This window comes from Pseudophryne corroboree, unplaced genomic scaffold, assembly GCF_028390025.1.
Source record: "Pseudophryne corroboree isolate aPseCor3 unplaced genomic scaffold, aPseCor3.hap2 scaffold_1181, whole genome shotgun sequence".
NCBI classification, from domain to species: domain Eukaryota; kingdom Metazoa; phylum Chordata; class Amphibia; order Anura; family Myobatrachidae; genus Pseudophryne; species Pseudophryne corroboree.
Window position 1 is genome coordinate 105,247 of NW_026967806.1, and position 71,722 is coordinate 176,968.

General features: G+C 50.3%; 1 protein-coding gene across 2 annotated transcripts; it reads right to left on the minus strand.

The window, feature by feature from the left end:
* Window positions 1–33,712: 33,712 nt before the first annotated feature.
* Window positions 33,713–54,530, minus strand: LOC134990570 (oocyte zinc finger protein XlCOF7.1-like). Of its 2 annotated transcripts, none has more exons than XM_063950700.1 (6): window positions 54,363–54,530; window positions 53,042–53,230; window positions 51,675–51,753; window positions 51,459–51,556; window positions 51,111–51,318; window positions 33,713–35,946 (listed from the first exon to the last, which is right to left on the minus strand). In XM_063950700.1, the coding sequence occupies exons 1-6, from the start codon at window positions 54,438–54,440 to the stop codon at window positions 35,066–35,068; spliced, it is 1,533 nt and encodes a 510-aa protein (XP_063806770.1). In that variant the 5' UTR covers window positions 54,441–54,530; the 3' UTR covers window positions 33,713–35,065. The 2 variants fall into 2 exon arrangements, with proteins under 2 accessions (XP_063806770.1, XP_063806769.1); XM_063950699.1 differs by having other exon boundaries at window positions 33,713–35,949.
* Window positions 54,531–71,722: the final 17,192 nt, after the last annotated feature.

Genomic DNA, 71,722 nt, shown 5'->3' on the forward strand with positions numbered 1-71,722 from the left:
GCCAGGCGCTGCGTGTCTGTGTGTGTCAGGCGCTGCGTGTCTGTGTGTGCCAGGCGCTGCGTGTCTGTGTGTGTGCCAGGCGCTGCGTGTCTGTGTGTGTCAGGCGCTGCGTGTCTGTGTGTGTCAGGCGCTGCGTGTCTGTGTGTGTGTGTCAGGCGCTGCGTGTCTGTGTGTGTCAGGCGCTGCGTGTCTGTGTGTGTCAGGCGCTGCGTGTCTGTGTGTGTCAGGCGCTGCGTGTCTGTGTGTGTCAGGCGCTGCGTGTCTGTGTGTGCCAGGCGCTGCGTGTCTGTGTGTGCCAGGCGCTGCGTGTCTGTGTGTGCCAGGCGCTGCGTGTCTGTGTGTGCCAGGCGCTGCGTGTCTGTGTGTGCCAGGCGCTGCGTGTCTGTGTGTGCCAGGCGCTGCGTGTCTGTGTGTGTCAGGCGCTGCGTGTCTGTGTGTGCCAGGCGCTGCGTGTCTGTGTGTGCCAGGCGCTGCGTGTCTGTGTGTGTCAGGCGCTGCGTGTGTGTGGGTGTCAGGCGCTGCGTGTCTGTGTGTGTCAGGCGCTGCGTGTCTGTGTGTGTCAGGCGCTGCGTGTCTGTGTGTGTCAGGCGCTGCGTGTCTGTGTGTGTCAGGCGCTGCGTGTCTGTGTGTGTGTGTCAGGCGCTGCGTGTCTGTGTGTGTCAGGCGCTGCGTGTCTGTGTGTGTCAGGCGCTGCGTGTCTGTGTGTGTCAGGCGCTGCGTGTCTGTGTGTGTCAGGCGCTGCGTGTCTGTGTGTGCCAGGCGCTGCGTGTCTGTGTGTGCCAGGCGCTGCGTGTCTGTGTGTGCCAGGCGCTGCGTGTCTGTGTGTGCCAGGCGCTGCGTGTCTGTGTGTGTCAGGCGCTGCGTGTCTGTGTGTGCCAGGCGCTGCGTGTCTGTGTGTGCCAGGCGCTGCGTGTCTGTGTGTGTGCAGGCGCTGCGTGTGTGTGTGTGCCAGGCGCTGCGTGTCTGTGTGTGTCAGGCGCTGCGTGTCTGTGTGTGTCAGGCGCTGCGTGTCTGTGTGTGTCAGGCGCTGCGTGTCTGTGTGTGCCAGGCGCTGCGTGTCTGTGTGTGCCAGGCGCTGCGTGTCTGTGTGTGCCAGGCGCTGCGTGTCTGTGTGTGCCAGGCGCTGCGTGTCTGTGTGTGTCAGGCGCTGCGTGTCTGTGTGTGTCAGGCGCTGCGTGTCTGTGTGTGCCAGGCGCTGCGTGTGTGTGTGTGCCAGGCGCTGCGTGTCTGTGTGGGTGTCAGGCGCTGCGTGTCTGTGTGTGTCAGGCGCTGCGTGTCTGTGTGTGTCAGGCGCTGCGTGTCTGTGTGTGCCAGGCGCTGCGTGTCTGTGTGTGCCAGGCGCTGCGTGTCTGTGTGTGCCAGGCGCTGCGTGTCTGTGTGTGCCAGGCGCTGCGTGTCTGTGTGTGCCAGGCGCTGCGTGTCTGTGTGTGCCAGGCGCTGCGTGTCTGTGTGTGCCAGGCGCTGCGTGTCTGTGTGTGCCAGGCGCTGCGTGTCTGTGTGTGCCAGGCGCTGCGTGTCTGTGTGTGTCAGGCGCTGCGTGTCTGTGTGTGCCAGGCGCTGCGTGTCTGTGTGTGCCAGGCGCTGCGTGTCTGTGTGTGGGTGTCAGGCGCTGCGTGTCTGTGTGTGCCAGGCGCTGCGTGTCTGTGTGTGCCAGGCGCTGCGTGTCTGTGTGTGGGTGTCAGGCGCTGCGTGTCTGTGTGTGCCAGGCGCTGCGTGTCTGTGTGTGCCAGGCGCTGCGTGTGTGTGTGTGCCAGGCGCTGCGTGTCTGTGTGTGCCAGGCGCTGCGTGTGTGTGTGTGTCAGGCGCTGCGTGTCTGTGTGTGCCAGGCGCTGCGTGTCTGTGTGTGTCAGGCGCTGCGTGTCTGTGTGTGCCAGGCGCTGCGTGTTTGTGTGTGCCAGGCGCTGCGTGTCTGTGTGTGCCAGGCGCTGCGTGTCTGTGTGTGCCAGGCGCTGCGTGTCTGTGTGTGTGCCAGGCGCTGCGTGTCTGTGTGTGTCAGGCGCTGCGTGTCTGTGTGTGTCAGGCGCTGCGTGTCTGTGTGTGTCAGGCGCTGCGTGTCTGTGTGTGCCAGGCGCTGCGTGTCTGTGTGTGCCAGGCGCTGCGTGTCTGTGTGTGCCAGGCGCTGCGTGTCTGTGTGTGTCAGGCGCTGCGTGTCTGTGTGTGCCAGGCGCTGCGTGTCTGTGTGTGCCAGGCGCTGCGTGTCTGTGTGTGTCAGGCGCTGCGTGTCTGTGTGTGTCAGGTGCGTGTCTGTGTGTGCCAGGCGCTGCGTGTCTGTGTGTGCCAGGCGCTGCGTGTCTGTGTGTGCCAGGCGCTGCGTGTGTGTGTGTGTCAGGCGCTGCGTGTCTGTGTGTGCCAGGCGCTGCGTGTCTGTGTGTGCCAGGCGCTGCGTGTCTGTGTGTGCCAGGCGCTGCGTGTCTGTGTGTGCCAGGCGCTGCGTGTCTGTGTGTGCCAGGCGCTGCGTGTCTGTGTGTGCCAGGCGCTGCGTGTCTGTGTGTGCCAGGCGCTGCGTGTCTGTGTGTGTCAGGCGCTGCGTGTTTGTGTGTGTCAGGCGCTGCGTGTCTGTGTGTGCCAGGCGCTGCGTGTCTGTGTGTGCCAGGCGCTGCGTGTCTGTGTGTGCCAGGCGCTGCGTGTCTGTGTGTGCCAGGCGCTGCGTGTCTGTGTGTGCCAGGCGCTGCGTGTCTGTGTGTGTCAGGCGCTGCGTGTCTGTGTGTGCCAGGCGCTGCGTGTCTGTGTGTGCCAGGCGCTGCGTGTCTGTGTGTGTCAGGCGCTGCGTGTCTGTGTGTGCAGGCGCTGCGTGTTTGTGTGTGTCAGGCGCTGCGTGTCTGTGTGTGTCAGGCGCTGCGTGTCTGTGTGTGCCAGGCGCTGCGTGTCTGTGTGTGCCAGGCGCTGCGTGTCTGTGTGTGCCAGGCGCTGCGTGTCTGTGTGTGCCAGGCGCTGCGTGTCTGTGTGTGCCAGGCGCTGCGTGTTTGTGTGTGTCAGGCGCTGCGTGTCTGTGTGTGCCAGGCGCTGCGTGTCTGTGTGTGCCAGGCGCTGCGTGTTTGTGTGTGTCAGGCGCTGCGTGTTGTGTGTGTCAGGCGCTGCGTGTCTGTGTGTGCCAGGCGCTGCGTGTCTGTGGGTGTCAGGCGCTGCGTGTCTGTGTGTGGGTGTCAGGCGCTGCGTGTCTGTGTGTGTCAGGCGCTGCGTGTCTGTGTGTGGGTGTCAGGCGCTGCGTGTCTGTGTGTGTGTCAGGCGCTGCGTGTCTGTGTGAGTGTGTCAGGTGCTGCGTGTGTGTGTCAGGTGCTGCGTGTGTGTGTCAGGTGCTGCGTGTGTGTGTCAGGCGCTGCGTGTGTGTGTCAGGTGCTGCGTGTGTGTGTCAGGTGCTGCGTGTGTGTGTCAGGTGCTGCGTGGGAGGGGTGGCTGGACACACAGCAGGGTCGGGAGGGTGGCCGAACACACAGCAGGGAGGGGAGGGGGGTGGCTGGACACACAGCAGGGAGGGGGGGGGGTGGCCGGACACACAGCAGGGAGGGGGGGGGTGGCCGAAGACACAGCAGGGAGGGAGGGAGAAGGGGGGGCGGCCGGACACACAGCAGAGAGGGAGGGAGGGGCGGCCGGACACACAGCAGGGGGAGGGGGGGGGCGGACACACAGCAGGGAGGGCGGAGGGGGGAGCACAGCAGGGAGGGCGGGACACACAGCAGGGCGGGGGGGGGACACACAGCAGGGCGGGGGGGGGACACACAGCAGGGCGGGGGGGGACACACAGCAGGGCGGGGGGGGGACACACAGCAGGGCGGGGGGGGACACACAGCAGGGTGGGGGGGGGGGACACACAGCAGGGTGGGGGGGGGACACACAGCAGGGCGGGGGGGACACACAGCAGGGTGGGGGGGGACACACAGCAGGGCGGGGGGGGACACACAGCAGGGTGGGGGGGGGACACACAGCAGGGATGGGAGGGGGGGGAGGGACACACACAGCAGGGCGGGGTGGGGACACACAGCAGGGTGGGGGGGGACACACAGCAGGGCGGGGGGGGGGCACAGCAGGGATGGGAGTGGAGGGGAGGGGGGGGGGGACACACAGCAGGGCGGGGGTGGGACACAGCAGGGATGGGAGGGGGACACACACACACACACAGCATTGAGGGCAGGGGGGGACACACAGCAGGGAGGGCAGGGAGGACGGCACAGCAGGGAGGGCGGGTGGGGGGGACGGCACAGCAGGTAGGGGGGGCACAGCAGGGAGGGGGGGGACACACAGCAGGGAGGCAGGGTGGGCGGGGACACACAGCGGAGGCAGGGAGGGGGGGGAGGGGGCACACAGCGGAGGAGGGGGGGCGGCACACAGCGGAGAAGGGGGGGGCGGCGCACAGCGGAGAAGGGGGGGGCGGCACACAGCGGAGGAAGGGGGGGGCGGCACACAGCGGAGGAGGGGGGGGGCGGCACACAGCGGAGGAGGGGGGGGGGCGGCACACAGCGGAGGAGGGGGGGGTGGCACACAGCGGAGGACTCTGAGCACTCAGCATCTCTATGTGAAAAGCACAGCACGTGAGGACGTGGACAATCTGGAGGAATCATGTTTCAGCTTGCCCCTAATTGAGGGGGGAAAAAAGTTACTGCAACTGAGGCACTTCAGTTCTACAAGAAGCTACGGTTCTGCTAAATATACTTTCTAGCCTGACTAACGGTATATATATTATTTTGTAATAAAACACAAATGTAATAGCCTGTGGCAAGTCCATGAATTTAGTGCACAAAGGTTACTACACAGAGAAAAATGAATGAGCACAGTTTCTAGAGAGGCAGCTAGTACAGTAGGTCTATATACTGGTACTGTACCTGAGTGACAGCTATACTGAGAGCTTGTGCCCTGCCTGGGGAATAGCCATTGCAGCGCTTCTTATTTGTGCTGCACTGTGCGGTATGTTAGTTACATTTTACCAGTATTCTGCAGAGGGGGATATGTTACAGGCCTGTCACCCATCCCCATACTCTCAGAAAGTGACATTAACCTGTCGCCCTGACACTGGAGTAGAGGAGTGATGAGGAGGACAGAGGCGATAACACAGATACAGGCACACAGAGGTTAGTAAATCACATTAGCTCCGCCCCATACCTGGAGTCGAACTTCGTGCCGTCCGGGAAGGATCCGTGGTAGTGGTAGCGCACGAAGTCTCCGTCCTGCACACGGCGCCGGCACAGCTCCGGCTCCCAGCTCCGCTCAATGTGCAGCTGCGGCTCTCCGGGCACCGGCGGGGCGTCGTTACAGGTCACAAAGCTGACCAAGAAGGCGGCCTGCAGCGCCAGCACCGGCCAGCGGCTCACCGGTAATCCGCTACGCCTGATAGCCGCGGGGGGACAGTAGGAGCGACAGCAGCGGGCAGCCCACGGCACCACAGGCAGAGGAGACGCAGGCAGCCACCAGGAGCAGTCAGGCTGGCGGCCGCGCACACAGCGGGAGGGGAGTGTGGCCGGACACGCAGGGGGGAACGGGAAAATAAGCAGGGTACACAGTGGGGGGCTGCCTGATAATACTCACCCAGCGGTGTGCAGCTCCGGCGATCTTCTCCCGCTGGCTGTCCTCCTGCAGCTCCACGTGACTCCTTCCCTCTCTGTCTCCTCGTGCCCAACGGCCCAACTACAGCTACTCACTGTACACCCCCTGCTGGCGGCCACTGCGCAGGCGCAACAAATTGAAATGCCCTATCTCTATAATGGGGCATATTTCTCTTCATTAAAAAAAACCTATAACTTTCTGAAAAACCACAACCCCAAAAGGCACTACACAGGGACATACTCTATCTAGTAAAACAAACCCCAAGTCTTAATTTGTCCTCTATCCTGAGTTATGCCTTCCCAAAAAAATCCTCATTCACTCTATGGGAATACGGTGTCAAAAAGCCACAGAGGGAGTGGCAGAAAAAAACTGACAGTTGGAACTTTAGGTTACTCCCAATTCCTCAATTTTTATTATTTTGCCCTGAAATTTGGCATGCAGCATCGGGTGACGATTCTACGCGCCCATGGCAAATTTCAGCTCAGTACGTCCAATCACTTTTGAGGTGTAGCCCCTCAAACACCATGCCCCCATCTCAGAAGTTCCCTATGGGAGAATTCCGTTTGTTCGATTCAGCCTTAATATAAGGGCACGACCGTGCATATATATATATATATATATATATATATATATATATATATATAGGGATAACCTTATACAAGTGTTTTTCCCCTTATAGCTGCAGTATCTTTATTACTGCGCTTAATCAGTGCCCCCCCCTCTCTTTTTTAACCCTTTCTGTAGTGCAGTGACTGCAGGGGAGAGACAGGGAGCTTCCCTCCAACGGAGCTGTGAGGGAAAATGGCGCCAGTGTGCTGAGGAGATAAGGCCGCCGATAAGGGGGCGGAGCCTATCTCCCATTTTTTTATGTATTTAGCAGGGGTTAAATGCATCCATATAGCCCAGGAGCTATATGTGATGCATTTGTTTTGCCATCCAAGGTGTTTTTTATTGCGTCTCAGGGCGACCCCCCCAGCGCCCTGCACCCTCAGTGACCGGAGTGTGAAGTGTGCTGAGAGCAATGGCGCACAGCTGCAGTGCTGTGCGCTACCTTGTTGAAGACAGGACGTCTTCTGCCGCCGATTTCTGGACAATCTTCATGCTTCTAGGTTTGTAAGGGGGCCGGCGGCGCGGCTCTGGGACCCATCCAAGCTGGGCCTGTGATCGTCCCTCTGGAGCTAATGTCCAGTAGCCTAAGATGCCCAATCCACTCTGCACGCAGGTGAGTTCGCTTCTTCTCCCCTTAGTCCCTCGATGCAGTGAGCCTGTTGCCAGCAACCTAACTAAAACTTTCACTAAGAAGCTCAGGAGAGCCCCTAGTGTGCACCCTTCTCGTTCGGGCACAGAGATCTGAGGCTTGGAGGAGGGTCATGGGGGGAGGAGCCAGTGCACACCAGCTAGTCCTAAAGCTTTCTTTAGATGTGCCCAGCCTCTTGCGGAGCCGCTATTTCCCCATGGTCCTTACGGAGTCCCAGCATCCACTTAGGACAGAAGTACAATTTCTCTGACGTCCTAACTGGTTCTTTTTCAACATAACATGCAGAAAACACAGTAATATACAGGTCTCATATGCAATAGGTACTAAAAATTAACAATGCATACTAAGAAGTAGAGAGAATTTTTAGTACTGTATACCCTGCCTCCAGAGAGCGGGATACAGGGAGACTCACCACACTTCCATATCCAAGCAAATGCGCTCGCAAGACGCTGAGTGGATTCAGACGCTACTGATGTACACTACCGCTCTTATATAACTGATAACGGACAAGGACGCTCACTGACGGACACGGACGCTGAGCGACTTCCACGTGTATGCAGACGCTAAGGCCTGCGACTCGGTCTGGGCGGGTTTATATCCAGTGTACACAACCGCAGCGTCTAAGCTGCGACCGAGTACCCTTGTGGTAGCGTCTGAGCCGGAAGTGAGGTCATTCAGTTCATGAAACGAGAGACACGCGAGAACTGGCCATGAACTCGGAGGAGGGGCGGCCAGGAGAGCGTCTGAATCCCCCTGTTGACTTAAACTCCCAGGATCGCGGCCTCTACCTAGTCCTGGCGCCTATAATCCTGGAGCATAGCGCTGTCGCACTCAAATGTTCGGCGCATCAACACACTGTAGTCTCCACCAAATCAGCGTAGCTGTGTCCTGACCCCTCTAGTAAGAGGAAGTCTAGTGTTCACTCTAGGCTGTTTTACCAGGGCGCCGGGCCCTGCCCGTTTTTTACCAGGCAAAACCCGCCCTGCCCCTTTTGCGGCGCCCTGCTAGAACAGCCGCCCGCTCCCTGCCCTCCCGGCGTGTATAGATGCCGTGCGCATGCACGCGGCATCCATTCACGCATTGGGAGAGGGCTGGGGGGGAAGCCCAGCACAGACGGAGGTGCTGGGCACGCCCCCAACAGTGACGTCGCCAGCCACAGACGCTCTCTATAGTAGCGTCTGTGGGCCGCACCGCCCCCTAAGATGACGTAGGCGTGGCCACACCCCCATTTTGCGCGCATGTGCCCCCGGATTCCGGCGCCCTGCCCCATTTCACTCCTAAAGTGAACACTAGAAGTCCATAGACTCATCGTCTCCCCATGCTCCGGCCACAGCCTGGTAACGTCTGCTGGACATGGTAACGTCTGCTAGAACATCCGACACAGACGCCCGTCGAGACAGCACTGATACCCGAAGGTAAGCGTAGTTGCGACCCGGTGGGGAGTTGTTGGAGCGACTCTTTCTAGTATGCGTTTAAGACGCTGTTAAGAGAAATCGCTCAAAAAACATATAGTAAGTCTATAAAAATAAAGTAAAGTAAAAGCTTGAGGCTGCTCTCTCAGCAGCCCTGTGACCATGCGGCTCCTGCCGCACCAAGCAAAAAACTGATCTGACTGAGTCAGTGGGCGGGACTATATAGTGGAGGCCCCAATGCATCCTGGGAGGTCAGAAAGCATGTGGCCGTGTTGGTGCCATTTTCGCTGTCGCTCGACAATATCCCAATGTTATCCTGTGGATAACCCTGTGGACCCAGCCAGAGAAATACACAATAAGCATTTCCTGTGAACTACCTATATTAAACAATAACCCTGACGCACTTAGCCCACTCAGGGTATAGAATATATGGATAGCAGGAGTGAGATACACGGAGTAGATATCACAGAGCAGTTACAAGCGGGGTTATAGAGGAGGCGCTATGCATTCTGGGAACAGTCAAAGCTTTTAGCCTGTTGGTGGTTCAGATCAAGATCCTACTCTACACCCCGATGTTATTCCTTGTGGAACCCAGTGTACCCTGCAGCAGAAAAAAAAACCCACAACACTATAATGACATTTGCATACAGTCAGATTAAACGGAGGTGAAACAGTATAATATCAGTGTATAATACACACAGCTTCTCTACAGATCATATAGTGACAGTCACTTTAGTATATGGGTGAGACCCTAAATCCCACCTACCTGATCCTCCTGTGGGGTCCTGTGATTCTCCTCTGTACAATCCTGGGAATACAGAGGACGGGGACATCTCTCTGGGGTATCTCTGTTACTGGGTCCATCTGTAGGAGACACACAGTGACTGAGTACAGTGTATATATGTGATTATCAGATGATGTGTGTATATAGGGGGCCCCATACCTGCTCTCCCCTGTACAATACATGACAGTCTCCTCTTACCCAGTGATGTGAGGGGCCGGTGATTCTCCATCATCACGTCCTAGTACAGACCCCTGTGTTCCTCTATATACTCCTCCTCCTGCATGGAGACATAGACAGTGACATCCTGACACCTTATAGGAACCTGACACACACAGTGATACAGTCATCACCCAGACACATCCCCTGGTGTTACTGTATAATGTCCCATTCCCAGCAGTCACCTCTCCAGTCATCACCCAGACACATCCCCTGGTGTTACTGTATAATGTCCCATTCCCAGCAGTCACCTCTCCAGTCATCACCCAGACACGTCCCCTGGTGTTACTGTATAATGTCCCATTCCCAGCAGTCACCTCTCCAGTCATCACCCAGACACGTCCCCTGGTGTTACTGTATAATGCCCCATTCCCAGCAGTCATCACCCAGACACATCCCCTGGTGTTACTGTATAATCCCCCATTCCCAGCAGTCACCTCTCCAGTCATCACCCAGACACGTCCCCTGGTGTTACTGTATAATGTCCCATTCCCAGCAGTCACCTCTCCAGTCATCACCCAGACACGTCCCCTGGTGTTACTGTATAATGCCCCATTCCCAGCAGTCATCACCCAGACACATCCCCTGGTGTTACTGTATAATCCCCCATTCCCAGCAGTCACCTCTCCAGTCATCACCCAGACACATCCCCTGGTGTTACTGTATAATGTCCCATTCCCAGCAGTCACCTCTCCAGTCATCACCCAGACACATCCCCTGGTGTTACTGTATAATGTCCCATTCCCAGCAGTCACCTCTCCAGTCATCACCCGGACACATCCCCCGGTGTTACTGTATAATGCCCCATTCCCAGCAATCACCTCTCCAGACATCCCCCAGACACATCCCCCGGTGTTACTGTATAATGCCCCATTCCCAGCAATCACCTCTCCAGACATCCCCCAGACACATCCCCCGGTGTTACTGTATAATGCCCCATTCCCAGCAGTCACCTCTCCAGTCATCACACAGACACATTCCCTGGTGTTACTGTATAATGCCCCATTCCCAGCAGTCACCTCTCCAGTCATCACCCAGACACGTCCCCTGGTGTTACTGTATAATGCCCCATTCCCAGCAGTCATCACCCAGACACATCCCCTGGTGTTACTGTATAATCCCCCATTCCCAGCAGTCACCTCTCCAGTCATCACCCAGACACGTCCCCTGGTGTTACTGTATAATCCCCCATTCCCAGCAGTCACCTCTCCAGTCATCATCCAGACACGTCCCCTGGTGTTACTGTATAATGCCCCATTCCCAGCAGTTACCTCTCCAGTCATCACCCGGACACATCCCCTGGTGTTACTGTATAATGCCCCATTCCCAGCAGTCACCTCTCCAGTCATCACCCAGACACGTCCCCTGGTGTTACTGTATAATGTCCCATTCCCAGCAGTCACCTCTCCAGTCATCACCCAGACAAATCCCCTGGTGTTACTGTATAATGTCCCATTCCCAGCAGTCACCTCTCCAGTCATCACCTAGACACATCCCCTGGTGTTACTGTATAATGCCCCATTCCCAGCAGTCACCTCTCCAGTCATCACCCAGACACGTCCCCCGGTGTTACTGTATAATGTCCCATTCCCAGCAGTCACCTCTCCAGTCATCACCCAGACACGTTCCCTGGTGTTACTGTATAATGCCCCATTCCCAGCAGTCACCTCTCCAGTCATCACCCAGACACGTTCCCTGGTGTTACTGTATAATGTCCCATTCCCAGCAGTCACCTCTCCAGTCATCACCCAGACACGTCCCCTGGTGTTACTGTATAATGTCCCATTCCCAGCAGTCACCTCTCCAGTCATCACCCAGACAAATCCCCTGGTGTTACTGTATAATGTCCCATTCCCAGCAGTCACCTCTCCAGTCATCACCCAGACACGTCCCCTGGTGTTACTGTATAATATCCCATTCCCCGCAGTTACCTCTCCAGTCATCACCCAGACACGTCCCCTGATGTTACTGTATAATGTCCCATTCCCAGCAGTCACCTCTCCAGTCATCACCCAGACAAATCCCCTGGTGTTACTGTATAATGTCCCATTCCCAGCAGTCACCTCTCCAGTCATCACCCAGACACGTCCCCCGGTGTTACTGTATAATGTCCCATTCCCAGCAGTCACCTCTCCAGTCATCACCCAGACACATTCCCTGGTGTTACTGTATAATGTCCCATTCCCAGCAGTCACCTCTCCAGTCATCACCCAGACACATCCCCTGGTGTTACTGCATAATGTCCCATTCCCGGCAGTCACCTCTCCAGTCATCACCCAGACACATCCTCTGGTGTTACTGTATAATGTCCCATTCCCAGCAGTCACCTCTCCAGTCATCACCCAGACACATCCCCTGGTGTTACTGTATAATTCCCCATTCCCATCAGTCACCTCTCCAGTCAGCAGCTGAATGATCTTGTTGGTGAGTTCCAGGATCTTCTTGTCATTGTCTCTCTCATGTATCAGTGAGTGAGGTGGAGGCACCGGGATGGGGCTCTGGGTCCTGCTATGTCCTCCTGACACGTGGGGATAGCTGGGCGTCTTCTTCACCACTGTATTCCTGTGAAATGCGGGAGACACCAAATATCATTGTATACACTCCTAGATCCCCTCACCTCCCCAGTCATGTCCCTGTATTATTATTATAGATATAAGTGATGTCACTGTGTCGCTCACAGATCCCCCTCACCTCAAGAAGGAGGGTGGCAGAAGACAGGCTAGTGGAAGGTGAGGGGGCAGCAGGGGCAGACGGGGTGGCATGTTAAGGGTCGGCAGGAAACACACTGGGGGCAGCAGGAAAGGTTGGTAGTAGAAGACAGGTGGCAGCAGGTGAGGTGGGAGGATGGGGGAGGCGGTAGGTGAGGAGGGGTTGCAGTAGAGATACAGTAATGACAGGCAGGGAGCTGCATGTGGGGGGGACGACGACAATGGTCAGCAGGTGAGGAAGGGAGCAGGTGAGGGGGTCAACAGGAGACAGGTGGGGAGCGGCTGGAGACTGAAAAGGGGGGCAGCAGAAAGTGGTGGCTGGGGGCCACAAGGCAAGGGGGGTTGCAGGGTGAGATGGGATACGACAGCCATTACCTGGAGGATGAGAGCGGCAGGAAATGGAGGAGGGTGGGGATGCTGTTAGCGTCTGCCAGTCTTGTAAATGTCCCTCCAAAAATGGTCGCCATCTCCTCTAGCAACAGTCTGAAGTGTCTCTGAGGCGGTGGCCATTTTGGGTGAGACACTTTCAACATTATTCCATGCGGAAAGCCAGACATGGAATACTGTCTCAAAGAGACCGCGGCCGCATGCGCCCCGTGTGATTGCACAGATCACCTAACCCTAGAAATGGCTCTGGTGGCAGAAGACTGGGGTGCGGCAGGAGATAGGTGAAGGGGCAACAGGAGAATGACAGGGAGCGGTAGGTTAGAAGGGCAGCAAGTGAGGGACAGACAGGGGGCTGCAGGCGAGGGGGCATTAGGAGAATGTCAGGGGCAGCAGGTGAGGGGGCATTAGGAGAATGTCAGGGGCAGCAGGTGAGGGGTATTAGGAGAATGTAGGGGCAGAAGGTGACAGACAGGGGGTAGTAAATGAGGGGGCATTAGGATGTCAGGGGCAGCAGATAACAGACAGACATCAGGTGAGTGGGCATTAGGCGAATGTCAGGGACATGAGAGGGAGTATTAGAAGTATATAGGGGCAGGAGAGGTTGGGGGCAGGAGAGGGGGTATTAGGAGAGGTTGGGAGCAGGAGACGGGGTATTAGGAGAGGATGGGGTCAGGAGAGGGGGTATTAGGAGAGGTTGGGGTCAGGAGAGGGGGTATTAGGAGAGGTTGGGGTCAGGCGAGGGGGTATTAGGAGAGGTTGGGGCAGGATAGGGGGTATTAGGAGAGGTTGGGGGCAAAAGAGGGGGCATTAGGAGAGGATGGGGGCAGGAGAGGGGGTATTAGGAGGGGGTATTAGGAGAGGATGGGGGCAGGAGAGGGGGTATTAGGAGAGGTGGGGGCAGGAGAGGGGGTATTAGGAGAGGTTGGGGCAGGAGAGGGGGTATTAGGAGAGGATGGGGGCAGGAGAGGGGGTATTAGGAGAGGTGGGGGCAGGAGAGGGGGTATTAGGAGAGGATAGGGCAGGAGAGAGGGTATTAGGAGAGGATAGGGCAGGAGTGGGGGTATTAGGAGAGGATGGGGGCAGGAGAGGGGGTATTAGGAGAGGATGGGGGCAGGAGAGGGGGTATTAGGAGAGGATGGGGCAGGAGAGGGGGTATTAGGAGAGGATAGGGCAGGAGAGGGGGTATTAGGAGAGGATAGGGCAGGAGAGGGGGTATTAGGAGAGGATGGGGGCAGGAGAGGGGGTATTAGGAGAGGATGGGGGCAGGAGTGGGGGTATTAGGAGAGGATGGGGGCAGGAGAGGGGGTATTAGGAGAGGATGGGGTCAGGAGAGGGGGTATTAGGAGAGGATGGGGGCAGGAGAGGGGGTATTAGGAGAGGATGGGGGCAGGAGAGGGGGTATTAGGAGAGGATGGGGTCAGGAGAGGGGGTATTAGGAGAGGATGGGGTCAGGAGAGGGGGTATTAGGAGAGGATGGGGGCAGGAGAGGGGGTATTAGGAGAGGATGGGGGCAGGAGAGGGGGTATTAGGAGAGGATGGGGGCAGGAGAGGGGGTAATTAGGAGAAGATGGGGGCAGGAGAGGGGGTATTAGGAGAGGTTGGGGCAGGAGAGGGGGTATTAGGTGAGGTTGGGGGCAGGAGAGAGGGTATTAGGAGAGGTGGGGGCAGGAGAGGGGGTATTAGGAGAGGATGGGGGCAGGAGAGGGGGTATTAGGAGAGGATGGGGGCAGGAGAGGGGGTATTAGGAGAGGATGGGGGCAGGAGAGGGGGTATTAGGAGAGGATGGGGGCAGGAGAGGGGGTATTAGGAGAGGATGGGGGCAGGAGAGGGGGTATTAGGAGAGGATGGGGGCAGGAGAGGGGGTATTAGGAGAGGATGGGGGCAGGAGAGGGGGTATTAGGAGAGGATGGGGGCAGGAGAGGGGGTATTAGGTGAGGTTGGGGGCAGGAGAGAGGGTATTAGGAGAGGTTGGGGCAGTAGAGGGGGTAATTAGGAGAAGATGGGGGCAGGAGAGGGGGTATTAGGAGAGGTTGGGGCAGGAGAGGGGGTATTAGGAGAGGTTGGGGCAGTAGAGGGGGTAATTAGGAGAAGATGGGGGCAGGAGAGGGGGTATTAGGAGAGGATGGGGGGCAGGAGAGGGGGTATTAGGAGAGGATGGGGGCAGGAGAGGGGGTATTAGGAGAGGATGGGGGGCAGGTGAGGGGGTATTAGGAGAGGATGGGGGGCAGGAGAGGGGGTAATAGGAGAGGATGGGGCAGGAGAGGGGGTAATAGGAGAGGATGGGGCAGGAGAGGGGGTATTAGGAGAGGATGGGGGCAGGAGAGGGGGTATTAGGAGAGGTGGGGGCAGGAGAGTGGGTATTAGGAGAGGATGGAGGCAGGAGAGGGGGTATTAGGAGAGGATGGGGGCAGGAGAGGGGGTATTAGGAGAGGATGGGGGCAGGAGAGGGGGTATTAGGAGAGGATGGGGCAGGAGAGGGGGTATTAGGAGAGGATGGGGCAGGAGAGGGGGTATTAGGAGAGGATGGGGCAGGAGAGGGGGTATTAGGAGAGGATGGGGGCAGGAGAGGGGGTATTAGGAGAGGATGGGGGCAGGAGAGGGGGTATTAGGAGAGGATGGGGCAGGAGAAGGGGTATTAGGAGAGGATGGGGCAGGAGAGGGGGTATTAGGAGAGGTTGGGGGCAGGAGAGGGGGTATTAGGAGAGGATGGGGGCAGGAGAGGGGGTATTAGGAGAAGATGGGGCAGGAGAGGGGGTATTAGGAGAGGATGGGGGCAGGAGAGGGGGTATTAGGAGAGGATGGGGGCAGGAGAGGGGGTATTAGGAGAGGTTGGGGCAGGAGAGGGGGTATTAGGAGAGGTTGGGGCAGTAGAGGGGGTAATTAGGAGAAGATGGGGGCAGGAGAGGGGGTATTAGGAGAGGATGGGGGGCAGGAGAGGGGGTATTAGGAGAGGATGGGGGCAGGAGAGGGGGTATTAGGAGAGGATGGGGGGCAGGTGAGGGGGTATTAGGAGAGGATGGGGCAGGAGAGGGGGTAATAGGAGAGGATGGGGCAGGAGAGGGGGTATTAGGAGAGGATGGGGGCAGGAGAGGGGGTATTAGGAGAGGTGGGGGCAGGAGAGTGGGTATTAGGAGAGGATGGAGGCAGGAGAGGGGGTATTAGGAGAGGATGGGGGCAGGAGAGGGGGTATTAGGAGAGGATGGGGGCAGGAGAGGGGGTATTAGGAGAGGATGGGGCAGGAGAGGGGGTATTAGGAGAGGATGGGGCAGGAGAGGGGGTATTAGGAGAGGATGGGGGCAGGAGAGGGGGTATTAGGAGAGGATGGGGGCAGGAGAGGGGGTATTAGGAGAGGATGGGGCAGGAGAGGGGGTATTAGGAGAGGATGGGGCAGGAGAAGGGGTATTAGGAGAGGATGGGGCAGGAGAGGGGGTATTAGGAGAGGTTGGGGGCAGGAGAGGGGGTATTAGGAGAGGATGGGGGCAGGAGAGGGGGTATTAGGAGAGGATGGGGCAGGAGAGGGGGTATTAGGAGAGGATGGGGGCAGGAGAGGGGGTATTAGGAGAGGATGGGGGCAGGAGAGGGGGTATTAGGAGAGGTTGGGGCAGGAGACAGGAGGGATGAGGGGACATTACCTGAAGGATGAGGCGGCAGGAGAGATCGCACCGTGGACACAGATGGATGTGTACCGGAAGTGGGCGGGGAGGTATTTCCGAGTCATCGTCACCCTAGTGCATGGGATTATGGGTAGTGACTACCACGGTAACTCAGCAACCAGGAGCAGCCCCGCCCACTCACTGCCCATAGGTCGCAGCCTCCAGTCACTGCTACACCCAGCCCCGCCCTCTCTCTCTCTCATAGGCCGCATTGCCCCGTCACTCATTTACCTCCAGCCCCGCCCACTCACCGCCCTGCAGTTTCTCGTCACGCAACAACCCCACTGCCTCGCCCACCTAACACTCTCCAGCTCATAGGTCGCAGGTTCCTGTCAGTTACAGCCAGCCCCGCCCTCCCTTGCTCTCATAGGCCACAACGCTCCGTCACTCATTTACCTCCAGCCCCGCCCTCTCTCTGCCCATAGGACGCATCGTTCGTCACAGAATTACACTGCCCCGCCCATTGGCTGCCGAATCCTATCACTCTCCTGCCTATTCACCGAGGCCACGCCTACTCTCCTGCTCATAGGCCGTAGTTAACAGTCACTGTCACACCCAGCCCCGCCCTCTTTCCGTCTCATAGGCCGCAATGCCCCGTCACTCAACTACCTCCAGCTCCGCCCACAGCACGGTGCTCCCGTCACTCAGCCATCATTAGCCCCGCCTACTCTCTAGCCCCGGCTCCCTCTACCGTAATACATGGTTGGTTCTATATCGGATTGACTGAAAGGACCTTGTGACGTACCTAGGGGAGGAGCTACGTCACCAGGGGGAGGAGCTACGGGCGAGCATGGTACCCGAAAAGTACCCTCACGGGCTCGCTTCGCTCGCCACCTAATTACTAAAGGTAATAGTTTGTGGCGTGGATAGTAGAGGAACTATCCCGCTGGCCTAGCTCCTCCCCCTTGTGGAAAAGGTCCCTTAGCCCACTTGATTCTAGCATCTACCCTGTATTACATCTCTATCTGCGCTAGCACAGACTAAGCCAACATGGCGGCGCCCACAGGGAGCCGGGAACATGGCGCCTGCCCCCGTCCTGATGCTGTGATGTGTGTATAATAATAATAATGGGTGATGTGTGGTCACAGCTGCTGTGTTACTGTCCGGGCTGCAGCCACCTAGGCTTCATATTCCAGCACACACAGTGCCAGCCATGGTGGAGAGCCAGTGTGGGACTGGGGGGTGATGGGCCCATGGGGGAAATGTAGTGATAGGGGCCCATGGGGGGAATGTAGTGACAGGGGCCCATGGGGGGAATGTAGTGACAGAGGCCCATGGGGGGGATGTATGACAGGGCCCATGTCAGCCATGGTGGAGAGCCAGTGTGGGACTGGGGGGTGATGGGCCCATGGGGGAAATGTAGTGATAGGGGCCCATGGGGGGAATGTAGTGACAGGGGCCCATGGGGGGAATGTAGTGACAGGAGCCCATGGGGGGAATGTAGTGACAGGAGTCCATGGGGGGAATGTAGTGACAGGGGCCCATGGGGGAATGTAGTGACAGGGGCCCATGCAGGGAATGTAGTGACAGGGGCCCATTGGGGGGATGTATGACAGGGCCCATGTCAGCCATGGTGGAGAGCCAGTGTGGGACTTGGGTGTGATGGGCCCATGGGGGGAATGTAGTGATAGGGGCCCATACGGGGAATGTAGTGACAGGGGCCCATGGGGGGAATGTAGTGACAGGGGCCCATGGGGGGAATGTAGTGACAGGGGCCCATGGGGGGAATGTAGTGACAGGGGCCCATGCGGGGAATGTAGTGGCAGGGGCCCATGGGGGGATGTAGTGACAGGGGCCCATGGGGGGAATGTAGTGACAGGGGCCCATGGGGGGAATGTAGTGACAGGGGCCCATGGGGGGAATGTAGTGACGGGCCCATGCGGGGAATGTAGTGACAGGAGTCCATGGGGGGAATGTAGTGACAGGGGCCCATGGGGGAATGTAGTGACAGGGGCCCATGGGGGAATGTAGTGACAGCGGCCCATGCGGGGAATGTAGTGACAGAGGCCCGTGGGGGGGATGTAGTGACAGGGCCCCATGGCGGGAATGTAGTGACTGGGCCCATGGGGGGGATGTAGTGACAGGGGCCCATGGGGGGAATGTAGTGACAGAGGCCCATGGGGGGGATGTAGTGACAGGGGCCCATGGGGGGAATGTAGTGACAGGGGCCCATGGGGGTAATGTAGTGACAGGGGCCCATGGGGGGGATGTAGTGACAGGGGCCCATGGGGGGAATGTAGTGACAGGGGCCCATGGGGGGAATGTAGTGACAGGGGCCCATGCAGGGAATGTAGTGACAGGGGCCCATGCGGGGAATGTAGTGACAGGGGCCCATGTCAGCCATGGTGGAGAGCCAGTGTGGGACTTGGGTGTGATGGGCCCATGGGGGGAATGTAGTGATAGGGGCCCATACGGGGAATGTAGTGACAGGGGCCCATGGGGGGAATGTAGTGACAGGGGCCCATGGGGGGAATGTAGTGACAGGGGCCCATGGGGGGAATGTAGTGACAGGGGCCCATGCGGGGAATGTAGTGGCAGGGGCCCATGGGGGGATGTAGTGACAGGGGCCCATGGGGGGAATGTAGTGACAGGGGCCCATGGGGGGAATGTAGTGACAGGGGCCCATGGGGGGAATGTAGTGACGGGCCCATGCGGGGAATGTAGTGACAGGAGTCCATGGGGGGAATGTAGTGACAGGGGCCCATGGGGGAATGTAGTGACAGGGGCCCATGGGGGAATGTAGTGACAGCGGCCCATGCGGGGAATGTAGTGACAGAGGCCCGTGGGGGGGATGTAGTGACAGGGCCCCATGGCGGGAATGTAGTGACTGGGCCCATGGGGGGGATGTAGTGACAGGGGCCCATGGGGGGAATGTAGTGACAGAGGCCCATGGGGGGGATGTAGTGACAGGGGCCCATGGGGGGAATGTAGTGACAGGGGCCCATGGGGGTAATGTAGTGACAGGGGCCCATGGGGGGGATGTAGTGACAGGGGCCCATGGGGGGAATGTAGTGACAGGGGCCCATGGGGGGAATGTAGTGACAGGGGCCCATGCAGGGAATGTAGTGACAGGGGCCCATGCGGGGAATGTAGTGACAGGGGCCCATGTCAGCCATGGTGGAGAGGCAGTGTGGGACTGAGGGGTGATGGGCCTATGGGGGAAATGTAGTGACAGGGGCCCATGGGGGGAATGTAGTGACAGAGGCCCATGGAGGGGGGGGGATGTAGTGACAGGGGCCCATGGGGGGAATGTAGTGACAGGGGCCCATGGGGGTAATGTAGTGACAGGGGCCCATGGGGGTAATGTAGTGACAGGGGCCCATGGGGGGATGTAGTGACAGGGGCCCATGGGGGGAATGTAGTGACAGGGGCCCATGGGGGGAATGTAGTGACAGGGGCCCATGCAGGGAATGTAGTGGCAGGGGCCCATGGGGGGGATGTAGTGACAGGGGCCCATGGGGGAATGTAGTGACAGGGGCCCATGGGGTGAATGTAGTGACAGGGGCCCATGCGGGGAATGTAGTGACAGGAGTCCATGGGGGGAATGTAGTGACAGGGGCCCATGGGGGAATGTAGTGACAGGGGCCCATGCAGGGAATGTAGTGACAGGGGCCCATTGGGGGGATGTATGACAGGGCCCATGTCAGCCATGGTGGAGAGCCAGTGTGGGACTGGGGTGTGATGGGCCCCTGGGGGGAATGTAGTGATAGGGGCCCATACGGGGAATGTAGTGACAGGGGCCCATGGGGGGAATGTAGTGACAGGGGCCCATGGGGGGAATGTAGTGACAGGGGCCCATGGGGGGAATGTAGTGACAGGGGCCCATGCGGGGAATGTAGTTACAGAGGCCCATGGGGGGGATGTAGTGACAGGGCCCCATGGGGGGAATGTAGTGACTGGGCCCATGGGGGGGGATGTAGTGACAGGGGCCCATGGGGGGAATGTAGTGACAGAGGCCCATGGGGGGGATGTAGTGACAGGGCCCCATGGGGGGAATGTAGTGACTGGGCCCATGGGGGGGAATGTAGTGACAGGGGCCCATGGGGGGAATGTAGTGACAGGGGCCCATGCGGGGAATGTAGTGACAGGGGCCCATGTCAGCCTGGTGGAGAGGCAGTGTGGGACTGAGGGGTGATGGGCCCATGGGGGGAATGTAGTGACAGGGGCCCATGGGGGGAATGTAGTGACAGGGGCCCATGGGGGGAATGTAGTGACAGGGGCCCATGGGGGTAATGTAGTGACAGGGGCCCATGGGGGGGATGTAGTGACGGGCCCATGGGGTGAATGTAGTGACAGGGGCCCATGCGGGGAATGTAGTGACAGAGGCCCATGGGGGGGATGTAGTGACAGGGCCCATGGGGGGGATGTAGGGACAGGGGCCCATGGGGAGAATGTAGCGACAGGGTCCCATGCGGGGAATGTAGCGGCAGGGGCCCATGGGGAGAATGTAGCGACGGGCCCATGCGGGGAATGTAGCGGCAGGGGCCCATGGGGGGAATGTAGCGGCAGGGGCCCATGGGGGGAATGTAGCGGCAGGGGCCCATGTTGGGAATGTAGCGACGGGCCCACGGGGGGATGTAGTGACAGGGGCCCATGGGGGGAATATAGCGACAGGGGCCCATGAGGGGAATGTAGCGACAGGGGCACATGAGGGGAATGTAGTGACAGGGGCCCATGAGGGGAATGTAGCGACAGGGGCACATGAGGGAATGTAGCGACAGGGGCCCATGGGGGGAATGTAGCGACAGGGGCCCATGGGGGGAATGTAGTGACAGGGGCCCATGGAGGGAATGTAGTGACAGGGGCCCATGCGGGGAATTTAGTGACAGGGGCCCATGCGGGGAATTTAGTGACAGGGGCCCATGGGGGGGATGTATGACAGGGCCCATGGGGGGGATGTAGTGACAGGGCCCATGGAGGGAATGTAGTGACAGGGGCCCATGGGGGGAATGTAGTGACATGGGCCCATGGGGGGAATGTAGTGACAGGGGCCCATGGGGTGAATGTAGTGACAGGGGCCCATGCGGGGAATGTAGTGACAGAGGCCCATGGGGGGGATGTATGACAGGGCCCATGGGGGGGATGTAGCGATAGGGGCCCATGGGGGGAATGTAGCGACAGGGGCCCATGGGGGGAATGTAGTGACAGGGGCCCATGCGGGGAATGTAGTGCCAGGGGCCCATGGGGGGAATGTAGTGACAGGGGCCCATGGGGGTATGTAGTGACAGGGGCCCATGGGGGGAATGTAGCGACAGGGGCCCATGGGGGGGATGTAGTGACAGGGGCCCATGGGGGAATGTAGTGACAGGGGCCCATGGGGGGAATGTAGTGACAGGGGCCCATGCGGGGAATGTAGTGACAGGAGTCCATGGGGGGAATGTAGTGACAGGGGCCCATGGGGGAATGTAGTGACAGGGGCCCATGCAGGGAATGTAGTGACAGGGGCCCATTGGGGGGATGTATGACAGGGCCCATGTCAGCCATGGTGGAGAGCCAGTGTGGGACTGGGGTGTGATGGGCCCCTGGGGGGAATGTAGTGATAGGGGCCCATACGGGGAATGTAGTGACAGGGGCCCATGGGGGGAATGTAGTGACAGGGGCCCATGGGGGGAATGTAGTGACAGGGGCCCATGGGGGGAATGTAGTGACAGGGGCCCATGCGGGGAATGTAGTTACAGAGGCCCATGGGGGGGATGTAGTGACAGGGCCCCATGGGGGGAATGTAGTGACTGGGCCCATGGGGGGGGATGTAGTGACAGGGGCCCATGGGGGGAATGTAGTGACAGAGGCCCATGGGGGGGATGTAGTGACAGGGCCCCATGGGGGGAATGTAGTGACTGGGCCCATGGGGGGGAATGTAGTGACAGGGGCCCATGGGGGGAATGTAGTGACAGGGGCCCATGCGGGGAATGTAGTGACAGGGGCCCATGTCAGCCTGGTGGAGAGGCAGTGTGGGACTGAGGGGTGATGGGCCCATGGGGGGAATGTAGTGACAGGGGCCCATGGGGGGAATGTAGTGACAGGGGCCCATGGGGGGAATGTAGTGACAGGGGCCCATGGGGGTAATGTAGTGACAGGGGCCCATGGGGGGGATGTAGTGACGGGCCCATGGGGTGAATGTAGTGACAGGGGCCCATGCGGGGAATGTAGTGACAGAGGCCCATGGGGGGGATGTAGTGACAGGGCCCATGGGGGGGATGTAGGGACAGGGGCCCATGGGGAGAATGTAGCGACAGGGTCCCATGCGGGGAATGTAGCGGCAGGGGCCCATGGGGAGAATGTAGCGACGGGCCCATGCGGGGAATGTAGCGGCAGGGGCCCATGGGGGGAATGTAGCGGCAGGGGCCCATGGGGGGAATGTAGCGGCAGGGGCCCATGTTGGGAATGTAGCGACGGGCCCACGGGGGGATGTAGTGACAGGGGCCCATGGGGGGAATATAGCGACAGGGGCCCATGAGGGGAATGTAGCGACAGGGGCACATGAGGGGAATGTAGTGACAGGGGCCCATGAGGGGAATGTAGCGACAGGGGCACATGAGGGAATGTAGCGACAGGGGCCCATGGGGGGAATGTAGCGACAGGGGCCCATGGGGGGAATGTAGTGACAGGGGCCCATGGAGGGAATGTAGTGACAGGGGCCCATGCGGGGAATTTAGTGACAGGGGCCCATGCGGGGAATTTAGTGACAGGGGCCCATGGGGGGGATGTATGACAGGGCCCATGGGGGGGATGTAGTGACAGGGCCCATGGAGGGAATGTAGTGACAGGGGCCCATGGGGGGAATGTAGTGACATGGGCCCATGGGGGGAATGTAGTGACAGGGGCCCATGGGGTGAATGTAGTGACAGGGGCCCATGCGGGGAATGTAGTGACAGAGGCCCATGGGGGGGATGTATGACAGGGCCCATGGGGGGGATGTAGCGATAGGGGCCCATGGGGGGAATGTAGCGACAGGGGCCCATGGGGGGAATGTAGTGACAGGGGCCCATGCGGGGAATGTAGTGCCAGGGGCCCATGGGGGGAATGTAGTGACAGGGGCCCATGGGGGTATGTAGTGACAGGGGCCCATGCGGGGAATGTAGCGACAGGGGCCCATGGGGGGAATGTAGCGGCAGGGGCCCATGGGGGGAATGTAGCGGCAGGGGCCCATGGGGGGAATGTAGCGACATGGGCCCATGGGGGGAATGTAGTGACAGGAGTCCATGGGGGGATGTAGTGACAGGGGCCCATGGGGGGAATGTAGTGACAGGGGCCCATGGGGGGAATGTAGTGACAGGGGCCCATGGGCGGAATGTAGTGACAGGGGCCCATGCTCAGTGCTGCGGTCGGCCACCACAGAGGCTTGGCTAGCTATGAGAGAGTGTATGATGTATATAGTAAATACTGTCAGTACATACAGGATAATGTAGCAGAGTTATAGCAGCAATGCCGCACTACTTTCTTCTTTAAGACAAGACTGAAGAATACTGCGCCTGTGTCTTTAAGACAAGACTGAAGAATATTGCGGCTGTGTCTTTAAGAGGAGAATGAAGAATACTGTGACTGTGTCTTTAAGAGAAGTATATTACGGGGAAGCTGGCACCCCACCATGGGACTCAGGATAGACCGGCAGTACCGCCCAGTTAACTGTACAGCGTACCGGGGAGCTGGCGGGTATCAAAACAGCGAGGAATGGCTAGCCAACACAGGGAGCGGAGTCGGGACCAGGACACTTGGATGGACACAGATAAATCTGCTGGAGCTCAGAGCTGGGATGCTGTCTAGTAACAACAAAGCACTGGAAGAGAGTGCCTAATGCTCAGCTTATTTATAGGAAGTGAAGCCACGGGATTGGCTAACCACTTACCCCAGTGGTACAGAATAAACTGGTCTCCAACATGGCCGCCTCCTGTGCTGCAAACACACAAGCACTGCAGCCTACCTGATTCTCAATACTCCTGGTCTCCCAGAAGTCACAAAATCCTCACTGCTGACTGCCCCGCCCGCTCCCTGCAGCCACACTAGCACCATGGCAGCCATACCGACAGTGGCCGGACCCCGGACCTCGCGGTGGTGAGTTCCCGCGCCATGTCCCCTTGCGGTCGCACAGCAGCGCCAACATCCGCACCGGCAGTGGCCAGACCCCGGACTCAGCGGCAGTGAGTACTCACCTCATGGCACATAGCAACCAAACCGGGGTCTAGCTTTTATCCTCTAATACAGGCATTCCCAACCACGGTCCTCAAGGCACACTAACAGTCCTGGTTTTAGTGATATCCAGGCTTGAACACAGGTGACTTAATTTGTACCTCAGTTATTTTGATTTAACCATGTGTGCTGCAGCCTGGATATCACTAAAACCTGCACTGTTGGTGTGCCTTGAGGACCGTGGGAATGCCTGCCCTAATAGGTGCTAGATAAATGGTAAGTAAAATCTGAATGGTTGCTATGGGCAACATCTCTACTTCTAAAAAGCCGCACCTTAGTAAATATACCCCTTACTCATTACTCTGACAAGGTGAGACTACTTCTCTGGCATCCTCCCATGAAGGTGCCAGGTGCAGTGAAACGCGTAACGTGAGTCACACACTACACAGCTGCTGCATATATGAAATACACTTCCATTTTACCGCTAAGATCTCTAAGAAACCACTTCTTGCACCCCGGTATCTGTGGTGTACTGACACCATACCTGTGCAAACTGCAGAAGTCTGCCTCCCACCCTGGGGTCTCACAGGTGGAGGCCCGCATGGTCAGGTGGAGGGTATTTCTTCTAATTTGGAAATCGTACGTCTGGTTGCCCAGGCATGTAACGGTTTTGATTGAAACAGTTGATTGAAACTGTCTGGAATAAGCTTGTCCTTTTGCTTTGACCTGGGTCTGAAAGGACCGGAAAGCAGAGGATTTTGGTTTAGAAGTTGATGTTGGGAGCAGAAACGCTGATTTAGAGGCTGCTAAAATGGCCACTATTTTCCTCCAAATCCATTACAAACAGAATATATTCAGCAAAGGGAGGGATTCCAATGTCTTCTTGGATTCTGAATCCCTCTTCCAGGGCTGTAGCCACACTGCTCGGCCAGCTACTACTGAGGTAGCTGAAGCTTGGGAAGCTTGAAGGCCTGTATCTAAGGCTGCTTATTCCAACTAGGCAGCTGCTTGCCTTATATTTGTTATATAGGATAGCTGTTCTCTTGTGGCGTTCACTGAGAGACTGTCCTCTAAATGTGTCCACCCAGCCTGCAACAGCCTTGGCCACCCATGCTGAGGCCATAGCTGGTCTTGTTATTGCCCCTGTAAGGGAAAAAATGGTTTTAAGACAGGTTTCAACTTTTCTGTCTGTCAGGTCTTTCAAAGAAGACTTTTATGGTATAGGCCAGTGATGGGGAACCTTTGGCACTCCAGCTGTTGTTGAACTACACATTCCAGCATGCCTTGCTACAGTTTTGCTATTTGGCCATGCTAACACTGTAGTAGGGCATGCTGGGATGTGTAGTTCAACAACAGCTGGAGTGCCAAAGATTCCCCATCACTGGTATAGAAATGTAGAAGTGCGCACTAGACGTACCACATTAGCATCAACTGTGGGAGGTAGTTCCCATTAAGCACATTCTACCGGTGGAAGAGGGTAAAAAGAAGCCATTTTCTTTGGCAGTGTAAACCTCTTATTTGGTGTACCCCATGCTTCCTGCATGATTTCAGTAAGCTGATCTGATTGCGGGTATTCAGCTAAGACTGGAGTCTTAGACTTTGATGGTGGCTCCTGTTCTTCTATTGTCAATATGGACTTTACCACGTGAATCACTGCGGGCACATCCACTGAGACAATCTTCTTCACCTGAGGGGGACTCAGGGAGGGAGGAGTCAGCCTCATCTTCTGATGACATCTCACATCCTGAAAGCTGTGTAGACTGTGAGGACGGTGTCAGACGTCTACGTGCCTTCCCTTCCACAGACTTGTCATCCTGTAACATCTGCTGAAAGGCCGCAGAGGTCTGAGCCAAATCCTGGACTGAATGTGAGGACACATCTCCCCATGGAGGCTGTGGAGGAAACCCTGTAGCTGGAGGTATAGCAGGTGTAGCCAAGTGATCCGCTATACGCGTCAAAACCTGCGCAAAAGAAGCCACCCAAGGTGGTTGTTGTACTGGTGCTGGTTCTAGGCGAGAAGCAAGTTGGTCAGCTTGATTTAGTTTAGGAACATAACAATCCAAAGGTTTGAGAGGGACAGAAAAGAGATATAATACGTATATATAACAACATAGTATTAAAGTCAGACAGCAGAACTAAGCACAAGTCACAAACAATGCGATAAACTATACAACTGCAATGGGCACTTACTCAACTCCTCAGCACCACAGGGGTAGGTAGGAGTCAGAGCTGTATAACCTGGCCCTTAGGAATGGTATACAGGGAGGCTAAAGCCAGCGTTCCTTAAGACATGCTGTAACAAATTTCACCCAGAGTATATTGTCGCCCAGTGATCTGTATGTGACACCCATCACTGGTATAGAAATGTAGAAGTGCGCACTAGACGTGGGCAGGACGCATAATTATATACATGGGGCAGGACACATAATTATATACACGGGGCAGGATGCATAATTATATACATGGGGCAGGGCGCATAATTATATACACGGGGCAGGACACATAATTATATACACGGGGCAGGACGCATAATTATATACACGGGGCAGGACGCATAATTATATACACGGGGCAGGACACATAATTATATACACGGGGCAGGACACATAGTTATATACACGGGGCAGGACACATAATTATATACACGGGGCAGGGCGCATAATTATATACACGGGGAGGACACATAATTATATACACGGGGCAGGACACATAATTATATACACGGGGCAGGACGCATAATGATATACACGGGGCAGGACGCATAATGATATACACGGGGCAGGACACATAATTATATACACGGGGCAGGACACATAATTATATACACGGGGCAGGACACATAATTATATACACGGGGTAGGACGCATAATTATATACACGGGGCAGGACACATAATTATATACATGGGGCAGGACGCATAATTATATACACGGGGCAGGACACATAATTATATACACGGGGCAGGACACATAATTATATACACGGGGCAGGACGCATAATTATATACACGGGGCAGGACACATAATTATATACACGGGGCAGGACGCATAATTATATACACGGGGCAGGACACATAATTATATACACGGGGCAGGACACATAATTATATACACGGGGCAGGACACATAATTATATACACGGGGCAGGACACATAATTATATACACGGGGCAGGACACATAATTATATACACGGGGCAGGACACATAATTATATACACGGGGCAGGACACATAGTTATATACACGGGGCAGGACACATAGTTATATACACGGGGCAGGACACATAATTATATACACGGGGCAGGACGCATAATTATATACACGGGGCAGGTCACATAATTATATACACGGGGCAGGACACATAATTATATACACGGGGCAGGACACATAATTATATACACGGGGCAGGATGCATAGTTATATACACGGGGCAGGACGCATCATTATATACACGGGGCAGGACGCATAATTATATACACGGGGCAGGACACATAATTATATACACGGGGCAGGACACATCATTATATACACGGGCAGGACACATAATTATATACACGGGGCAGGACACATAATTATATACACGGGGCAGGACGCATAATTATATACACGGGCAGGACACTTAATGATATACACGGGGCAGGACGCATAATTATATACACGGGGCAGGGCACATAATTATATACACGGGCAGGACACATAATTATATACACGGGGCAGGGCACATAATTATATACACAGGGCAGGGCGCATAATTATATACACGGGGCAGGACACATAGTTATATACACGGGGCAGGACGCATAATTATATACACGGGGCAGGACACATAATTATATACACGGGGCAGGACACATAATTATATACACGGGGCAGGACACATAATTATATACACGGGGCAGGACACATAGTTATATACACGGGGCAGGACGCATAATTATATACACGGGGCAGGACGCATAGTTATATACACGGGGCAGGACGCATAATTATATACACGGGGCAGGACGCATAATTATATACACGGGGCAGGACGCATAATTATATACACGGGGCAGGACGCATAATTACATACACGGGGCAGGACACATAATTATATACACGGGGCAGGACGCATAATTGTATACACGGGGCAGGATGCATAATTGTATACACGGGGCAGGACGCATAATTGTATACATGGGGCAGGACGCATAATTGTATACACGGGGCAGGACGCATAATTGTATACACGGGGCAGGACGCATAATTGTATACATGGGGCAGGACGCATAATTATATACACGGGGCAGGACGCATAATTATATACACGGGGCAGGGCGCATAATTATATACACGGGGCAGGACGCATAATTATATACACGGGGCAGGGCGCATAATTATATACACGGGGCAGGACACATAATTATATACACGGGGCAGGACACATAATTATATACACGGGGCAGGACGCATAATTATATACGGCATATAGGCCGGCCGTCACACACAGGGCAGATATATATATATATATATATATATATATATATATATAGTCCATGTATTCCGGCTCTCTATTAAAAAAGAATTCCTGCACCGGGTGCCTTCGTAAAACAACCACTAGACGTGGCACTCCTGGAGTCTTGTGAAATAAATCTCGTCAGCAGGCAGTTAGATGAAACAACGTTTCAATGCCAATTTTTATTTAGGCATTTTCCTCAGGTTACAAACATATACAAAAAACGTCTTACCTATAAAGGCTACTGATCACTCTGTGCTCCTGCCGCGTGTGGCGTGCGGGACACCGCCCGCTCCGTCCGGCGCGGCTGCAGTGACGTCACCCTATGTCACTTCCCATGTGTGCATACCATCACCATAGTTACGTACACAGAACAAACAGGTTGCCTAGGATCGACCACGTACCGGCCTCTATTAGAGGCGGCGACGGGGGTGGCAACCTCTTGAGATTAGAAGCACGCTGGATCTATCGGCTGGGTACCATCCATCCAAAAGGACTTAATGAGTCCCAGGGCTTTAATTGTTTTTTATAAACTACATAGTCATCTTAGCTTCCGTTCTTATATATAAGTTGACACTATAGGCAGTCACCATTGTTCTCTCATACATTTACCTGTTTTTGTCATTTTGATTGACATCCCTTGACTAGGTGTTTCTGCACACTAGTTTTATTAGCAGCATTCAGGGAGTATATATTAACACTAAAATACAAATGAAATATTTCTCTCTTTTTGGATAATATGGAGCTATAGGTAACAGTATGAGCATATAGGCCCCCATATATATGATCAGCAATATAGATCGTAGTAATGTTGTTTGGATCTTATGATACACAGTACAGTTTTTAAGTATATGGCAGTGACAGCACTTTGTCCTGTTTTTTTGCTAATATGTTGCACTGTGCACAGTTTGTTTCTAGGCCAAATATTACAATGGACTCCGGGTGTTCATCTGCCTTATATACTGACATAGTATATCTATGGACATACATTGAGCACGATTTAAATATGGTATTTGTAATAAGCGGCTGAAGCCGTTAGCGCTGCATCCTGTCCCTAGGCAACCTGTTTGTTCTGTGTACGTAACTATGGTGATGGTATGCACATATGGGAAGTGACGTAGGGTGACGTCACTGCAGCCGCGCCGGACGGAGCGGGTGGTGTCCCGCACGCCACACGCGGCAGGAGCACAGGGTGATTAGTAGCCTTTATAGGGAAGACGTTTTTTGTATATGTTTGTAACCTGGGGAAAATGCCTAAATAAAAATTGCCATTGAAACGTTGTTTCATCAAACTGCCTGCTGACGAGATTTATTTCACAAGACTCCAGGAGTCTAGTGGTTGTGTGTATATATATATATATATATATATATATATATAAACAAACAATGGAGCACTTACCAGTCTTTTCTTAATTAAGTATCAACAGGAGTTTATTAACCAGACAGCACAGCATGACTGTTCACTGCAGTCCAGCATAAATTCCCAGGTCCTCAAACGTTTTCGGTCATACACAGACCGTCATCAGGAGACACAAATTTCAATAGAAAGCTGTCCCATCATAATCTCCTTGTAGTTTACAATGTGTAAGCCTGATTGATATACAATATAATAATACAATGCCTTTACTGAGTTCTCATAAAGAATGGACATAATAATACAATAAATGCACAGAAAGATAAAGGTTTATTGTAAATCCAAGAACATTTTTATATATAAGTAAAAAGAAGGTAAACAAGTAAATCAGTGACATTGAGAAACGTATCAGACAGTGATATTTATGATTCATATATCGGATAATTAGGTTACTGTGTTAATCACATATTAAATCTTGAATTCATTACATGTTATACGAAAAATGTAATCTACAACATTGAATGTATCTGTGGCCTATCATATATAGGCAGGACATTGAGACCCCTTCTTAGAAACATCAGAAATGGTTTGGACAGTCATGCATTATCTATCCATTTCTGAAAATGTCATGATTGCTCCCCTACAGCCATTAAACATTTCATTGTTATTCAGTGGGTGAGGGGGCATTGGAAAAAAAGAAACATAGGTGCCCAATTGGCAAAGGCAGAAATGAAAAGAATATATGACTTAGGAACATTGAAACCAGGCGGTCTTACCACTGACTTCGAGGTGAAATGGTTTCGTTAAATCGATTATCTTTTGTTATCAGCATTCCCCTTTTCTAATACTGTGCGTGTGTACTATCTCAAAGTGGTGAAGGGAGATTGATGTTTATGCTATGAACATACACTTTTGAGTTATATTTACCTATGCCGTATTTGCAATATTAATAAAATGTGTTATTTTGTTTTGTTATCATTGAAACAGCCAAATTTGTTATCCACGCGTCACTATGGCAAAGGGACGCGATCTAAAGGAAACGGTCCCCGCACAAAGAGTCATGGGACTTGTAGTTTCTGATGTATAGAGACTTGCGCGCTGGGACCAATCAGAGCCTAGCAGGAGGTTTTTAAATACCTCCGGATGTACACGGACTCATTCACCTTCTAAGGCATACCTTGAGAAAGACCCCGGCGAGGGTCGGAATGCATGGGTGCCGCTATTGGGGCACCGGACGATCGCTGAGGTGGACATGCCGGAAATACTTGGAGCTGCAGCCAGGGACCTTTTTCCTACTCACATGTTTTTAAGAACTGAGCGTTGCCAGTTCTTTACAACGAATTGGTAATTATCCATCCCGCGAGTCTGTTCAGGATTCCCCATCATTTAAATGTGTTTCATATGCTGCTACCATACGTGGGATATTTCTGGTGCATGCGCATTTGAGAACTAGTAAAACAGTTCTCCTAACACATTGGTAATTGCATTTATTATCCAGCTACATATGGATACATGTTTAGTGTTACATCTTGTATAAAATTCCATTTCATGTTTTTTAACATTATCCTTGTTGGGATTTTTTTAACATTGTGTCATGTATGTTATTTATTAAAACAGTATTATAATATGCACTTTCTGTTTTTTCTCTCAAATGGACATGTTATTTGACTGAGAGAAAAGATGACACCATCTTCCCAATCATTGGAATAAGTATCTTTGAGTTTGTTTATGCGCTGGTGGAACGGTTTCTCTACTCTTTGCACTTGAATCATTGGTGGAGGGCTGGAAAAACCTCTTTTTTGAGATATAGTATCATCAGATGCACAGTGCGCACAGATTCAGGTGCTTCTTTCATTTTGCATACAATAAGAGAAGTCTATTGGGCAGAGGTCAGACCAGTGTCACATGACCTCCCCTTTGCATCTGCTGCCCTTTGTGTGCCCTTTGGACAGTGGACAAGGGGATGAGAGTACACTGGGTTTCCTTTGCATCTGCTGCCCTTTGTGTGCCCTTTGGACAGTGGACAAGGGGATGAGAGTACACTGGGTTTCCTTTGCATCTGCTGCCCTTTGTGTGCCCTTTGGACAGTGGACAAGGGGATGAGAGTACACTGGGTTTCCTTTGCATCTGCTGCCCTTTGTGTGCCCTTTGGACAGTGGACAAGGGGATGAGAGTACACTGGGTTTCCTTTGCATCTGCTGCCCTTTGTGTGCCCTTTGGACAGTGGACAAGGGGATGAGAGTACACTGGGTTAGGCCAGAGATGAGAGATCTGTTGTACTGAAACCCTCACCTTAGCCGGGGAGTGAGGGGGGCACCACACAATGGGGAGGCGGTCGGTAGAGTTAAAACAGTCAAAATTCCAACAGGGTCAAAAGGTCAACGGAGTCGACATGTTTTTATGGTTTTTTCATGCTTTTACTTTTTTCCATTCACTATACACGTCACAAACTATTTCCTTTAGTAACCTTGTGGCGAGCAAAGGGAACTACTGAAAGAAAAACATATTGTTAGTAAGAGAAATAATACTTCTCAAGCCGGGGGAAGAGAAATGCTGATGCACACTCTAAGCACTAAGAACACTTATTAGCACACATTTAAGCAAATATGCGGGTACATGCACCGCGACCAGGTGATTTCATCACATGGGTCCCTAACATCTCTAATACTATCACATTATATACATTTATATAGGTCTTATCTTCAAATAAAGCCCTTATTAATGTGTGGTCAGCAATGTAGGAACCTGCGCTAATTAAAACACATGAAGGTAGATGGGAGGGGTGCCAATACCAAAGTGAAGGAACCTTACATTCAAGTGTACAATATATACACAAATATAGAGGAAAAAAAGGGAGGGACTGGACTTATCAAGCTGTCAGTGCCGGGACATGGTCCTGGGCACAAGGACCATAGGTACCCACATTGGTTGTGGTTGGACGCACGTTTCGCCGCAAGAAGGCTTGTTCACCAAGGTAAGTGTGAGAGGGCCTAGTGCTCCTATTTATACCACATGAGGCATATGTTCAGTTAATTGGGAGGGCTGTTTGGGGAGGAGCCAAAAGTTCAGCCCATCGGAGATTCAAAATTCCTGAACCAGTAAGGAGTAGCTTGTGCATTGCCATAGTGACAGGGGGAGTGGTTAATGGACCTAAGATGGCAGCTGAAAAATGCCCTCCCCCACCCCATCCACACAATGAGAGAAGGTGATCTTACAGAACAGGAAACAGGTAAACAACAAAAACATAAAACTGCAGGTATAAGATGTAATGTAACACACGTAATAGATGGTCACATAGAACCGGGATCAGGATACGATGTATATGGAGAGGTCAGACAGAAAGCTTCCCCCATGCAGACACATTTCCCCTTCTGTATATGTAATGTATGGTGTAACTAGATCTGACTCCTGTCATTCTCACCAGTAATAATGTTACTTATACATTTCCCCTTCAGTATATGTAACGTATGGTGTAACTAGATCTGACTCCTGTCATTCTCACCAGTAATAATGTTACTTATAGATTTCTCCTTCTGTATATGTAACGTATGGTGTAACTAGATCCGACTCCTGTCATTCTCACCAGTAATAATGTTACTTATACATTTCCCCTTCTGTATATGTAACATATGGTGTAACTAGATCTGACTCCTGTCATTCTCACCAGTAATAATGTTACTTATACATTTCCCCTTCTGTATATGTAATGTATGGTGTAACTAGATCTGACTCCTGTCATTCTCACCAGTAATAATGTTACTTATACATTTCCCCTTCTGTATATGTAACATATGGTGTAACTAGATCTGACTCCTGTCATTCTCACCAGTAATAATGTTACTTATACATTTCCCCTTCTGTATATGTAACGTATGGTGTAACTAGATCTGACTCCTGTCATTCTCACCAGTAATAATGTTACTTATACATTTCCCCTTTTGTATATGTAACATATGGTGTAACTAGATCTGACTCCTGTCATTCTCCTCAGTAATAATGTTACTTATACAGCACTTTCCTCCCAATAGCACTCACAGAACTTTACATTCACATTTACACAGAGTAAAATATACACAATTAGTAGAACAGAATAAAGGACTCAGCATGTGGGATGTATTATGTAGGGAGTGAAGGAACATTAATGAAACGCGTGAGTTACAGTCATCAGTCTGTTTGTGGTCTCCAGAGTGGAGGTCTTTTGGACTGTGTGAGGTAGCAGGTTCCATGATCAGGGCTACAATGCTAATAGATCATCCTCAAATGAATTACTGGAGATTCATGGTACTGCTGGTAACAGTCCTTCATGTGCAGATGGAAGCAAGCAGGGCAGTAAGGAGGCAGAAGCTGCTTCTGGTACCATGGACCCTGGTCATGTAGGGCTGGGAGAGTCAGTAAGATTATGTAATAGAGTCACCATCTTACAGGCAGCCGGTAAAGGGAGCAGAGAATGGGTGTTATGTGGCAGGAACTGGCTGGTTAGGTAACAGCCTGGCTGCTGCATTCTGTACAAGCTACAAGCGGTGCAATTCTTTTGCTGGGAGACCCAGGTAGAGGACATTGCCTTAGTCAATGCGTGATGATACAAGTGCATGTATGACTGTAGGTAGGGCTTCTGAGAGAATCAGGTGCTTGATTTTGGATATGGTCCACTGATGAAAGAACAAGGATTCGAATGTGGCCGATACCTGATGTTGTGTCAGACACAACCCAAAACTCCGCACATGATCAGCATTTTGTAACTCTGAACCCACATGCATAAGTTCAGTTGATTGGCAACGCTGTAGTCTTGTTGGTGACCTTCTACCATAAAAACCTCTGTTTATCCAGGACTGAGTCACAGACAACTGGCATCACCCACACCTGGAGCTCAGCTAGACAGCCACTTAGGATTGGTATTGGGTTTCCGAGTACACAGAGCAAAAGACAGGTCATCTACATAGCAGTGGTAGACCAGGGCATGACGTCTAATTGTTTCACCCAGTGGCCGCAGGTATATTGCAAAAAGCATAGGAGAAAGGACAGGACCTTGAGGAACATTGCATGGTAATGGTGATGAGATTAAAAAGGTTCCTCACTTGTGTGATGTCTATTGTGTGCAACAGAGCTGATTATGACACTCAGAGCATGGAAATGCTTTTTCACCTATGACTTCTCCGATGTCTAACCAGATCTGATAGCTGTGTAAAACATTTCCCACACTCAGAACATGAAAATGGTTTCTCACCTGTGTGACTTCTCTGATGTATAACAAGTTCTGGTTTACGTCCAAAACATTTCCCACACTCAGAACATGAAAATGGTTTCTCACCTGTGTGACTTCGCTGATGTACAGAGAGATATGATTTATGTGCAAAACATTTCCCACACTCAGAACATGGAAATGGCCTCTCACCTGTGTGACTTCTCTGATGTTTAACAAGATCTGATTTATGTGCAAAACATTTCGCACACTCAGAACATGGAAATGGTTTCTCACCTGTGTGACATCGCTGATGTTTAACAAGATTTGATTTCAATGTAAACCATTTCGCACACTCAGAACATGGAAATGGTTTCTCACCTGTGTGACATCGCTGATGTTTAACAAGATTTGATTTCAGTGTAAAACATTTCCCACACTCAGAACATGGAAATGGCTTCTCACCTGTGTGACTTCGCTGATGTATAACAAGAGCTGATTTATGTGCAAAACATTTCCCACACTCAGAACATGGAAATGGCCTCTCACCTGCCTTAGCTGGCTGATGGGTAATAAGCTTTGTGTTCTGTGTAAAACTTTTGGCATCTATAGAACAGGGAAACACTGTATCTACTGTCAGAGCTGTAACAGATGCACCAATATCAGAGTGATCAGGAGAACATTTCCCAGGACCAGAGGGATCAGCTAATAGAGCTGGATGTAGAATTGGGGTAATGGGGTTAGCTCCTGGAGAATCCTGTCTACTGTCATTATCTTTTATTTCACAATCCGGGGATAACATTAGATGTCCTTCTGAGATGTTCCTGCTTGTGTGTCCATCTGCTGGAAGTAAAAAACATTATGCACATATGAATTTTCATGAAGCAAATTAAAATAGGATTTTAATACCTACCGGTAAATCCTTTTCTCTTAGTCCGTAAAGGATGCTGGGGACTCCATAAGGACCATGGGGTATAGACGGGATCCGCAGGAGACATGGGCACACTATAAGACTTTAAAAGGGGTGTTAACTGGATCCTCCCTCTATGCCCCTCCTCCAGACTCCAGTTAGAGAACTGTGCCCAGGGTGACGGACATTTCGAGGAAAGAATTTATTGTGTAAACACGGTGTCATACCAGCTCACACCTCGAACATACCGCAGAACGTGGCATTCAAGAGAATACCAGCCAACGGCATGAAAAATACTCAGCCACATGCTGAGAAAATATGCAACACAACCAGTGTGTCAACACAGACAATAAGCATGGCATGAACAACTTCAGCAACAGTCTGACAGAAAAGAAACATCCCAAGAGTGTAACCATAACCAATAACTGCAGACACAGTACACACTGGGATGGGCGCCCAGCATCCTCTACGGACTAAGGCCCTCATTCCGAGTTGATCGGTCGCAATGCGAATGTAGCAGAGTTACACACGCTAAGCCGCCGCCTACTGGGAGTGTATCTTAGCTTCTTAAAATTGCGACCGATGTATTCGCAATATTGCGATCACAAACCTCGTAGCAGTTTTAGAGTAGCTTCAGACTTACTCTGCCTGTGCGATCAGTTCAGTGCTTGTCGTTCCTGGTTGACGTCACAAACACACCCAGCGTTCGCCCAGGCACTCCCACCGTTTCTCCGACCACTCCTGCGTTTTTTCCGGAAACGGTAGCGTTTTCAGCCACACGCCCCTAAAACGCTGTGTTGCCGCCCAGTAACACCCATTTCCTGTCAATCACATTACGATCGCCGGAGCGAAGAAAAAGCCGTGAGTAAACTTACTTTCTTCATAGCAAAGTTACTTGGCGCAGTCGCAGTGCGAACATTGCGCATGCGTACTAAGCGGATTTTCACTGCGATGCGATGAAAAACACAGAGCGAACAACTCGGAATGAGGGCCTAAGAGAAAAGGATTTACCGGTAGGTATTAAAATCCTATTTTCTCATACGTCCTAGAGGATGCTAGGGACTCCGTAAAGACCATGGGGTTTATACCAAAACTCCAGACCGGGCGGGAGAGTGCGGACAACTCTGCAACACTGATTGAGCAAACATGAGGTCCCCATCAGCCAGGGTATCAAACTTGTAGAGCTTAGCAAAAGTGTTTGAACCCGACCAAATAGCCGCTCGGCAAAGTTGAACCGCCGAGAACCATCGGGCATCCGCCCAAGAAGAGCCCATCTTCCTAGCAGAATGGGTCTCCACCGACTTCGGCAAGGGCAATCCAGCTGTAAAACGAGCACGCCGAATCGTATCACAGATCCAGCGTTTTACAGACTGCATAGACGCAGGCGCCCCAATCATGTTGGGAACATACCGGACAAACGGAACCTCTGTTTCCCCATTCTGAGCAAAATTGCCGACATAAATATTCAAAGCCCTGACTACATTGAGAGACTATAAATCAGCCAATATTTAAATAACCACAGGCATCAAAATATGCTGGTTTCTGCAAAACACAGAAGCCACCTTTTGGCAGAACTATTATCCGAGTTCTCAATTCCGCTCAATCCACATGGAAGATCAAACAGGGGCTCTTGTGAGACAAAGCCGCTACTTCCGACACCCGCCTTGCGGATGCCAAAGCCAATAACATGACCACTCTTCAAGAGAGAAATTTTAACACAACCATTCAAAAGGTCCAATCAATGTGACCCAAGAAAACGCAACACCACGTCAAGGTCCCACGGTGCCAACGGGGGCACAAATGGAGGTTGGATGTACAGTACTCCTTTCACGAAAGTCTGAACTTCTGGAAAGGTGGTCAATTCTTTTTTTTTTTAAAGAAAATTTATAAGGCAAAAACTGCACTGAAATGGAGCCCAACTTTAGGCCTAAATCAACACCTGCTTGCCCGTTACTTCTTTTCTAGCCTGAAGAAGTGTGGAAATGACTTCACTGGGAATACCCTTTCGGGCTAACGCAGCCACGGTAAGTCTTGAAATACGCCCGGATCTTGGTGTAACAGTTCCTCAAGTAGAGGAAGAGGCCCGGTATCTTCTATGAGTAAATCTTGAAGAACTGGATACCAAGCCCTCCTTGGCTAGACCGGAACAATGAGGATCGCCTGAACATTTGTTCTTCTTACGTTTAACACCTTCAGAAGAGTGAAAGCGGAGGGGACACATAGACCGACTAAAAACACCCGAGGTGTCACACGGGCGTCCACTGCTATAGCTTGAGTGTCCCTTGACCTAGAGGCGAGACGCCAACCTGTCCAATTGAGGCACTCCTCAAAGACTTGTCACTTCTGTGAAAACTTCTCGATGACAACTGTATTTCTCCTGGATGGAGATCGCATCAGCAGAGGAAATCTATTTCTCCGTCGTTTACATCCGTAACGAAGACTGCTAATATAGCGTTTACCAGTCTTTCCACCCAGCAGAAAACTTTTGCGGCTTCTGCCATTGCCACTTTGCTCCTTATTCCGCCCTAGCGGCTTACTTACGCCACTGCTGTCAAGTCGTTCGACAGAATGAACACGGGCAGATCACGAAGCATATGTTCATTGAAAATAGCTCTTAATTCAAGGAAGCTTATTGCAGACAAGCTTCCCAGCTTTACCTTTTCCTCTGGAAATACTTCCCTTGCAAGGACTGCTCCCCAGTATCGGAGATCTGCATGCATGGACACCAGGATCTCATCCTGGATTCCGAACCTTCGTCCCTCTAGGAGGTGAGAACTGAGCTGACACCACAGGAGCGATATCCTGGCCATTAGGATTATATTCCGGCGCCTGTGCAGGTGAGATCCGGACCACATTTCCAACTGGCCCCGTGAAAACCACTCTGGCATTTGACCTGCTCACCGAAAAGGCCTCTTAGGCCGCACCATCTTCTTCATCAATGGAACATATTGATGGTTTGTCACTGCAAATCTGATCCGACTCCGGATCCTCAGACCTCTTTCCACAGGAACACAGAACTTCAACCATTCAGTATCTACTCTGATACCCACCTCCGACATCTGCGTCGTTGGGAACAACAGCCATTCCCTGTGTTGAAGAACAGTCAGAGAGAAACAACGATTTTCACCACTTGTTTCTGTACCTCGTCTTAAACAGGAGAGCGTCTCAGTACAGATTACCAATGGGTGCGCTTCAGCACCGTTATAATTTTAGCGCTGTAATTCTAGATACATATGTAAATATCACCAAATTGCTCCCCAATACTTGTAAGGAGAGTGGAGGTCCGGGCCAGCGTCTCTGCAGCGGCTGTGAAGAGAGAAAATGGCGCTGGTGAGCTGTGCGGCTAAGCCCCGCCCCTTCCCGGCGCACTGTAGTCCCGCTTACATTTTAAATTCTATATACTGGTGGGGGTATCGTATACGGGGCCCGGGCACTGAATATGCCTCTTTTGCCAGTGAAAAGATCCTCAGTAACTTGATGCTCAGGGCGCTCCCCCCCAGCGCCCTGTGAGTGCCGTTGGTGTGTGGGAGCATGGAGCGCAGCGCTACCGCTGTACCTCCGTTACTGAAGTCTTCTGTTCTTCTAATACTCACCTGGCTTCTTTCTTCTGGCTTCTGTGAGGGGGTGACGGCGCGGCTCCGGTAACAAGCAGCTAGGCGAACCAAGTGATCGAACCCTCTGGAGCTAATGGTGTCCAGTAGCCTAAGAAGCAGAGCCCTTAACTCAGAAGAAGTAGGTCTGCTTCTCTCCCCTAAGTCCCACGCTGCAGGGAGCCTGTAGCCAGCAGCCTCCCTGAAAATAAAAAACCCAACATAAAGTATTTTCAGAGAAACTCAGTAGAGCTCCCCTGTGTGTGACCAGTCTCTCCTGGGCACAGAATCTAACTGGAGTATGGAGGAGGGGCATAGAGGGAGGAGCCAGTTCACACCCACTCAAAGTCTTATAGTGTGCCCATGTCTCCTGCGGATCCCGCCTATACCCCATGGTCCTTACGGAGTCCCCAGCATCCTCTAGAACGTATGAGAAATATTGTATAATTTATGTTAAAAAATGGCAAATTACTATAACTTAGTAGAGAAGACCCAGGATGTTACATGGTAAATTATATAATACTGTAACTGACATTAACCAGCACTATAGTTCTGGCATTGGTTTTATGTTTAATTAAAAATACTAGGAAGCTTGGACTGGAGTATAATACACACTCAAAGAGTGTGGGGAGTAGACAGGTCAGGTCTCTGGGCTGGTAACACACAGTGACATGATGTGAGGGGGGAGTGCAGGAGTATAATAGGGGCTGATGGCTCCTGATGTATGAGATACACCAGAGAGTGTGGGGAGGAGACTGGTCAGATCTCTGGGCTGGTAACACACAGTGACATGATGTGAGGAGAGCAGGAGTATAATAGGGGCTGATGGCTCCTGATGTATGAGATACACCAGAGAGTGTGGGGAGGAAACTGGTCAGATCTCTGGGCTGGTAACACACAGTGACATGATGTGAGGGGGGGAGCAGGAGTATAATAGGGGCTGATGTCTCCTGATGTATGAGATACACCAGAGAGTGTGGGGAGGAGACTGGTCAGATCTCTGGGCTGGTAACACACAGTGACATGATGTGAGGGGTAGAGCAGGAGTATAATAGGGGCTGATGTCTCCTGATGTATGAGATACACCAGAGAGTGTGTGGAGGAGACTGGTCAGATCTCTGGGCTGGTGACAGACAGTGACATGATGTGAGGGGGGGGAGCAGGAGTATAATAGGGGCTGATGTCTCCTGATGTATGAGATACACCAGAGAGTGTAGGGAGGAGACTGGTCAGATCTCAGGGCTGGTAACACACAGTGACATGATGTGAGGGGGAGAGCAGGAGTATAATAGGGGCTGATGCCTCCTGATGTATGAGATACACCAGAGAGTGTGGGGAGGAGACTGGTCAGATCTCTGGGCTGGTAACACACAGTGACATGATGTGAGGAGAGCAGGAGTATAATAGGGGCTGATGGCTCCTGATGTATGAGATACACCAGAGAGTGTGGGGAGGAAACTGGTCAGATCTCTGGGCTGGTAACACACAGTGACATGATGTGAGGGGGGGAGCAGGAGTATAATAGGGGCTGATGTCTCCTGATGTATGAGATACACCAGAGAGTGTGGGGAGGAGACTGGTCAGATCTCTGGGCTGGTAACACACAGTGACATGATGTGAGGGGTAGAGCAGGAGTATAATAGGGGCTGATGTCTCCAGATGTATGAGATACACCAGAGAGTGTGTGGAGGAGACTGGTCAGATCTCTGGGCTGGTGACAGACAGTGACATGATGTGAGGGGGGGGAGCAGGAGTATAATAGGGGCTGATGTCTCCTGATGTATGAGATACACCAGAGAGTGTAGGGAGGAGACTGGTCAGATCTCAGGGCTGGTAACACACAGTGACATGATGTGAGGGGGAGAGCAGGAGTATAATAGGGGCTGATGCCTCCTGATGTATGAGATACACCAGAGAGTGTGGGGAGGAGACTGGTCAGATCTCTGGGCTGGTAACACACAGTGACATGATGTGAGGGGGAGAGCAGGAGTATAATAGCGGCTGATGGCTCCTGATGTAAGAGATAAACCAGAAAGTGTGGAGAGGAGACTGGTCAGATCTCTGGACTGGTAACATACAGTGACATGATGTGAGGGGGAGAGCAGGAGTATAATAGGGGCTGATGGCTCCTGATGTATGAGATACACCAGAGAGTGTGGGGAGGAGACTGGTCAGATCTCTGGGCTGGTAACACACAGTGACATGATGTGAGAGGAGAGCAGGAATATAATAGGGGCTGATGTCTCCTGATGTATGAGATACACCAGAGAGTGTGGGGAGGAGACTGGTTAGATCTCTGGGCTGGTAACACACAGTGACATGATGTGAGGGGAGAGCAGGAGTATAATAGGGGCTGATGGCTTCTGATGTATGAGATACACCAGAGAGTGTGGGGAGGAGACTGGTCAGATCTCTGGGCTGGTAACACAGTGACATGATGTGAGGGAGAGAGCAGGAGTATAATAGGGGTTGATGTCTCCTGATGTATGAGATACACCAGAGAGTGTGGGGAGGAGACTGGTCAGATCTCTGGGCTGGTAACACACAGGGACATGATGTGAGGGGTAGAGCAGGAGTATAATAGGGGCTGATGTCTCCTGATGTATGAGATACACCAGAGAGTGTGTGGAGGAGACTGGTCAGATCTCTGGGCTGGTGACAGACAGTGACATGATGTGAGGGGGGAGCAGGAGTATAATAGGGGCTGATGTCTCCTGATGTATGAGATACACCAGAGAGTGTGGGGAGGAGACTGGTCAGATCTCTGGGCTGGTAACACACAGTGACATGATGTGAGGGGGAGAGCAGGAGTATAATAGGGGCTGATGCCTCCTGATGTATGAGATACACCAGAGAGTGTGGGGAGGAGACTGGTCAGATCTCTGGGCTGGTAACACACAGTGACATGATGTGAGGGGGAGAGCAGGAGTATAATAGCGGCTGATGGCTCCTGATGTAAGAGATAATAAGAATTTACTTACCGATAATTCTATTTCTCGTAGTCCGTAGTGGATGCTGGGACTTCCTTAAGGACCATGGGGAATAGCGGCTCCGCAGGAGACTGGGCACAAAGTAAAAGCTTTAGGACTAGCTGGTGTGCACTGGCTCCTCCCCCTATGACCCTCCTCCAAGCCTCAGTTAGGATACTGTGCCCGGACGAGCGTACATAATAAGGAAGGATCTTGAATCCCGGGTAAGACTCATACCAGCCACACCAATCACACCGTACAACTTGTGATCTGAACCCAGTTAACAGTATGATAAACTTAGGAGCCTCTAAAAAGATGGCTCACAACCATAAACAACCCAATTTTTTTGTAACAATAACTATATACAAGTATTGCAGACAATCCGCACTTGGGACGGGCGCCCAGCATCCACTACGGACTACGAGAAATACAATTATCGGTAAGTAAATTCTTATTTTCTCTAACGTCCTAGTGGATGCTGGGACTTCCTTAAGGACCATGGGGATTATACCAAAGCTCCCAAACGGGCGGGAGAGTGCGGATGACTCTGCAGCACCGAATGAGAGAACTCCAGGTCCTCCTCAGCCAGGGTATCGAATTTGTAAAATTTAGCAAACGTGTTTGCCCCTGACCAAGTAGCTGCTCCGCAAAGTTGTAAAGCCGAGACCCCTCGGGCAGCCGCCCAAGATGCACCCACTTTCCTTGTGGAATGGGCTTTAACAGATTTTGGCTGTGGCAGGCCTGCCACAGAATGCGCAAGCTGAATTGTACTACAAATCCAACGAGCAATCGTCTGCTTAGAAGCAGGAGCACCCAGCTTGTTGGGTGCATACAGGATAAACAGCGAGTCAGATTTCCTGACTCCAGCCGTCCTAGAAACTTATATTTTCAGGGCCCTGACTACGTCCAGCAACTTGGAGTCCTCCAAGTCCCTAGTAGCCGCAGGTACCACAATAGGTTGGTTCATGTGAAACGCTGAAACCACCTTAGGGAGAAATTGAGGACGAGTCCTCAATTCTGCCCTGTCTGAATGAAAAATTAGGTAAGGGCTTTTATATGATAAAGCCGCCAATTCTGAGACACGCCTGGCAGAAGCCAGGGCTAACAGCATTACCACTTTCCATATGAGATATTTTAAGTCCACAGTGGTGAGTGGTTCAAACCAATGTGATTTTAGGAACCCCAAAACTACACTGAGATCCCAAGGTGCCACTGGTGGCACAAAAGGAGGCTGTATATGCAGTACCCCCTTGACAAACGTCTGAACTTCAGGCACTGAAGCCAGTTCTTTCTGGAAGAAGATCGACAGGGCCGAAATCTGAACCTTAATGGATCCCAATTTTAGGCCCATAGACAATCCTGCTTGCAGGAAATGTAGGAACCGACCCAGTTGAAATTCCTCCGTAGGGGCCTTCTTGGCCTCACACCACGCAACATAATTCCGCCAAATGCGGTGATAATGTTTTGCAGTTACATCCTTCCTGGCTTTGATCAGGGTAGGGATGACTTCATCTGGAATGCCTTTTTTTACTTCTAAGCAGCTCAGGAGAGCCACCTAGATTGCACCCTTCTCGGCCGGGCACAAAATCTTAACTGAGGCTTGGAGGAGGGTCATAGGGGGAGGAGCCAGTGCACACCAGCTAGTCCTAAAGCTTTTACTTTGTGCCCAGTCTCCTGCGGAGCCGCTATTCCCCATGGTCCTTAAGGAAGTCCCAGCATCCACTAGGACGTTAGAGAAAAACCAGAGAGTGTGGAGAGGAGACTGGTCAGATCTCTGGACTGGTAACATACAGTGACATGATGTGAGGGGGAGAGCAGGAGTATAATAGGGGCTGATGGCTCCTGATGTATGAGATACACCAGAGAGTGTGGGGAGGAGACTGGTCAGATCTCTGGGCTGGTAACACACAGTGACATGATGTGAGGGGGAGAGCAGGAGTATAATAGGGGCTGATGCCTCCTGATGTATGAGATACACCAGAGAGTGTGGGGAGGAGACTGGTCAGATCTCTGGGCTGGTAACACACAGTGACATGATGTGAGGGGGAGAGCAGGAGTATAATAGGGGCTGATGTCTCCTGATGTATGAGATACACCAGAGTGTGTGGGGAGGAGACTGGTCAGATCTCTGGGCTGGTAACATACAGTGACATGATGTGAGGGGAGAGCAGGAGTATAATAGGGGCTGATGTCTCCTGACTTCACTCTAAGAAAATAAGATTTTACTTACCGATAAATCTATTTCTCGTAGTCCGTAGTGGATGCTGGGACTCCGTAAGGACCATGGGGAATAGCGGCTCCGCAGGAGACAGGGCACAAAATAAAAGCTTGAGTATCAGGTGGTGTGCACTGGCTCCTCCCCCTATGACCCTCCTCCAAGCCAGTTAGGATACTGTGCCCGGACGAGCGTACATAATAAGGAAGGATATTGAATCCCGGGTAAGACTCATACCAGCCACACCAATCACACCGTACAACTCGTGATCTGAACCCAGTTAACAGTATGATAAATGCAAAGGAGCCTCTGAAAAGATGGCTCAACAATAATAACCCGAATTTTTTTGTAACAATAACTATATACAAGTATTGCAGACAATCCGCACTAGGGATGGGCGCCCAGCATCCACTACGGACTACGAGAAATAGATTTATCGGTAAGTAAAATCTTATTTTCTCTAACGTCCTAAGTGGATGCTGGGACTCCATAAGGACCATGGGGATTATACCAAAGCTCCCAAACGGGCGGGAGAGTGCGGATGACTCTGCAGCACCGAGTGAGAGAACTCCAGGTCCTCCTCAGCCAGGGTATCAAATTTGTAGAATTTTGCAAACGTGTTTGCCCCTGACCAAGTAGCTGCTCGGCAAAGTTGTAAAGCCGAGACCCCTCGGGCAGCCGCCCAAGATGAGCCCACTTTCCTTGTGGAATGGGCTTTTACTGATTTTGGCTGTGGCAATCCTGCCACGGAATGTGCAAGCTGAATTGTACTACAAATCCAACGAGCAATCGTCTGCTTTGAAGCAGGAGCACCCAGCTTGTTGGGTGCATACAGGATAAACAGCGAGTCAGATTTCCTGACTCCAGCCGTCCTGGAAACATATATTTTCAAGGCCCTGACAACGTCCAGCAACTTAGAGTCCTCTAAGTCCCTAGTAGCCGCAGGTACCACAATAGGTTGGTTCATGTGAAATGCAGAAACCACCTTAGGTAGAAATTGAGGACGAGTCCTCAATTCCGCCCTGTCAGAATGAAAAATTAGGTAAGGGCTTTTACATGATAAAGCCGCCAATTCTGACACACGCCTGGCTGAAGCCAAGGCCAACAGCATCGACACCTTCCACGTGAGATATTTTAAATCTACTGTAGACAATGGTTCAAACCAATGTGATTTTAGAAATCTCAACACAACATTGAGATCCCAAGGTGCCACTGGAGGCACAAAAGGAGGCTGTATATGCAGTACCCCCTTGACAAATGTCTGAACTTCAGGTACTGAAGCCAGTTCTTTCTGGAAGAATATCGACAAGGCCGAAATTTGAACCTTAATGGACCCTAATTTTAGGCCCATAGACAGTCCTGTTTGCAGGAAATGCAAGAAACGACCCAGTTGAAATTCCTCTGTAGGGGCCTTCTTGGCCTCACACCACGCAACATATTTACGCCAAATGCGGTGATAATGTTTTGCGGTTACTTCCTTTCTGGCTTTTACCAGAGTAGGGATGACTTCTTCTGGAATGCCCTTGTCCTTCAGGATCCAGCGTTCAACCGCCATGCCGTCAAACGCAGCCGCGGTAAGTCTTGGAACAGACAAGGCCCCTGCAGTAGCAGGTCCTTTCTTAGAGGTAGAGGCCACGGTTCGTCCGTGAGCATCTCTTGAAGTTCTGGGTACCAAGACCTTCTTGGCCAATCCGGAACCACGAGTATAGTTCTTACTCCTCTCCGTCTTATGATTCTCAATACTTTTGGTATGAGGGGCAGAGGAGGGAACACATACACTGACTGGTACACCCACGGCGTTACCAGAGCGTCCACTGCTATTGCCTGAGGGTCCCTTGACCTGGCGCAATATCTGTCCAGTTTTTTGTTTAGACGTGACGCCATCATGTCCACCTTTGGTTTTTCCCAACGGTTTACAATTTGGTGGAAGACTTCTGGGTGAAGTCCCCACTCTCCCGGGTGAAGGTCGTGTCTGCTGAGGAAGTCTGCTTCCCAGTTGTCCACTCCCGGAATGAACACTGCTGACAGTGCTATCACATGATTTTCCGCCCAGCGAAGAATCCTTGCAGTTTCTGCCATTGCCCTCCTGCTTCTCGTGGCGCCCTGTCTGTTTACGTGGGCGACTGACGTGATGTTGTCCGATTGGATCAACACCGCCTGACCCTGAAGCAGAGGTTTTGTTTCAATTAAGGCATTGTAAATGGCCCTTAGTTCCAGAATGTTTATATGAAGAGATGTTTTCATGCTTGACCACAAGCCCTGGAAATTCCTTCCCTGTGTGACTGCTCCCCAGCCTCTCAGGCTGGCATCTGTGGTTACCAGGATCCAATCCTGAATGCCAAATCTGCGGCCCTCTAGTAGATGAGCACTCTGAAGCCACCACAGGAGAGACACCCTTGTCCTTGGCGACAGGGTTATCCGTTGATGCATCTGAAGATGCGATCCGGACCATTTTCCCAGTAGATCCCACTGAAACGTTCTTGCATGGAATCTTCCGAATGGAATCGCTTCGTAAGAAGCCACCATTTTTCCCAGGACCCTTGTGCACTGATGCACTGAGACCTGTCCTGATTTTAGGAGGTTCCTGACTAGCTCGGATAACTCCCTGGCCTTCTCCTCCGGGAGAAACACCTTCTTCTGGACTGTGTCCAGAATCATTCCTAAGAACAGTAGACGTGTCGTTGGAATCAGCTGCGATTTTGGGATATTTAGAATCCATCCGTGCTGACTTAGCACTACCTGAGATAGTGCCACTCCGACTTCTAACTGTTCCTTGGTTCTTGCCCTTATCAGGAGATCGTCCAAGTAAGGGATAATTAAGATGCCTTTTCTTCGTAGAAGAATCATCATTTCGGCCATTACCTTGGTAAAGACCCGAGGCGCCGTGGACAATCCAAACAGCAGCGTCTGAAACTGATAATGACAGTTTTGTACTACAAACCTGAGGTACCCTTGGTGAGAAGGGTATATTGGGACGTGGAGATAAGCATCTTTGATGTCCAGCGACACCATATAGTCCCCCTCTTCCAGGTTCGCTATCACCGCTCTGAGTGACTCCATCTTGAATTTGAACCTTTTTATGTAAGTGTTCAAAGATTTTAGATTTAAGATTGGTCTCACCGAGCCGTCCGGCTTCGGTACCACAAATAGTGTGGAATAATACCCCTTCCCCTGTTGTAAGAGGGGTACCTTGATTATCACCTGCTGGGAGTACAGCTTGTGAATGGCTTCCAGAACTGCCTCCCTGTCGGAGGGAGACTTTGGTAAAGCAGACTTCAGGAACCGATGAGGAGGAAACGCCTCGAATTCCAGTTTGTACCCCTGTGATACTACCTGTAGAATCCAGGGATCCACTTGCGAGTGAGCCCACTGCGCGTTGAAATTCTTGAGACGGGCCCCCACCGTGTCTGAGTCTGCTTGTAAAGCCCCAACGTCATGCTGAAGACTTGGCAGAAGCAGGGGAGGGCTTCTGCTCCTGGGAAGCGGCTGCATGGTGCAGTCTTTTTCCTCTTCCTCTGCCCTTGGGCAGAAAAGAGTGGCCTTTTGCTCGCTTGTACTTATGGGAACGAAAGGACTGAGTTTGAAAAGACTGTGTCTTTTTCTGCTGATGTGAAGTAACCTGGGGTAAAAAGGTGGATTTTCCAGCCGTTGCCGTGGCCACCAGGTCTGTTAGACCAGCCCCAAATAACTCCTCCCCCTTATACGGCAATACTTCCATGTGCCGTTTGGAATCTGCGTCCCCTGACCACTGTCGGGTCCATAATGCTCTTCTGGCAGAGATGGACATTGCGCTTACTCTTGATGCCAGGGTGCAAATATCCCTCTGTGCATCACGCATATATAGCAATGCATCCTTTAAATGTTCTATAGTTAACAAAATATTGTCCCTATCCAGGGTATCAATATTCTCAGTCAGGGAATCCGCCCATGCGACTCCAGCACTGCACATCCAGGCTGATGCGATTGCTGGTCGCAGTATAACACCAGTATGTGTGTATATACTTTTCAGGATATTTTCCAGCCTCCTATCAGCTGGTTCTTTGAGGGTGGCCGTATCAGGGGACGGTAACGCTACTTGTTTAGATAAACGTGTGAGCGCCTTATCTACCCTAGGGGGTGTTTCCCACCGCGCCCTAACCTCTGGCGGGAAAGGGTATAGTGCTAATAATTTATTAGAAATTAGCTGTTTTTTATCGGGGGAAACCCACGCTTTATCACACACCTCATTTATTTCATCAGACTCAGGAAAAACTATTGGCAGTTTTTTCACACCCCACATAATACCCGCCTTTGTGGTACTTGTAGTGTCAGAAAGGTTCAATGCCTCTTTCATTGCCGTGATCATGTAACGTGTGGCCCTACTGGACATTACGTTTGTCTCGTCACCGTCGACACTAGACTCAGTATCTGTATCTGGATCCGTGTCGACCCACTGAGGTAGCGGCCGTTTTAGGGCCCCTGAGGATGTCTGAGACGCCTGAACAGGCACTAATTGATTTGCCGGCTTTCTCATGTCGTCAACAGTTTTTTGCAAATTGCTGACATTATCACTTAATTGCTTAAACACAATCATCCAGTCAGGTGTCGACTCCCTAGGGGGTGACATCACTAACACAGGCAACTGCTCCGCCTCCACCTCATTTTCCTCCTCATACATGTCGACACACGCGTACCGACACACAGCACACACACCGGGAATGCTCTGATAGAGGACAGGACCCTACTTAGCCCTTTGGAGAGACAGAGGGAAAGTCTGCCAGCACACACCCAGCGCTATATATATACAGGGATAACCTTATATAAGTGGGTATCCGGACTCCAGGTCGACAGCACAAAGGTCGACACACTTTAGGTCGACGCCAATTGGTCGACACACATTAGGTCGACAGGGTCAAAAGGTCGACAGGGTCAAAAGGTCGACAGGAATAAGGTCGACATGGAAAAAGGTCGACATGAGTTTTTCATGATTTTTTTCTTTTTTTGAACCTTTTCATACTTAACGATCCACGTGGACTACGATTGGAACGGTAAAGTGTGCCGAGCGAAGCGGTAGCGGAGCGAAGGCACCATGCCCGAAGCATGGCGAGCGAAGCGAGCCATGCGAGGGGACACGGTGCACTATTTCGGGTTCCCGGTCACTCTACGAAGAAAACGACACCAAAAAAACATAAAAAACTCATGTCGACCTTTTTCCATGTCGACCTTGTTCCTGTCGACCTTTTGACCCTGTCGACCTTTTGGCCCTGTCGACCTAATGTGTGTCGACCAATTGGTGTCGACCTAAAGTGTGTCGACCTTTGTGCTGTCGACCCTGAGTCCCAGACCCATATAAGTGTTAATCCCTTCTAGCTGCTGTTTTGTTATTATCTGCTGCCAAAATGCCCCCCCTTCTCTTTTTTACCCTGAATCAGAAGCAGGACTGCAGGGGAGAGTCAGGGAGCCGTCCTTCCAGCGGAGCTGTGAGGGAAAAATGGCGCCAGTGTGCTGAGGAGATAGGCCCCGCCCCTTCACGACGTCCTCATCTCCCGCTTTTTCTGCGTAAAATGGCAGGGGAAAAAATACATCCATATAGCCCTGGAGCTATATGTGATGTATTCCTTTAGCCAGCTAAGGTATTTGAGTTATATTGCGTCTCAGGGCGCTCCCCCCCCAGCGCCCTGCACCCTCAGTGACCGGAGTGTGAAGTGTGCTGAGAGCAATGGCGCACAGCTGCGGTGCTGTGCGCTACCTTAGTCTTGAAGACAGGATGTCTTCTGCCGCCGCTTTCACCGGACCTCTTCGTCTCTTCTGGCTCTGTAAGGGGGACGGCGGCGCGGCTCCGGTGACCCATCCAGGCTGAACCTGTGATCGTCCCTCTGGAGCTAACGTCCAGTAGCCTAAGAAGCCCAATCCACTCTGCACTCAGGTGAGTTCGCTTCTTCTCCCCTTAGTCCCACGGTGCAGTGAGCCTGTTGCCAGCAGGACTCACTGAAAATAAAAAAACCTAACTAAACTTTTATTCTAAGCAGCTCAGGAGAGCCACCTAGATTGCACCCTTCTCGGCCGGGCACAAAAATCTAACTGGCTTGGAGGAGGGTCATAGGGGGAGGAGCCAGTGCACACCACCTGATACTCAAGCTTTTATTTTGTGCCCTGTCTCCTGCGGAGCCGCTATTCCCCATGGTCCTTACGGAGTCCCAGCATCCACTTAGGACGTTAGAGAAAATACATATTCCTCATTAGTTTTTACTAACAGAGGAGGGTGTAGGATAAGAGATTGTTGTAGTGACTGAGCAAGGAGAATATATGACTCTTTCCTGTAATAAGTGGTTATTACTCACCTGTGCTGATATCTGTAGGGATCTCCTCCTCCATACACTGCTGATCTCCCCTCACATACGTCTCTTCTTCTCCCTCTGTATCTTCTGCCTTCATATCAGTCACATACGTCTCTTCTTCTCCCTCTATATCTTCTGCCTTTATATCAGTCACATACGTCTCTTCTTCTCCCTCTATATCTTCTGCCTTTATATCTGACAGACCTTCTACCTAGATAACCCCAAAAAACGATACATAATGACACTTACATAGAGTCAAAAGAAGCGGAGGTGAAATAGTATATAATTTGGTCATGCTAAAACTGTTGCAGAGCATGCTGGGATGTGGGCGAGACCCTAAATCCCACCAACCTGATCCTCCTTTCGGATCCTGTGATTCTCCCCTGTACAGTCCTGGGAATACAGAGGACGGGGACATCTCTCTGGGGTATCTCTGTTACTGGGCCCATCTGTAGGAGACACACAGTGACTGAGTACAGTGTATATATGTGATTATCAGATGATGTGTGTATATAGGGGCCCCCATACCTGCTCTCCCCTGTACAATACATGACAGTCTCCTCTTACCCAGTGATGTGAGGGGACGGTGATTCTCCATCATCACGTCCTTGTACAGACCCCTGTGTTCCTCTATATACTCCCCCTCCTGCATGGAGACATAGACAGTGACATAATGACACAGAGTGATACAGTCATCACCCAGACACATCCCCTGGTGTTACTGTATAATGTACCATTCCCAGCAGTCACCCCTCCAGTCATCACTCAGACACGTCCCCTGGTGTTACTGTATAATGTCCCATTCCCAGCAGTCACCTCTCCAGTCATCACCCAGAAGCATCCCCTGGTGTTACTGTATAATGCCCCATTCCCAGCAGTCACCTCTCCAGTCATCACCCAGACACGTCCCCTGGTGTTACTGTATAATGTCCCATTACCAGCAGTCACCTCTCCAGTCATCACCCAGACACGTCCCCTGGAGTTACTGTATAATGTCTCATTCCCGGCAGTCACCTCTGCAGTCGTCACCCAGACACGTCCCCTGGTGTTACTGTATAATGGCCCATTCCCAGCAGTCACCTTTCCAGTCATCACCCAGACACATCCCCTGGTGTTACTGTATAATGTCCCATTCCCAGCAGTCACCTCTCCAGTCATCACCCAGACACATCCCCTGGTGTTACTGTATAATGTCCCATTCCCAGCAGTCACCTCTCCAGTCATCACCCAGACACGTCCCTGGTGTTACTGTATAATGCCCCATTCCCGGCAGTCACCTCTCCAGTCATCACCCAGACACGTCCCTGGTGTTACTGTATAATGCCCCATTCCCAGCAGTCACCTCTCCAGCCATCACACAGACACGTCCCTGGTGTTACTGTATAATGCCCCATTCCCAGCAGTCACCTCTCCAGTTATCACCCAGACACATCCCCTGGTGTTACTGTATAATGCCCCATTCCCACCAGTCACCTCTCCAGTCATCACACAGACACATCCCCTGCTGTTACTGTATAATGTCCCATTCCCAGCAGTCACCTCTCCAGTCATCACCCAGACACGTCCCTGGTGTTACTGTATAATGCCCCATTCCCAGCAGCCACCTCTCCAGTCATCACCCAGACACATCCCCTGGTGTTACTGTATAATGTCCCATTCCCAGCAGTCACCTATCCAGTCATTACTCAGACGCATTCCCTGGAGTTACTGTATAATGTCTCATTCCCGGCAGCCACCTCTCCAGTCATCACCCAGACACATCCCCTAGTGTTACTGTATAATGCCCCATTCCCAGCAGTCACCTCTCCAGTCATCACCCAGACACATCCCCTGGTGTTACTGTATAATGTCCCATTCCCAGCAGTCACCTCTCCAGTCATCACCCAGACACATCCCCTGGTGTTACTGTATAATGCCCCATTCCCAGCAGTCACCTCTCCAGTCAGCAGCTGAATGATCTTGTTGGTGAGTTCCAGGATCTTCTGGTCATTGTGTCTCTCATGTATCAGTGAGTGAGGAGGAAGCACCGTGATGGGGCTCTGAGTCCTGCTCAGTCCGTCTGACACAAGGGTACAGCTGCTGGGTGTCTTACACTCATTGGATGTCTTCACTACTGTGTAATCCTGTGTAACGAGGGAAACATCAAATACCAATGTATACACTCCCAGACCCCCTCACCTCCCCAGTCATGTCTCTGTATTATTACTATAGATATAAGTGATGTCACTGTGACACTCCCAGATCCCCTCACCTCCCCAGTCTTGTCCCTGTATTATTACTATGGATATGTGACGTCAGTGTAATACTCCTAGATCCCCTCACCTCCCCAGTCATGTCCCTGTATTATTACTATAGATATAAGTGACGTCACTGTGACACTCCCAGATCCCCCACCTCCCCAGTCATGTCCCTGTATTATTACTATAGATATAAGTGACGTCACTGTGACACTCCCAGATCCCCTCACCTCCCCAGTCATGTCCCTGTATTATTACTATAGATATAAGTGACGTCACTGTGACGCTCCCAGATCCCCTCACCTCCCCAGCCTTGTACCTGTATTATTACTATAGATATAAGTGACGTCACTGTGACACTCCCAGATCCCCCACCTCCCCAGTCATGTCCCTGTATTATTACTATAGATATGTGACGTCACTGTGACATTCCCAGATCCCCCCACCTCCCCAGTCATGATCCTGTATTATTACTATAGATGTTATGTCACTGTGACGCTCCCAGATCCCCTCACCTCCCCAGTCATGTCCCTGTATTATTACTATAGATATGTGACGTCACTGTGACGCTCCCAGATCCCCTCACTTCCCCAGTCATGTCCCTGTATTATTACTATAGATATAAGTGACGTCACTGTGACGCTCCCAGATCCCCTCACCTCCCCAGCCTTGTACCTGTATTATTACTATAGATATAAGTGACGTCACTGTGACACTCCCAGATCCCCTCACCTCCCCAGTCATGTCCATGTATTATTACTATAGATATGTGACGTCACTGTGACATTCCCAGATCCCCCCACCTCCCCAGTCATGATCCTGTATTATTACTATAGATGTTATGTCACTGTGACGCTCCCAGATCCCCTCACCCCCCCAGTCATGTCCCTGTATTATTATTATAGATATAAGTGACGTCACTGTGACGCTCCCAGATCCCCTCACCTCCCCAGCCTTGTACCTGTATTATTACTATAGATATAAGTGATGTCACGGTGACACTCCCAGATCCCCTCACCTCCCCAGTCAGCAGGTAAATGATCTTCAGGGTGATTTTGATTATCCTCTTAGTCTTGTGACTCTTGTTTGGGTCCATCCTCAGTGATTCAGAGAGAATACAGAAAATGTGAATTGCAATAAAGACAGCTGGTGTGCCTATGAATAAATATACACAACACAGATTACACATGTAACATGGTAAAATGGGATTTTGGTACTTACCGATAAATCCTTTTCTCAGAGTCCATAGGGGATACTGGGGTGCAGTTTACAGTGGGGTATAAACATGGTCCATGGAGCCGATGCACAATATTTTTTTTAGTCTGTGTGTGCTAGCTCCTCCCCTCTATGCCCCTCCCCATTAGGCCAGTTAAGATAACTGTTCCCGTAGAGAGACGGAACATAACTGGAGAATAGAAGATATAGAATATATAATAGAACATACTAGAGAAAACTGGAATAGAACCAGAACAAAACTGGAAGCAAAGTGTAACAGCCGGCAGAGAACCAACACACAACATGAACAGTCGTGCAGAAAGAACAGTACAGGGTGCGCACCCAGTATCCCATATGGACTCCGAGAAAATGATTTATCGGTAAGTATCAAAAGCTCATTTTCTCTTACATCCATAGGGGATGCTGGGGTGCAGTTTACAGTGGGGACGTCCCAGAGCTCCCATCACGGGTGGGAGTGTGCTGTGACCCCTGCAAGACCAAACAGAGCGTCAGATGATGTCAAGAAGCCCGCTTGGAAGCTGGCCAGCCTAACTTGTTAGCAGCATACAGAACGAAGAAGGAGGCCGAATCTTTAATAGTGGCCATCTTCTCCACATTGATGCGAAGAGCCCGCACCACATATAGTGTCCGCTAAACTGATGACGTAACTCTAAGAACAAGCACCATCTTTGGCCCTGTCAGCATGAAAGATGATGAGATATGGAGGCTTGGACGACAACTCACTCAAACCTGACAATCTCCTAGCAGATGCCAAGCCAGAAGAGTAACGGTCTTCCAGGTGAGATATGTGAAATCCGTAGTCTCCAACATTTCCAAATTTGAAGACTGGAGAAGAACAGCAGAAAGACACACAAGGTGCGGTTGGAGAAATGAATGGAGGCTGGAGGTGTAGAATCCCCTGCAGGAATGTCTGACGTCTGGGGTGAAACCTGTACGTTAAGTGAATCTAGTCGCAAGGACGCATCTAACCCTGCCTGCAGGAATTTAAAAATACGTCACCAACCGAAAAGCAGGAGGCGGATACTGGCTCTATTTACAGATGGAGACACTCTCATCTGAGGCAGCTCCATCGCAGGCGTACACTCCTGGCGTGACCAGGCAATCCAGTGAATGGGGCGCGTCTCTGTCTAGTGAATGGGGCGCGTCTCTGTCTAGTGGGGCGCGTCTCCGTCTAGTGGATGGAGCATGGCTACATCTGTACATCAAATGACATACCGCTTCCAATCGCTATAGTAGTGTTTAGAAGTGACCTCCTTCCTGGCACTGATTATAGTGGGAATCGTCATCGTAGGTATACACTTCTTTAAGTGACATGCCCAGGACTAGAACCTATGACCTATTACTCTGGAAGTAGTCACCTTACTTATGGGGTTATCTGCTTTTAGCTAGTACTGTCTTTCCAACAGCTACTTCATCAAACGTTGCCACTATAAGACCGGATAAAAGAAAAGATCCTACTGAAGCAGGTCCTCTTGAAGTGGTAAAGAGCAGGGGTTGTTGACCAAAAGGAGTGAAGGATTGTGTAGCACGGCCTGCGAGGCCATCTGGAACCATGAGGATTACCAGAACTCTCCCCGTCTTCGCTCATGAAAGAAGAGGAAACTGGTAGACTCTCTGAAAAGTTCAGGGAGTCATCAGGGTATCCACCGATATTGCCTCTGGGGCTCTTGTCCTGGAACAGTATCTTTAAAGATTCCTATTTAGCTGAGCCATCAATGTTGGAACCCCCACTCCTCCGGATGTAAATCTGCAGAGGAAATTCGCCTCCTAATAGTTGACTTATGGTATGAAGATAGACAAAATAGTTTCGGCGTACCTCTCTGCTCAGTAGAAGATCTTGACATCCAGTCTCATAGCAGCTCTGCTTTTTGTTCCGCCCCGACGGTTGACGTATGCCACGGCCGTGGCATTGTCTGACTGAACTTTGAACATGCCGACCCTGTAGCCCGGGAAACGCCTGCTCTGGTGCGTTGAATATCACCCTCAGTTGCAATATGTATATCTGGAGTGTGGTTTTTGATCTGGGCCAGTGACCCTGGAACTGAGAGCCCTGTGTTACCAAACCCAAGACCCTGAGACTTGTATCAATGGGCAGAAGCACCCAGTTCAATGTTAAAGGAGCGACCCTCTAGCAGAGGGATGGGGAACCATTGGCCCTCCAGCTGTTGTTGAACTATACATCCCAGCATATCTTGCAATACTTTTAGCATGGCCAAAGAGCAAAACCGTAGTAGGACATGCTGGGATGTGTAGTTCAACAACAGCTGGAGGGCCAAAGGTCCTCCATCCTTACTCTAGCAGAAGTGGTGTCACCACCACCACAGAGACAGTCGTGTCTGAGGAGCTAGGCGTATTATTTGAGGCATGTGCAGGTGTGACCCGGGCCAGTCGGAGATCCAACTGGAATGTCCGGGAGAGAAGGAGCCATACTGAAATCGCCTCGTAGGATGTGACCACCTGGCCGCGGAGGCGGATGCAAAGATGACTGGAGACCATAAAATGACAATATATCACAAATAGCGCAGACACAAATAGGAAACGTCCTCACATTGAGGTGAGTTTTGTACATATCCAGTATACTGTGTATCACCCCATCTAGGCTTCAATGCAGTCCAGTAGTTGTACATTTCCAGTATTCTCCCATTCCATCGTTCAATATCTCAAGCAGAAAGAGAGGGACATAGAGCAATACAACCAGATGTAAAAGGGGAACAATATTTATTGCATTGCACTCACAAGAACACAGATAACAAAGGGGTGTAACCACTATGGTGGATGGGGGATCGTCACATATGCAGTTACCGTCCTATATGTATGCAGTTGTCCAGAACGGTCACACCACCGGGTATTCAACCAGCTGTACGATCCCTGATCAGTCAGTCACCACGCCTGAAGCTTTTCGGACAAATGTCCTTCCTGTTTGCTCCAATGTCCTGTTTGCTGCATTTGTGATATATTGTTTTATGTTCTGATATAGACCGGTGAAGGGTCTTTTTATCACAAGGGCCGCACTGCAGGTGTGCGCGATCATTAATCCATTTTGAATTGTTATGGGGGACCTGACATGTCCGGTGGACCAACCGTACCATGGCTTGAATAGCCTAGGCCTTATAGAGAAGAAGGAATACCTGTTAGGTGCCGCAGTCCACGGCGCCGCTCGGTCTGCTTCCGAGCAACGCTCATGGCCGCTGCACCTCCCTCCCTGCCTGCCGCCTAGCAACGCCAGGACGCCGTGCGCGCTGAGCCGCCGGGTCCCTGGCAACGCTGGGACGCCGTGCGCGCTTACCTGCCGGACCCTTAGCAACGGGGACGCCACCGCGTTCCCCGTTGCTTCCTATCAATCAATACATCCGGGCAGGCCTCACACAGGATTTTTTTACTCAGTTAGTCCAGCTTCAACTGCAGGGTCCTAAACTTACTCCTGCTGATCGTCTCTTTGTCCCTGAATTTCTGAGAGGCACTGTTCTAGCTGAGTTTCATGATAATAAGGTTTCTGGTCATCCGGGTATCACTAAGACCTTGGAGTTAATCTCTCGCTCAGTGTGGTGGCCTAATCTTCTAAAGATGTAAGGGAATTTGTCAGTTCCTGTCAGGTTTGTGCTCAGTACAAGGTATCTCGATCGTTGCCGGTCGGGCAACTCATACCTTTAGCCGTTCCTCTCAGGCCATGGTCACATATATCCATGGATTTCGTGTGGGCCTTCCTCTTTCAGCTGGATTTCGAGTTATTTGGGTGGTAGTAGACCGTTTTAGTAAGATGGCCCACTTCATTGCTCTTCCCCGATTACCCTCTGCTCAAGGGTTGGCAATTTTATTTCTCCGCCATGTGTTCAGGCTCCATGGTTTACCCAGGGATATTGTCTCTGATCGGGCACCGCAATTCATCGCCCATTTCTGGAAACGTTTTTGTGCCTCATTAAATATGAAACTCTCTTTAACATCTGGGTACCATCCACAGTCTAACGGACAAACTGAACGTGTTAATCAATCTTTAAAATGGTATTTACGGCTATATTCAGCCAAACTTCAGAATGATTGGTCTGAATTTCTTCCTTTGGCCGAGTTTGCCTATAATAACTCTTGTAATTCTTCCACCAAGGAGTCCCCATTCTTTTCGGTCTTGGGCTTTCATCCTAGAGCCAATTCTTTTTACCCTCATTTTCCAGTCTCCTCATTAACCTTAACTTCCCGTCTCAGAATGATTTGGAAAAAGGTGCACCTTGCCCTTAAGAAGGCTGCCTTCCGAGAAAAAATAATTTCTGATAGGTTCTGCACTTTTAAGGTGGGAGATAAGGTGTGGTTGTCAACCCGCAATATCAAGCTCCGACAACCCTCGACTAGATTGGGACCCAAATTTATTGGACTGTTCCTTATCATTAAGAAGGTCAACCCAGTTGCTTTTCGGCTACGCTTGCCTAAATCACTCAAAATTGGCCATACTTTTCACTGTTCCCTTCTGAAGCAGTATTTTTCTTCCAGGAGATTCCCTCGGAAGACTTCCCAGGGTAGACCTCCGGTGGATGTTCAGGGGCAACAAGAGTTCTTGGTGGAGAAGGTTTTAGGTTCCAAAGTTTCTCGGGGCCGGCTTTATTTTTTGGTTCACTGGAAAGGCTATGGCCCAGAAGAAAAGTCTTGGGTCCTGGATAAGGATCTACATGCCCCTAAACTTAAGAGATTATTCTTCCAGGAATTTCCTCAGAAACCCGGCTTTAGGGGTTCTTTAACCCCTCCTCAAGGGTAGGGGGTACTGTTAGGTGCCGCTGTCCACGGCGCAGCTCAGTCTGCTTCTGAGCGATGTTCACGGCCGCCGTACCTCCCTCCCTGCCCGGCGCCTAGCAACGCCAGGACGCCATGCACACTGAGCCGCCGGGTCCCTGGCAATGCTGGGATGCCGTGCGCGCTTAGCCGTCGGACCCTTAGCAACGGGGACGCCACTGATGAACCGCGTTCCCCATTGCTTCCTATCAATCAATACACGTGTTAGCTCTGGTCGTGCAGCAGGGCAGCTGCACAACATTACTAATTAAGCTTCGCTGCAGCTATTGGAGGGCTCCCTGTTATATTCTCCCTCACTACCTGGCACAGACGCCGGTGATAACTTCCTGCATGCTGTTCCTGCCTTGTAACGTCTGTTCCTGGTCTGGTGTATCTGGTCGATCCTGATCCCTGTGCTCCTGAGTCCTGGAGTTCTGAAGCCGGTCCTGGGAATCCTTCCTGTTCAAGTGAACCTGTTGCAGTCATCTGGGGATTCTCGTTTGTTGGGGTTCTCTCCCGGTTTCATGAGTAGCGGCTTCTGCCGCACGTTGCGGCCTAGGCCGCTTAGTCCTTGTGTTACTTTTTGCGTTTGAGGTTTTTGCGGAGGTGTCAAAGTCGAAAAATATCATGATTCACAATGCCTTGTACTAACCCCAATGCACATACCCGCTGATTGTGCACCCACTTCCCCGTGCGTACGCATCCCCTCAGGTTGCGTAAGGGACGCTCCGACATCGCCTGCGCATGGAGATGTGTATTTATGGCGTAGTTTGTGAGCTGGTAGCGGGCGACTAGATCGTAACATATTTAACCTATATAGTGTGTTTTGTAGATAATATTCCCCTTAATAATGTCTGCAAGTATGTATAGTGTAAATGGTTCGTGGACATGGGGATTCCTCTTTGCATGATATGAAGTGTTAGACAAAGGTTGAATGGTGGTGTTTAGTATCTAACTGAAGAGTATTTTAATAGTAACATTTCAGTGTTGGTTAGGAAGAGATTGTTCACTGCTGCGTATAGTTATGTTTAAAAGTAGTTTATAGACATTCACTGTATTTGCAATTCATTACATATGCAGGGGGGAATCCAGAGGATACCGCCCACCTGAGCAGTTGGAGAAGGACACAGCCCATCTGTTTAAACCCACCTATGACCTTTACTATAATGTGGAGACATAGTCCTGTGTCCAATGAACAATGAGATTGTAGGGACCATTGTATTGTGAATGTATGCTGTAAATATAAGGACCAACATTGCTGGGGCACTCACTCTCTCTCACTCAAGGCTTTCTACCTGAATAGCTGAGGGCTAGATTCCAGATTGCGCATGCGAAAGATTCCCCACGTATGTAAGTTTCTCTATAGTCATTTCTTCCCTTTGTGTATGCCATCCGTTCTCTCTCTGTGTACTTGTGTTTGCGATCGTTCACTATTGTTTATATTTGTTTTATGTTATTCTGTTTAGTTATTAATGTTAGGTTTGTAGAGTATAAGCTGTAACTGTTTTTCCCCTTTTTCATACTAAAATCATCTAAGAAGTTGTTGGAACCTTACTAAGTATTGTGTGTTTCACCATTTATTACTAAGGGTTTCTGAGCATCTCAATCGCTCAAACAGCTTGCTTAATAACAAGGTTAACTAGTGTTACATCATTGCAGTATCTCGGTATTAAGGTTTACAGTATAAGCATATTCTGTGTTTAAGGTTTAAAATGTTATTGACTGTGTGTGCGCTCGCTGTGTGTATTCTGTACACCCAGCACAGCGTGTGTACGTTACTTGCGTACCACGTGCGAAGTCTTTATATGCAAATAGCGTACAAAGTGCGTAGCACGTGCACGTGGTTTAGCGGCCATAACGGCTTCACGGTATTAGTACATAGCTTATTTTCAAAGGTAAATATTTGACTCTATCAATTGAGGGCTAGTTCTGGGATTTCCTCATACCCACAGCCTAGCAGGTTAAGGCAGACTTTATCTATCAGTAAAGGTTGGGGATACGGTAGTGCTGATCAGATAAGCGTCTGCTTCGCTTGGTTTGTAGGGATGCTGGTGGGATCCGAGGAAGGTAAGCACGTTAAGCTATTGTCTTTTTAAATCTGGTTTTAATTTCTATTTGGTGCCAACTGCACACGCAACACATGTAACACACGCACACACCTGTACTCTGCATATCTGACCATATTGTTGCAAAACAAGGTTCAAATGAGTCATATCGTATTTGATTCAGATTGGATTGCTTATCTGTTTAAATAGGTTTAAAAGTATTTTTAATCGCTCTGCATAGCTTGATAGTTTTATTTTTAACCCAGGCCTAAAATAACTTCAGGTGCTTGCATGGTGATTTTCTTTGTGACAAAAGAAGCCGCATGGTCTGTCCTCCATTTTGTGTAACTCTAATGGATGTGGAAGGGGGAGGAGCAGCGGCCATTTTGGGAAGGTAAAAAAAATGTTTTTTCTAAATAGCCGATTTTCAGTTGACTCAGAAATAATCAGCCGTCCTTTGTCAAAAAGAAATCACCATTTACGAGTTTCCAATGCATTTGTTTAACCCATGTCATAATCAATTATAAATAGTTTAGATGGGGTTTAATGAAAGTTAATAATAAAATGAATATTTGATTTAGGAACGACACACAGAGAAACAAAGTTTTTGTTTTTTTTCCCCCTCTCCTTACCTCTAAGATTCTGTTGAACTGCTTGTTGTGAGATGGGCCATTGAAATGCAAATTAACCTGTGTAACTGTTTTTTTTTTCCTAGCAGTGAAGAGAATCACCTTCACAGACAGTTAAAAGCATATTCATATGCAAATTAGAAGCACTGAATAAGTGAATGGGTCTCGGGAGACCAGTGATTAGTACATAGATGTAATATTATAATTATGTGTGTGTTCATATCAATGTATGTTCTACAAGATAGCTATACAATGTGAAACATACTATTGGAAGCATTGATTATTAGATTCATTTAAAATTGTATTGTATCTGTGTATTTTTACCTATCTACCTTCCTGTTTGCCATTTATTATTGATTACGTACTGAGAAAAATATGATGCTATTTTAGTTAAAAGTAAGATTAATACTTAAAGGGAGTAATTGTAAAACACGCACACAGCCTGGCCTAGTTAAAGGTTGATACAGTGGAATCTGTGTGGTGTTTGGTAAGCGATTATAGTTAAACATTGTTTACATTTATAGAAGAGTGTTATTTGTGTTACTGCGGACGTATCCGGCCTGTGTACACGTGTCTCTCACAGAGTGCGAGTCAAGCGTACGCGACGCAAAGGCCTACACAAGTGGCGTGTTTACGCAACGTGCGTACAGATACGCCCACTAGATACAAATCACACGATAACATTGTTTTAGTAAGGCCATACGGAAGCCTCGAGATAATAGCACAATTTCTTTCAGTTTCCTAAAACTAGATCCTTCTCTGGCTGCATCTCCTCTGGGATTAACCTGTGTTACCTGAATGAAAGAAATTTTCTGTACAGAAAAATCAAAAGTATATTTGAAGTGAAAGAAGCGTGTGTATGCAAGTTAATTTTTCTTTGGGTGAATCTTGAGACAATTCGAGATTTCGTAGAAGTACACTCGTGAAGTGATATCACGTGGTGGCGTGGGAGGCATCTCATGTTAACAGTGAAATAAGGTAAAAGGAGCAAGTTAGTATTACAGCAGACCAGAAGGTCGCTAAAGTTTGAAGACCCTGACTTAAGAAAGGTCAGAGGTAGTGGGCGCAACCCACAGAGAGGTTGGCGCAAAACCCATATAGGCCCGTGTTGAGAATAAGCTCCGGCTGAAGGTTTCGCAACCGATTCCGTTGGTCGTAAGGCGTATAAATAATAGTTATTTATACACAGTGCGACTGTACCGCATGTAATTGTGTGCATTAGTTTGTTACCTTGATACCCATTCAGTTTTGTTGGATCATAAACGCTATTTGTACATTCTAACGTGATTTGTGTAGGTTTTTTTTTATTTTAAAGGGAGGTTCGTTGATCACTCAGGAATTCTCCAACAACCGAAACTTACTGGGGAGGGTAACCTACTCACACACGCCCTAGTAAATACAGGTTACATAGGGGCCTAAGTTGAGTACGCCAGCGCTAAAGCAGTTTCTGTGTGTATTGGTCAACGTGGGCGAGAGTGAGTGAAGGCACTCGTTGAACTTTCACCGTCGCCTTACGTCGGGCAATTTGTTTTTTTGTGGGCATTCGCTGAGAAGGCAATACCTGCAAATAATGGGGGCCAGTTGCTCAAGTGAGGGACGATCAACCAAGGTTCAGGATGACTTAGTACCACGACCAGTTGGGTCGGCGAGCTACATAATGTGTGAAAAATATGGATCACACGCAGAGGTTTTATGCAATGAGTGGGAACGTATGACTGTGAACGATGGGGATAAGTTTCCCAGGGTGGGCAATTTTAATCCTGAGGTTTTGCAAAATTTAAGGAGAAGGATAGGTCTCATAAAATCCGGGAAGCAACGGAATAGACATTATAATTGTTTACATTTATGACAACAGGAAGGTGAGATACAAGGAAGATTATCTTACACAGCTTGTTCTCACTTTAGCAGGAAACATATGGCAACTGGAGAAGCAATGGCTACAGAGAATGGCATACTGCGATATGATGATAATTGTGCACTTAGTAACTGTATTAATAATGATAAGAGTAAATGTAATAAATGTAATAATGATAGAAGGAAAACTGATAAATGTACAAATTCTAACCCGTGCAAGCTGCACTCATGTTAAACTTCCCCAAGGATTACAAGCAAGAAAGTGAGCCCAGCACGATGTCGGCACCTTTTCCAGCAGCCATCATACGAGACACCCAGGTGGGCACGGCCCAATCGGTAAAGGCAGTAGTCAAACCCCCTTACGGAGGGTCAGGTGAGGTCGTGTCCGCAGGTAAGTACGGTATTGTATATCATGCACAGACAAATACACCTCATATTGTAGAGCCAACACCAGATGATGTTGTTGAACTTAATCCTGTCAGGGTGATTGCAATCCCAAATGGACAGACTGACGCTCTGGCAATCACTCCCGCCAAGAACAGTGCAATGCACCGCCCCTGGTTCCGGACAGAATTAAGGACAATTATGTCTGAATTTCCTGATCCCAGGAGAGATCTAGCCGCATGTCAGAGGTTTATTAAAGAACTATGAAACTCCACAGAACCCACCAATAAAGATTGGCGGACAGTGCTGAGGGCATGTTTGCCCTCCAATACTGACCCTGCGAAATTCATTACTGATTGTAAGTTAGACGCAGAGGTACCTCTTACTGAGGAATACAATCAGGAAAATGTTAAACAGATCAACATTCAATTAGGAGTATATTTCCCAGCTGTTGTCAAGTGGAACGAAATCTTCTCCATAAGACAAAAAGAAGGTGAAATTGCTTCTAATTATTTCAATCGAGCACTGCAGGTAATGGCTAGATACACTGGGATCGTAGACATTGAGATAAATATACATCATAGAGAAGTAGCGGTTTATGTATTAATGAAAGGTTTAACAAAAGTGTTGAGAACAAGGATACAGACCACTCAACCTAACTGGAGAAGTATCTCGGTGGCTGCATTAAGAAAGTCCGCTGTTGGGCACGAACGGAATATCAGCAAGCACAGGGAGTCACAAGGGGGTAAGCTGGTGACAATAAGTAAACTACCTCAGTCTAAGCCCCAGACCCCTGTGGGTAAGTCGAATGTGATAAGATGTTATAGTTGCAAGAGGAAAGGTCATTATGCACGAAATTGTATGTTTAAAGACACATACCAGGTATATCAACCCCTTAGACAACAACATGACCATAATATCCGAAGAACCAGGGAAGCACAGGGAGAGCGGTTGATGGTGATGAGCATCCAAGCACTAGAGGAGGCATCAAATTGACCAAAACCCCAGGACACTGGCACATGGAGGAAGCCAAGGGTTTGTTATCTTTGTAAAAGAGAAGGGCATTATGCAAGCAACTGTAACAGCCCACATAAAGTCAGACCCCCTAGACAAGAACACGAGCCAAGTTATGACACACGAAATTATAATCAGGGATCACATATGAAGAATTTTGGGCCGCACCTGTAATGTGCAGCCAGTAAAGTTGATCATTAGCCTTGATAGTAAGCCTGAGGTTACAGTCAATGCAATTGGGAGGTCAGTTCCTTGTAGACACAGGGACAGCCGGGTAAACTTTGTAATTTATCTTTAAATGTTTTCTTCTCATCTCCAACGTTCACCAACAGAACTCAAACGTCACATGACTACTTGGTCTTTTTCAGAGGTCTACCCAACCCCAGTATATCTTACCAGCATCGTTGTGTTTGGCCAGACGCAAAGGGTGGAGAGTGGAGATACTGGTGGGGAGACTGTGCAGAGATACCGGTGGACATGTTGATGCGACAGCCTGTTGATGAATCTGACAATGTTTTCCTTTCCTATTCTCTCTCTCTCTGTTTGTTCTTTCATGTTTTACGGATAGTATGTCACACATCAGTTAGACAAATGGTAATGCAAGATTTATGCGCCTTACAGAAAGATCGCTGATTCGGAAAGAATATTGTATCACCGGAGTGTTCATTTTGGGAAGAGTGAGAGACAGCACCTTTGAGATGACATTTGAGCAAGAAGAACAATAAGACCAGAGGACAAATTATCGTAACATTTTTCTTTCCCTTCAATTATTTTCTGTACCCCCATTACAACTTTCTCTTTCACCTCCTGTAAGATGGACTCGCCCCCAAGAGACTGCAGTCTGTGTTTTCCTGTTGACCCTGTTGTTGGCCAGAGCAGTCTGTTTCGGTGAGAGTACCAGTAAGGTCGAGAAAGGATCTGGAATGGGTTCTGATGATCAGGATGGATTTGTAAGATTCCAAGAGCAACACAATCACCGAGCAAAGGTGAGTATCAGAAAACGATCTAGTAGCCATGACATTAATAGACATTGTGAAGGATTGTTAGCTGAAGAGAACGGCATCTGTAGGAATTGTAAAAATATAGTTGAGGACGTTTGCATCAAGCAATGTCAGTCCAGTTTTAATATCAACATGGACCGGCATCCATTGAATGACTATCACTCATTGGTGGGTAAAGTGTTAAATCAGACAGACTGTTGGGTGTGCTCACAATTACCTCAAGGTCATAGAAAGTCAGGACTAGTGCCATATCCTTTAACGGTAGATGAGGTACTTGAGTTAAAGGGTGGGAGACCAGTGGACAAGAGATTTAATATTTCTAGTCCCCCTAGTTTGAAGCTCCACCAATACCATGTAGATAGGTCCCTAATATGTTTTAACATTTCCAATCCCCGAAAGCCGGGAAATTGGGAAGTGTCATGGAACAACCAAACCATGACATTTTTACATAGAGCCGACAGAATGCCCATAGACTCAGAACTTATACGCCAAATGGCCGACGGTGGAAAATATATCCGGTATAGGTACACTCTAGGAAGTAGGACCATGCGAGTTGGAGAAGTATCACCAGGATACTGTGCATATATCATACAACCGGATACGTGTACTAGACAGATGAGAGAATTAGGGATAGGATTTTTTTACCTGGAAAATTTGTAATATGGTTATGTCATATTCTGTCCCATATGTTCTCCCCAAGGATGCATATTTCATATGTGGGAGAAAGGCGTATAGGTTCCTTGCCCCAAACTCAGAGGGATTGTGTTACATTGGAAAAGTGTTGCCTGAAGTAAATTTATGACCCAACGATTGAGACAATGTTGTGATAAGATATGATTCCAAGGACTGTTTCTTTCACCCGTTTCTCCTTTGATTTTCTCAGAGGTACCAAGTAATCCACCTGGAAGAAGAATTTGATGACCTTTTTGTTATGAGCCACGGCTGTGGCTCATTCCTGTTTTGCATGTCAGTTATGTATTTTATGTTTATAAGTTGTCTTACAGGCCAGGATTTCCCGTTGCTCTGTTTTAGAATACTCTTGGTTGCTGCCGCTGGTGAGTCTGTGTAATTGCAGCTTGTTCCCATGTGTTCAGCCTCACCTGGCTGCTAATTGCATCTTGTCAGTTTGGAGTCATGCAACAGGGCAGCTGCATGAGATTATTAATTAGGTCTCTCTGTTATATGCTGGCTCAGTGCAGTTCGCAGATGCTGGTGATATTTCTAAGTTTCCAGTCTGCTTGAGTTCTGAGCTTGTTCCTACCAGTCCCTGAATTCCTGTGTCAGTCCCTGTGTTGATTCCTGTGTCTGATCCCGTGTCCTGCCGTTAAGTGTTCCTGTCCTGAAGTCCAGTGGCTTTGCTGTGCCTGGTCAAGTTTCTGGCTTCTTGGTGTCCACCGGTCTGTCGTTTGGGATTCTCCCTGTCCTCCAGTTCTCAGAATTTGTGTCGGCAGCATTGGAGGTTCCTGTCCGTTTGCCAGTATTCGTACCGGTTCCGTGAGTAGCGGCTGTGCCGCGTCCGTCGGCCCAGGCCGCTGTATTCCGTTATTATTTCTGTCACTGGTGTTTTGCAGAGGGTTCTGCTTATGCTGTCACCGCCGGTACACAAAAGTATTGTGTCGGTGTGTGGTCAGCATTTCCTTTGTTATTCTTTTCCTTTGGCGGCAAGCCGCACATACATTTAGTTTTAGGCTAGTTAGTAGCCCCTGGCCTTGGTTGTTTCAGTTAAAGGGCCCCTTGTTATCACACTGTCTCGGTACACTCTTTGTCTCTCTTTAAGACCTGAGGGGGCATCGAAGTTGGGCAGACGTAATCCGCCCTTCAAATGCGGCTGCCATGGGCTCAAGCAACCATAGTCTCGCAAGAGTGTGCTGACCGCACGGGCGAGACAACGGAGATAGGGCGCCGGGGGCTGTTCCCTTTCCATTCCCCTTTCCCAGCATTACGTCCTGGTGCTCTGGACTCACTTCATAACATCTCTCTTGTTCTGAGCACCAGGAACCTAACATTATAACACTTTTATACAGACCACTGATGAACTGTGTCACAGACACCTAATGAGCTTTTAGAGACTGTAATTCTTTTTATGGACACTTGAAGAAGCTTTGTTGGCCAATTACCGCAAAGCTACAGTAAAGATACGACAATCCGGACAAGACATCAGACAAGACATCAACAAGACCCCAATCGGCGACCACATACATAATCATACGACTGCATTTATAACACGTTTCTTATCTTCATCTCTACTATCTTCAGGTAGTGACACACATAGTCGACAGGTAATATAGGCACATATATCAGCACTCACATATTCTCCCCTTTCATGTATCATCAACTAATGTGCACCCCATTTGTTGGAACTAAAGCCGAAAAGAGCTCGGTAGAGTTTGTTAGCCCATTTACAGACCCTTAATACGGGATGAGAAGGATTCAATGTATACTTCGCAATACCTCGAAGCTTGATTTAGAACACGTACGGCACGATGATACATGATCCCTCAGACATGGATTTCATACACACATGCTTTCACTATCTCACTAGGTCATATTTTTCCCACCTTCTCCTCTCCTCCCTCTACCCAATCATAATAAGGTATTCCATGATGACATATATATTTTTCTGTTTGAATTGTTTAGAAAGTGGCAGTTATTGGTGACTGCCAAAGGGTGGACTGTCAAAGTCGAAAAATATTGTGATTCACAATGCCTTGTATTAACCCCAATACACATGCCCGCTGCTCGTGCATTCAGTCTGCCGTGCGTGCACATGTCCGCAAATTGCGTAAACTCGCTCCGGCGATTACGCGCGTGATATGCGTATTTACGGTAGAGTTTGTAAGCTTGTAGCGGGCGACTCGTTTATAGCATAGTTAACTCATATAGTGTGTTTAGTAGATAATATTTCCCTTAATAACGTCTGCAAGTATGTTTAGTGTAAATGGTTCGTGGACATTGGGATTCCTCTTTGCATGATATGAAGGGTCAGGCAAAGGTTGAACGGTGGTGTTTGGTGTCCAACTGTAGAGTATTTTATTAGTAACATTCCGGTGTTGGTTAGGAAGAGATTGTTTGCTCCTGCGTATAGTTATGTATAAAAGTAGTTTACAGACATTTACTGTATTTGCAGTTCATTATCCATGCGGCGGGAATCCTGAGGATACCTCCCACCTAAGCAATTGGAAATAGTCACAGCCCACCTGTTCGAATCCACCTATGACCTTTTGTTATAATGCGGAGACACATTCCTGTGTCCAATGGACAATGAGATTGTAGGGACCATTGTATTGTGCTATAGGGTGTGTATATAAAGGCCACTGTTCCCTGACCGGCCAGTACTCTCTCTCATCAACGATCATCTGCTTGATATCGGAGCTTTGGATCCGGGTTGCGCATGCGAGTATTCCCACGTATGGTATGTTCTCTGTAGCCACTTTGTTACCTTTTGTGTATGCCATTCAGTCTCACTCTGTGTACTTGTGTTTGCGATCGTTCGCTATTGTTTATATTTGTTTTATGTTATCCGGTTTAGTTATTAATGTTAGGCTTGTAGTGTATAAGCTGTAACTGTTTTTCCCCTTTTTACATACTAAAATCTTCTAAGAAGGTGTTGGAACCTCACTAAGTGTTGTGTGTTTTACCATTTATTACTAGGGGTTTCTGTGCATCTCAATCGCTCAAACGGCTTGCTTAATAACAAGGTTAACCAGTGTTACATCATTACAGTATCTCAGTACTAAGGTTTACAGTATAAGCATATTCTGTGTTTAAGGTTTAAAAGGTTATTGACTGTGTGTACGCTCGCTGCGTGTATTCCGTACACCCAGCGCAGCGTGTGTACGTTACTTGCGTACCATGTGTGCAGTCTTTGTACGCAAAAAGCGTACAAAGTGCGTAGCACGTGCACATGGTTTAGCGGCCATTACGGCTATACAGTATTAGTATATAGCTTATGTTAAAAGGTAAATATTTGACTCTATCAATAGATATAAGTGATGTCACTATGATGCTCCCAGATCCCCTCACCTCCCCAGTCATGTTCCTGTATTATTACTATAGATGTAAGTGATGCTACCAGATGCCCTCACCTCCCCAGTCGTGTCCCTGTATTATTACTAGATATAAGTGATGTCACTGTGATGTTCCCAGATCCCCTCACCTCCCCAGTCATGTTCCTGTATTATTACTATAGATGTAAGTGATGCTACCAGATGCCCTCACCTCCCCAGTCGTGTCCCTGTATTATTACTAGATATAAGTGATGTCACTGTGATGTTCCCAGATCCCCTCACTTCCCCAGTCATGTTCCTGTATTATTACTATAGATGTAAGTGATGCTACCAGATGCCCTCACCTCCCCAGTCGTGTCCCTGTATTATTAATAGATATGTGATGTCACTGTGATGTTCCCAGATCCCTCCCCTCACCAGTTATGTCCCTATATTTTTACTATAGATATGTAATGTCATTGTATCAATACCAGATCCCCCTCACCTCCCCAGCTATGTCCCTGTATTATTACTATAGCTATAAGTGATGTCACTATACTGCTTCCAGACCCCCTCACCCCCCCAGTCATGTCCCTGAATTATTATTATGATTATAGATATAAGTGATGTCACTATGATGCTCCCAGATCCCCTAAACTCCCCAGTCAAATCCATGTATTATTACTAGAGATATAAATGATGTTACTGTGACATTCCCAGATCCCCTCACCTCCCCAGTCATGTCCCTGTATCATTTCTATAGATATGTAATGTCACTGTAACACTCCGAGATCCCCTCACCTCCCCAGCCATGTCCCTCAGTGTTCAAGCTAGGCTGTTTTAGAAGGGTGCCGCACCTTCCCTATTTTTTAAGGGCAAAATTGAACCCTGCCCTTTCTGCGGCACCCTGCTAAAACTGCCGTACACTTCCTCCCCTCTTAGCGTGTAAAGATGTGTTGCGCGTGCGGATGACATCCATTCATGCTAGGAGAGAGAGAAAGCCCAGCGGCACGTCTCCAACAGTGAAGCTGCCGGCCGCCCACGCCCCCTGCAGTAACATCTGAGGTCCGCACCGCCCACTTAAATGATGTTTTATGGCCACGAACCCTATTTTACATGGCCACGAACCCTTTTCAGATGCATGCGTGGTGTTGCCGTGCGCGCACACATATGCCACCGCAGTTCAGGGCCCTGCCTAACATTATTTCCAGAGTGAACACTATCCCTGTATTATTACTACAGATAAGTTATGTAACTGTGACGCTCCCTGATCTCCTCAACTACCCAGTCATGTCCCTGTATTATTAGTATAGATACAACTGGTGTCACTGTGACACTCCCAGATCCCCTCACCTCCCCAGTCATGTCCCTGTATTATTAGTATAGATACAAGTGGTGTCACTGTGATGCTCCCAGATCCCCTCACCTCCCCAGTCATGTCCCTGTATTATTACTATAGATATAAGTGATCTCA

What these genes read in the sequence shown, in the direction of transcription:
- LOC134990570 (XM_063950699.1), bottom strand. Translation starts at nt 54,440, where the DNA reads ATGGACCCAAACAAGAGTCACAAGACTAAGAGGATAATCAAAATCACC. An exon ending in TTTACCTGCTGACTGGGGAG is followed by an intron (nt 53,231 to 54,362) that starts GTGAGGGGATCT and finishes CTCGTTACACAG; the next exon opens with GATTACACAGTAGTGAAGAC. An exon ending in CCCTACAGATATCAGCACAG is followed by an intron (nt 35,950 to 51,110) that starts GTGAGTAATAAC and finishes TTTTACTTCCAG; the next exon opens with CAGATGGACACACAAGCAGG.